General features: G+C 29.7%; 1 protein-coding gene across 2 annotated transcripts; it reads right to left on the bottom strand.

Moving 5' to 3' along the window:
- Window positions 1-46698: 46698 nt before the first annotated feature.
- On the bottom strand, window positions 46699-56854 carry LOC121118174 (uncharacterized). 2 transcript variants are annotated; one of them, XM_040712721.2, is made up of 2 exons: window positions 56534-56854; window positions 46699-47058 (listed from the first exon to the last, which is right to left on the bottom strand). In XM_040712721.2, the coding sequence occupies exons 1-2, from the start codon at window positions 56785-56787 to the stop codon at window positions 46932-46934; spliced, it is 381 nt and encodes a 126-aa protein (XP_040568655.1). In that variant the 5' UTR covers window positions 56788-56854; the 3' UTR covers window positions 46699-46931. The 2 variants fall into 2 exon arrangements, with proteins under 2 accessions (XP_040568655.1, XP_040568654.1); XM_040712720.2 differs by lacking the exon at window positions 56534-56854 and adding an exon at window positions 50047-50377.
- Window positions 56855-72089: the final 15235 nt, after the last annotated feature.

Consider the following 72089-nt stretch of genomic DNA (forward strand, 5'->3'; position numbering starts at 1 on the left):
ATTTCTTTTTTCTTTTTTAAAAAGAGGTAAAATTTTAGAAATACTATGTACATACATACAATAAACCAATTTTCTATTAAAAGGAAAGCCTTCATTCAATTGTATGTATGTAATCTTTTGAGATTACATATTATATCAATAAAAACGTCTTTTTCATTTTATTTTTTAAATATTGGGAGGGTATGAGAAAAAAAAAATCAATGTTTATATAAGAAATTATTCATATGCATTGTGGGATATATAGAGAAATTATGAGGAAAGGGAAAAATTGGGGCATTAGCCCCCCCCCCCCTCTCTTCTATTTTTCCCCAAACCTTTCAAAAATATTTTTTTACAGATTCCTTCTCATGGATTATATTTCATTCAACTGAATAATTTGATTTATTTGATTTTTTGTAAATAGAGCAAGCGAATCCGTTTGTTATACATATACTTTAAGACGAATAATGTACAATTATTACTATTCAAATTGATTTTTTATGCAATAATACTCTTGCAAATGACTTTATTCTTGTATGTGACAAAGGATAATGATTCTTTTATGATAAAAAATCATTTTTCAAACAGATTAGCTATATTTTCTTTTTCAACAAAAAGATAATTTTTCCCTTCACAATGTAAGTAAAATATTTATCCTGGAATTAAGGCTACATTGTTTTTTCTTATAGTTGTACAGGCAAGGGGGTGTGGTGATAGAATAAGCTTGCTTGTAATAGAGTATATGTTCAATATACTCGTATATATATGAGCATAGACAATAGAAGTCGTTAAAATTCAATGAAAGTAAACACAATGAACTACTATTAATAAACAACCTAAAAAAATAGAGAGGCGAATTATCCCCCGTTGCTATCACTCCAAGGGAATTTTGAAAGCTTTAAATGGGTAGAGTCCTGATTAGGGAAAGGATGGAGAGAGAGAGACAGAAGGAACGATAGAAAAAAACGGTTAGGGAGAAAAAAATAGATTTTAACGCCAACACCAAAGGCATTTAAAATGGAACCTACATCACTTATTATTCGAATGATAGCAATTACATGTAATAATGTTATAACTTTAATTTGACTTATGAGTTTTTGAGTGTTCTTAATGAGGTAGTGATGCTTCAAGGGTCCTTGATCCTTGATGGATCACACCATCAAAAAATTTAATTGATACATCACTTCTAACGATGAAAAGCAAGACATTAAGAGTAAATAAATATCTCTCAAATGGTAGTGAATAATGTAATGACGCCACGTAATCCCCTTATTGTGTAAAAACCGTATCAAAAATGGTCACATATGTATATTGAATAATAATTCAGTTAGAACTTTGAAAAGAGTTTGTTATGTAAACAAATTTATGAACTAGATATACATAGAGGAACTTATTTATATGGTAATGACTTCTTTCAGATGGAAACTTAATCTGGACGTCACAGCATGTGAATAGGGAAAAAGTAGAAACCAGATCAATTTCATGGAACTTGCATCGTGTGGTATGAGAATTCATTTGCATATTTTATACACAGGAGTGCCTCGAATTGCGAGACAATTGGGGAACAAAGTAGTGGTCGTATACTATTTGGATAACTTGGCATGTCTTGAGTCATTGAAACCATGTATATCCTTAAACCTACACACATATGTCTTTGAGCATGATACTGAATGGCTGTCCTATGTCGTAATCTAAAGAATTACACTAAATATTAACCTACTAAGAAGTTTACCATTAATAACAACAACAAATAAAAACTCAGTCTCAAAAATTGCAAAAAAAAACTTTTTATTTTCAATTTGTTATCTTTTTATTTTTTCTCATGAAAAGACATCAAAGTTATGTTAATATTGAACATATTCTATGTACTAGGGAAGGGATTTTTTTTTCGTTTGATGGTTTAAGGCCACCCTTAAATTCAATCGTTGTTAAGTAATATAATTTTTATTATTTTTTTATTTCTTTACATATTTTATTTTGAGATTCCTTTGGAATACTTTCAAATATTGCTTCTTTGTATTGATACATCCTTTTAAAAGAGTTCATATGTATATATACTAAATAAAAAAATTGGAAGATGCTATCAATATCTATTAATTATTGTTGACAACATTTAAAACACTATTTCATTCTTTATTTGTTTTCTTCACCCTTGTTGAAACACAATATATGTATGTACATTGTACATGATTCCAGGATCTCCATTTTCACACCATGACTTCTTCTTATTCCTTCGACAAAATGACATTTACAAGACATTAAACAAAAAACTTTTTAATTTCCCTACCCCCATGTTTAGTGATGTTTCAAGGGTTAGTGCCAACAGCGGTTACAAGATCCACTGCCAATCTCTCTCAGCATGTTCACATCCTGTTAAAAAATAATAATAATAATCTACTAGGACTTTTTATGTAATGACAGACAAAGCCATCACCACATCCAAGGGATCCACTGTTTCATTAAAGAAAATGCACTAATTAATTTACATTTTTTAAACTTTTCCTAAAAATAGAGGTCAAGACATTCTCCCCCCCACATCTCCCTATTCTTTGACCCAGTATGTGAAATTGAATATATGTAGGTACATATATTTTATGGGTATCTGACATTGGGGTATCAAGGTTCTTTGAGGTCTCAAATGACAAAAATCCAACGACAATTCTCTGCCTTTAAATATGTAAAGAGTTCGAGTAAATCATCATTTTTTAACTCGGGTTCATTATATTAAATGAATTAATTCCTTTTTTGACAAATAATATTTATTCCTTCAATAACGTTTTTGTACTTGTATATACAATGTAATGGATATGAACAGTTTGTATAGAAACAATGTCGATGGCAATTGGTAAACATTCCATAGGAATAAACGGATCTTCGATTAATTTCCTCAATGTGGTCGTTGTTGTTGATTATATACCTTATTCCTCATAGTCTCATCACTTTTATGAAAGGAGAGCAATTAGGTAAGTTTTATAGCCCCCAATAAGAATTTACTTTTTTTGTTAATTTTCAAAGGTGGTCTCTTCTACTCATGGATTTTTCCCTAAATTTTTACTACATCCACTTGTTAGTATCGTTTTTCTCTTATATTTTTTTTTTAGAAAAAAAAAAGATGGTTTTATAACTCATATTTTTGAAATTCCCTTTGAGAAGAAGAACATGTCACTGATCACCCAAAATTCATCATCTTACGAAGAAAAAGAAGCAAAATTAAGATATGCTTATAAATCAAAATTAAAATATCAAAGTTTATGACTATATATATATATATATGTGTATATAACGTGACACAAATATATTAAGCGGGAAGAATCAGTGAGAATAAAGTTTCAAGTTTTTTATGACTTTACCAAGTCTCCATCCAAATTAATTTAGATCATTTATTGGCAGACTTTTTAAAATAACCATGACACAATATTTTATAGAAAATAGCACATCTTTTTTAAATTACAAATTTAAGTTAAATAAGTACATTTTTATCTTTTATAGAATAGTTTTACTTACGTCATAAATATACAAAAAAAAAAGAGGCCAATTTAGATATTTTGTAGTTGTTGATATATGGTTATTTACCATCTTTCAATCTAAAATATAAAGGAAAATTTATCATATGGGTTTCAAAATGAAAAAAAGGTTGTAATGGAACAATCAAGAATTTGTTTATGTCTCTGAAATGTCTGATTTTTAGAATGGCCACAAGAAATAGCTATATAAACATGTGTAAATATCCCCCAAAAAATGTTCAAAATAATTTCTGATTTTATGTTTTAAAAAGATGTATTAGCATATTCAAGGAACGGAAACTATATATTTCTTTCTACCTATGTATGTAGACTCATTAAATTCGACATAATGAGAGAAATTTATACTCGAAAAATTTCTCATAAATAGAGTCTTATTGCCTTTGGAAAAAAAAGAAACAATATTGCTATTACCTTCATTAAAAACCTTTAATTACTAGGTAAATCGCAAAAAATAGGAGGAGGTTTATCGGAAGGTATTGTAAAAAAATAATAATAATTGTTTCAACAAAAAAAGAAAAAGAAAGAAGGTTTGTAACGTTCCGTCCCTATCTCCATTACCGAATCGAACATAGTAAATAAATAAATACCTTCTATGGGGAAAAGTATATTATGTTGGTATATATAAAAATCCCACCCATTTGTGACCTTGAACATCAATTAAAAAAAAGAAGAAAAAATAGGTCCACGGTACCCATCTGGTTGTTGGATCATATGTACCCTGTTGCAAAGGATATGTAACTACATATGTACATTTATATTCATTTTGGTATTACCAATGTGGCACGAGATCCATTAGGTAATATGATTGTCTAGTATGTATAGTTAATTATTATTTTGTTAATATTAATTATGTATAGGTCATTTTTGGGAGGGTGCCAACTGTTGAGTACATACATATGCTTAAGGATCTACTAGTGTAGAGGCTCGGTTCGGTCTTGAATGATTTTTTCTAGACCGATTTGTACTTATATTTTGGTGAAGATCGGGATTTTTCAGTCTCAATCTTTCAGACTGCGTCCATAGAATTATTTTTTCATATCAAAGAAAGGGGAAGGGGGGAATTTGTGTATTAATTTTTCTTTTGAAAATAATTTTTAAAATTAATACATTTGAAAAAAAAAATTCAAAAATAAAACTTTATATATTAAACATTAAAAAAAAATTCAAAAATCCCCAGCCATTCACAAAAGAATTCAAAATGTTAAATTTTGTGTAAAAAAAATTAAAAAATCTATAGCTGATCAAAAAAAATTACATTTCAAAAATCCACAGCTATTCATAATAAAAGTATCTTTTAGAAAAATATTTCAAATATTAATTTTTTAGGAAAAAAATTTCAACATAAATTTTTGTGAAACAATTTCAAATATAAAATTTGTTGAAAAAAATTTATAATATTAAACTGAATGGAGAAAAATTTATAAAACCCTTAGCCAATTACAAAGAAATTGAAAAATTATAGTTTTTTGGAAAAAAAAATTGTAAATTTAATTTTTGTAGTAAAGAAACAAAAAATCCATAATTTGAGAGGGCTACAGCACCTCCACCCCACCTCTGTGGATGTCCCTGTCTTGCTTCTCCGTCCTGATTTAGGAGTTGTTCAAACAATTTATGCAAGATATTTCATCTAAAATGATGTTATTGTGCCGATGTTCACAATTTGAAACACAGATGACGTCATCAATATTCTATAGAATCAGTCAATACCAAATTTTAAATTAGTCTGATCCAGACCAAATTTTAAAATTATATTCATCTCAGACCATTCAAGGATTTTGAGACTGAACCCCAACACTAGTACATATTTACTTAATGGCTCACTATACCTTTTCAAATGTGTCATTTTAAGGCTATATTTTGTTAAATAAATACATAAATATCAATTATTCTTTCATGGACTGAAAAAGTATATTAAGCTTCGTTTATTTTGTTATTGGCCTGATAAGAAATTATACGAATCAATTTGTTGCTTATTACCTAACAGGAAATAATTTTTTATTTTCCTATTTTTTATTTGACAAAACGAAGAAAATATAAAAGTATGGTTTTTTTTATTGTTCAATGTTATAATTGCTCAAGGTTAAAAACCCAAAGGCAATGTTAAAACGGTTTAAACTTTTTGCGATTGTCGTGAGAATTATTTGTGTTTAATTTTTGTTAACATTTATGTATTTGTCAATGTATTAATATATTTTCTCGGCTTAGTGTTAAATGTATCATATACAATGATTGATTGATTAATTAATTGCATTCCTCAAATAGTAAATTATTTATCCGTGTATATTTTTATCTATCAATAGACTGCGTCAACATAAAAACAGGCTAGAACTGTTTTCTTAAAAAATCGATCAATATACTAAAATAATCGATTAAATTATATTAACAATTTTTTTGGATACTTTTTGTAGATGGCAACATTTTAACTTATTTATTACGTGTAATTAAAATTCGATATAAGAGTAGAATATAAAAAATCAAAATAGCGTATGATTATATAAATATTGACTTATAAGGCCTTCAATTTTAAATAAGGAGCATCATAAAAAAGCTAAAAATCTTACCTATAATATCCCCATATTGACAAATCATATTTTCCTGACATAAAAGCACATGATGATCTTAAAAATCATAAAATACTTTCCTATGAAATAAAATAGCTAGAAAAAAAATAACTTTTTTTATCCATTACTTCTTTTGTATCTCAACCTCCTTTTATGTTGTCGTTTCAAATGATGTACTCTTAATATATATCTTTTTCAGTACTCATTTTTACGATTGGATGATCCTGACATGACCATAAGAACTGTATTTAGCTTCTACGACAGAGGTACATATGTCAGGGGGGGAGATATCTCTCTCAGGGTTTAAATGGGGATGGGTAAAGTATATGGAACTATCCTCCAATGATTTAGAGTTAAAAATAAATAATATTAAACACATTGACTTGTTATATCAAGAGAGTGACAGAAGTTCTGATTGGAGTTAACTATTTTTTTTTCTTTTTAATCCACAGAGGGTGTTAGGTTTTTATTCTAGAATCATACATAAACTTATGCATGTTTTACTTACTACAGATCCTTCATATAAAATACTTTACCTTACTTTCGTTTATAACTTGTACATACAATGTACAATATGCTTTTATAATTGTCAACATTTTGCATAATAGCAACGTATCCACTACATAGAAATACCAGCATGGAAAAAAATATTGAGACCATTTTCAATCACATTTTTAATCATTTTAGTAAGGTGTTGCCAGAGCGGACTAAAACGCCAATGACAGTTATTTATTCTTTCATTGGGATTATCTTGCTCGCTTTGTTTATGTTCTATACATCAAATGAAAGCAGACACCCTTAGCATTCAGTTAAGTGACATGAACTTTTTAATTTAACTCACTAAACTTATCAAAAAAACATGTTGTCAATACTTTTTCCTGTCTCACTATGAATCGAACAAGGGGAGCTGAAGGCTTTCATTATTATTTTTTATTTTTTTTTGGGGGGGATAGTCCCAAAAATTATCACCACTATGTTATTATAATTACTAAAAAAATAGGTTTATTTTATCATATACAAGAGTGGTCTGAAAAGTTTCTGACCTCAACATGAAGATGACAGCATTGGCAAATAAAAGCAAGTCACACATATATATATCATCTATTGACAGTTACTCGCCAAAGGGACGCGCAGTTGTTATATAACCGTCGATAGACTGAGTTGATTCGTTTTGTTTTGCTTGTGCCTAAATTTATATTTTTATTATTCCTTGTAACTCTAAAACGACTGTTACATAACAACTGGACGTCCAAAATGGCTGAAACTTTGGTGAGTAACAGATGCGAGATAGATGTGACTTTATGTGACTGATAAATTTTAGCAACGCCATTGGTCTAACTAAAGCTCACTTTACATATAAAATACATTTTCTATTCAACGTAAATATCTTATATGAGACTTTACAAAGATAATTTTAGCAAAACATTTTTAGATAAAAATAAGTTCTTCATTATTACATTACTTCTCAATTTGTTTTTTCTCCCCTTCCCTCACTCTGATAGTATTTGAGTATTCAAACAAGCATTCTAGATAAAATAAACTTCAATTTGAAGCTCTTATAAATTGTTGGTTTCTTTTTATAAACCAATTATTGATATTTCAAATAATGAATGGAATTAAAACCGTTTGTGAAGCAATACTTTAATGGATTATATGTCACATAAAAACATATATTTTTAATGCTACTATATTTTAATCCATTAACGTTACAAATAACCTCCGAATCATTACTTCTCATGAAGTATGCATGCATACATATATTTTATCCTAAGGACTCCACAATTTCTTGTCCACCCTTGTTCATTTATGACTTATTACCACCCAAATAAAAACACACTCTAAAAAAATGTAGGAATTTTTCAGTTACATACATATTTTAATATTATGTACGCAAAAAAGAATAAAAATAGTTAGTTACCTACCAATGTAATATACATGGTATGGAGCAGAAAAACCTCCAGTGGTCCAGAAAATAATAGTTTTAATAATAATAAACTATGCAAAGGACAAAAAGAATTAATTACCTGAGAGGGAGGAAGAAGAAAAAAAAATTCTATTTAAACCATCATATACTTTATTATTTAAGTCAAACAATAGGTAGGTAGTTGAACGGAAACTTCCTTCATTTATCATCTTGAATACTTAATGACCTACCCCATAGATAGGTACATGTACCTGTTGAACAAGTTGGTTGTTTTTTATTTTGCATTCATGGGATGTCATAATATGGAATTTCATTATCCTCATCCTTAAATTCCTTTCATGAGCTTCAATTATGAATTTGATATGGCCAGAAAATTTTCACAAAGTCATATAATCAACCTCTGCATGTATTCGTACCTATATCAAAAGAAGCACCAACTTTATTTTGGCCAGTATTAATCATATAATTAGAGTTATTGCCGTTTTGTGTATGGCATTATTCTTTATGAAATAGGAAGCGTCCACCAGAGATGGGGACTTGGACTGGAGTCACTATATTTTGAAGATTTGTGACTCGATTTGATCACAAAATCAAAGACTTGACACTTAACTTTGATTTGAAAGCTAAGACTCACGATTTGACTTGAACTAGAAAGTCATTTCAATTTTTTCAATAAAAATACCTTTTATTTTCTAAAGAATTGAAGAAGACTCATTGAAAATATTCAAAGACACGAATTTGACAAAACGAAAATAGTCAAGGACTTGTATTTATAGTGTTGTGTTAGGCCTGATTTATTCTGTCAATTCTAGTCTTAGAAACGTTCATATCAGTCCTGAGGACTGGTTCTTAAGACTTTCAGTCCTTTGGACAGTCAGTACTAGAACTGGTTTAAATAAAGGAGAAATAAATTTGACTAACGTCGTCAAAGACCGTGATTTGTTTTAGGATTGAACTCAAATGTTTCATGACACGAATTGTGAAGACCAAGTGTACTTATAAAAATTCAATGCCTTAATGAACTGTAAGATTGCTCAATGAAATGACAAATATTTCTAAGTGTTGATGATAATTAAAGAAGAATAGCCATTAAAAAAGCAATAAATCTTTAACCTTGAATTTATGGAATGTATAGAAATATATTCCCATGATGTTTGAGAGATGAGTTTTATGACAATTTCTTAAATCTATGTACGCCAACTTTAGAACTCATTGTGGCCACCTTTGTTTTTACTTTAAGCTAAGGATATTATTATATCTACAGTTGGTAGCCCTTTTCATTGTTTATCTTGGATTTTTTTATTTCTTTCTTCTATATTATAATTTTTTTAAATTTCAAATTAATAAGTACTTAAAAAGGAACAAATGCAATATTTATTAGAAAAAAATAACAGATTTTTCACATTGTTATCCCGGAATCATCAATAACTCCAGTATATTTTTTGTTTGTCTTGTTTTTTATCCCTTATTAGTGTTTTGAACATTCATTATTTAAACTCGAATTATGTAATTCTTGTTAAGCTGTAAACAAATCCCTTTTATACATAAATGAGGAATAGTTGGGAAAAAATTGGGTAGTTATCAACGGATTTTTTATTCTTTCTTTTCTTAAGAAAGTTAAGTTGAGAGATTGAACATAGATCGGTATGTTTTTTTAAAATTCATATCATGGGCAAGGATGTCATTTTTAAAAAAGAAAAAGCTGGGTTGGCTTGTGCTCTTTCCTCCTTTTTTTTCGTTTTTAATAGCTAGTAAAGGTATTAATATCTCCGTCTGAAAAAAGAATTATCACCTACCTTTGGTGTAAATTGTTAAAAAACTCCTCTTTATAAAGTTAATTTATCCCTCTCCCTCCCCTTCAAAAAAAAAAATATATCACCGACATCTGATGTTAAAAAGGGTTTTACTCGTAATTCGGTAATGCCATACGTCTCACTCCTGTCTTCTCTTCATGTTCTACACAAATCACATCCCTTTACATTACTTTTAATCCAGTCTTACTTAAATACCTGCGACATAAGACTTGACTCAGACTCCAAGTAAAAAGACACACCACCTGCCTTGGACTTGTGCTAAAAGACTGGAAACAGCCCAATAACACCTAAAAAGTTACTTGTGTATAGCTTTGCTAATTATTCAATGCCAGAATTTGTTACCTTCTATGAATAAATTATTCATTTATAGTTCAACGGCTGTGTGCCACCTCTAAACATTGATCAATATGGCGTAAGTATTATACTTATTCATTTTTTATGAAATGAAACATTTTCTGACTATGTTCGCCTAACATTTCAAAGAAATAAGAACCAGTTAATATTAATAGATCAAAATGAAATGATAATATCAATTATCAATTAGTTTTTTGGTAATATTGCTTGTACTATATATAATCTTCCCAAAGGATTTATTTTTGATTTCAAATCTTAATATTTTCTTTATTCATGAGAATTGATTGGATCCATACTACTAGGCTTTGTTTAATTCATTGATTAAAATGATGTGATGCTAAAATATGCCAGGTTTTTATAAATTATAAATGGTGAATATGAAATTTATAACACTCATCGTATAAGGTTCAGATATAACCTTGAACATTTTGTGTAATGTTCACTACACAAAATATACAATTCATGAAACAAAGAAGTTATTTATCCCCTTTCATCAATAAAGTACTTTAGTTGTAGTCGTTTTCCCAAATCTAGGCCGGTTAAAAACAAACACTCGACTTAATATAACTATATTGTATAACAATTGAAAATAATCATTGTCATCATGAATAAGATGAATGATGATGAATACAGTTGAAGAAAATATGACCCAAAATGAACCCAATAATTTTAGTTGCAGTCTGAATAGTGTTTTTTATACGAAACTGTTATCACTTATTAAATTGATATTAACATTACCCCATATTATTTAATTCTTGTGGAGACAAAATCTAATTAAAACTTAACCATTATTTTGTGTGCTCATGACAGACGGAGAGAGTAATACGAGAAAATTGTTAGGTAGTTATAAGTATTTGTGATGGGACGTGTTGTGTCTTGACGAGGTTGAAGGGACACCCACTACTAAATAAAGGAATCCAGGACGACCGAGAGAAATGAGGAGAGAAGAGACGTGGAGGAATAAGGCAACGATGTAATTTAATAGGAACATGTATATATTCTTATTAATGCATAATCCTTACTCCTCTGACAAACATACACAATGCCCGGCTATTTATAAGTTAGTACTTTTAAATAACAACAATAACTAAAAGATGAGAAGGTAGGAATGAGTCATGAATACATAACAGGACAATTAATCGAAATGGGGAATCGGAGAATCGGTGCTTCTTCTAGAATCAGAATCAAGAATTCATGTTTGATTTGTGATTGCTATTCTTATATATTACTGGTATTGAACTATTTCTTACTTTTCTATGTTATGAAAAAAAATTAATTAAGGAATTTTTGCTTTTGACTAGAAAGTTTAATATTTAAAATTTTATATAATTTTTAAATTATTTTCTATAAAAAAAAAAATTTTCAATTTTTAGATATATTAGAAATTTAGTTTTCGAAATTTTTTTCCATATTTTTTTTTTTTGATAACAGCTAATATAATAAAATTCCATGACAGCATATCTGTTTTTGTCCCAAATATTTTTCTAATTATTATGGGCCCCATGTTAATTTTTTTTTTTTTACAACAATAATGATATATTTTGAAGTGTTCACAAAAAGTTAAAAATTGATGAACCTGACTAATATTAAAAGGGAAAAAAATTATTGAACTATTGACATGGATGAATCATATACAAAAACTGGGTTTCCCAAGACCATCCAACATAAAAAGTATGACCACCAATTGAACACCCAGATGGATAAAATAGTGTTATGGGACATATACATTACAAATTAGAAGAAATCGTAAGTTACAGAGTACATTCATTATATAGGTATGTACATATTATCAATTTTAACGGGGTTTTTTACAAGAAACATTGAATTATTTCTTATGTAACATTCAATTAAGTCTTCAACATTTGTTAAACTAATTTTTGAGAGTATTTTATATAGACAGTGTTGTCTAGTAACGTGTATTGGTGATATATTACTGCAATAATATTTCTTTTAAGGTAACTAATAGTATAACGATATTCATTTGCTAAATAAGTAATCAGTAATGTAACAAAGTTACTTTTAATTGAGTAATATAGAATAAATTATTATGTATATATACACATATATATTTATTACATAATTTGTTAACAGAAGGTCTTAATCCTAAAAAAAACACGTCAAATCAACTCATACTCTGATTGTAGATTTGCAAGTATAATAGAAAACATATACATATAAAGTAAAATTCGTTTTTAAAGAGTAGGACTGTATATTAGTTTACATTATTTAATGTAAAGAACTCATTCAATTGATTGTCCAATCATCTGTTAAGGAGATATTGATAAATAAACAATATAATGCAAACTAATATTGTTACTCTTAATCTAAAAAAAAATATAACTAAATTACTTTGCCACTGCGTAATAATATGTAATAAATAAATTAATACTCAACCTAATTAATATTACCCAATACGGAGTATACCATAAGGATTCTTCATTCTATAACTTTTTTATGAAAGGCCTAACACAAAAATCCATGTACAATACCTATTATTAGACCTCTTACCTAATTTCCATGAAATTGTATTTTTCCTGTCTTAAATATGTTATAACAAATATTTCTTCATCAATATAATATATGTATGTAATACGTTATATATTTCCCCCACATTACCGGAAGCCATATTCAACAGGTGATGCTCAAAAATTCAACAGTATGTTGTAGTTTTTTTATTAAATTTATTGGGTATTTATTTTTTGGGCTTCAAACGCTTTTGTTTCTCTCTCCTTCTCTTCTAAATGATCCGACACCTCGAGTCTTATTTGTATACATAAATATTATGTTTTGTTTCTTGAAGTAATTATCTTTAGCCCTTAATAACCATTGTTTTAATTAAACAAATGACTTACAAAATTAAAATTTCAAAGCATAATTCACGTCTAGGTATAATATACTCCAAAAATTAGCATATATAATTAATGACAATGCAGACACTATTAAAGAATCAATTTGTTCAACCTTTGTTTTAAATAGAAGCCAGAAGCGGGCGCTATACTCTTTATAGATGGAAATGTTAATATGTGGGTTCATTCATCTGTAATTTGGTTTTAAATGCAAATGAACTCCGTACAAAAAGGATATTTTTATATATACAACATAAAACTAACCTGTGTGGAAAATAATGCATATTTTTGCATAAAGATATAAAATAATCATTTTTTTATCTTTGATCTAAAAATATTGGAAAAAAAGTTATAACAATTCAGTTACCTTAACAAAAGCTTTTTCATAACTATTGAATAAATATTTCATTGCAATTCATATTCAAAATTATTCGTTAATTTAATTTTACAAATTTTTTATTCAAAATCATTAGTACATAATTTATATATATTATAACTTGTACGTGCAGATTGAACAAATTGCAATTTTTTCATCTTGAAATTCCTCATTTAATTACAAATCAGTAATTTAAATTACCGATTACAACTTGATCCTATCGTTACAATTTCTGCAAAATTGCAATTTGTACACGACATATATATATATGTTTATTATGTATGTTATTTGCTTTTCTATGATGGAATTCACATTTTCGATTGATTTGTTTGTAAAAATTTAATATTACGAAATATATTATTAACTAAACTGATACTACCCAATACTGATTATGACTTATATTTTGTGAGTTTTTTAAACACAAATTTAAACATCGATCTTATATCTTGATAATACATTCAAGAATTCATTTTTTTCATTCACTGGATTATTATTTACTGAATAGTAAGTATTGAAATAAGACACAACCTTACAAAGTCTTCATTTCTTCTATGTGATAATTATTTGAAACAAGAATGTAAACAACCCTTGTTTGGGAGCAAACAATACATCTATCTACTACTCAATTGCCATAAACACTCTCTTAAAAAAAGTGAGTATCTATTTTCTCCTTGAAGAAACAAAAGGAAGAAACGAAATTTATGGAAGTTTACTTAAAACAAAGTATTGATCTTAAATATTTCCGATTCTTCAACGACTTCTAAGCCCAGCGGGAGTCTTTTGGCGACGAATTTGTTCATGGGACGGAAATGAAAAACATAACTACGTTGCTACTATTAGAACATGTACTTACATTAGAAGTTATATATTTATAGAAAAACCTCCTTCAAAACTTTACTTCATCACACTTTTATTACTTTTCTTTTTACAAGCTCTACACACAAAAAGTTAACAAAAAAAAATTGCTAAATTGTCATGTCCAGAACATTAAAAATAATTAATGTTCATAAATATTGCTTTTACAGAAACAAAAGTTCTTAATGAAAGGAAGAATACTGTTAAGAAATGGTAGGTACCCATATATGTAATTACCCATCCTTTGAAATTAACAAGGAGTATTTGAATTCTTATTGTCTTTTCTTACTAAAGACTTTGTATTACAGGTGCAACCCACTGATTTATAGTATTTAATGACAAAGTTTACTTATATGTAAATATTTGCAAAGTGCATTGTTTTTTGTTGTTGGGTATACCGTTAATATAGTGATACCAGGATACTAACACATTTAAGACGATACTATACTAAATTGGTCATTGGTACAGGCAGTACTTTTATGTTATAAAAGTATAACAGGTAACCATCCAAATTTCTGAGTTAGCCAAAAAAGTAAAAAGTCTTTTATATATAAAAGCCATATATTTCTCATCTACTTAAAATCCTGCTGACACCCCTGTAAGTATAAGTTAACACATTTTTGATCATGTTTTAGTTGAAAAAGTATCGAAATACCAATAAAAACTTTGGTACAAGAACCAAAACAAAATACTAGTATCAAGACCACATATTCGATACAATACTTTCAATAAATTAGCCTTTCTTTTAAATTTGGTAATAATTATTAGAGATACATTTGCATGGCGCCTGCGCTTTTAGACCCTAGGCAACCCCCCGCCCCCTACCTATATGCCAGAATTTTAATCCCTATTATATTCAATAATAGCCATACAATCAAATATTCAATCTTTTAACAACCATAAAAACATAAAAATTTGTTTAACTTAATTATGTAGGTATTAGTGATGTATTGAGCTTCTCTTGACGTCATCATTTGTCACAGCAACTTATTTAAACTTGATTATTATTTAAATCTATGATCCTGAACGCCTCCAATTTAATTCATGCTACGGTTATTATATTTTTTCAGAAATCTTTTTTATTCCGTTTTAATCGATTTGAGTATGGAAAAGCTCGTTTTTGTTGACGCAACTTTAACAGGGTGGGTGTAGGGCATCCTGAGAGTTACCTAAAAATTTAGGTCAAGCATACTTATTATCACTTTTTTTTATAAATCAGTGCTAATGGAGCAATTCACATTGGATTAGTTCCATAAACCTCGGCACTTGATGACTTAATCAAATAGAAATAACCACTGCTTATCTTTGCATCGACCTTAATGGAAAAGTGCATTCAATTCTGTTTATATATTTTTGACTTAAGGCTATTTAACGAAAGGAGTCTCTAGAATATAGAGTCGAATGAGTTAGCCTTTCCATGAAAATATTTATTGATCCTTTTTGTGTCTCTTAATGGTTAATTACTTTCTGATTCAAACTCAAAAGAAGAACTGTCTAATAACCACTTCTAACAACCATACCCTTCATTTCATTTATGACTTGCCCCTTATCGTTTACAAGCTGTACTTCTCTATGATAATGATAAAAAAGGATGGGGGGGGGGTCATGGGCTCAGGGGGTCGATGGCCGGGGTTGTGAAATGACTGGGGTAGATTATGGGTCTTGTTCCCAATTTTACTAAGGAAAACATCCAATGTATGTCTAATGGACGATCTAGACATCGTTTAACTAATGAGAAAACCCTTTCAAAAACATCTTCGTATTGTTACTATTTCAAAAAAATAAAACTGTGAAAGGCCCTTAAACCTTCCCCTTCCTCCAAATACCTTTGCATAATATTGACCCTTGATAATAAACATACTTAGAAAAATGTGTTTTGAATAAGAACTCAATGTTGTTTCCTTTGGTTTCCAACGGATATTTTTATGAGGTGAACAATTTTTTTTTCTTTGGTTTTCCATGAGCTTCTTCTTCTTCTAAAAGAAGAAAAAACCCTAAAATAACAAGGAATAAATCACCAAGTTATTAACAAGAAGAGTAGAAAATATTTTTGGGTGTGGGTAAAAAAAACACAAGGGAAAAAGGTCGGTAATTTAAAGGTGTAAAATTATTATTGTTATTTAAAAGTTTTAACTGAGTTTGTCTCTGCGTTGTTGTCTAACCCTTAATTTGTTTTTTTTATGATTATGAAGGAAGGAAGACTGGGGTTTATGTGCAACTGAAGGAAACAATATATATTGTCCATGAAGGACTCTAACTGATTGGTTCCCAATTTATTACCTAATGAGTACATACACGCAATTTCGTGAGGTAAAATAAAAAAAGGATATGGTGTGAGTTTCATCAGGTTTGTTGGGTACCCATGTAGGTAAGTACTCCATATGGGATACTATTAAAACATTTTCTGATACGATCAGATACTTTAGAAATGATCAGATATACCCGTATCCCTGAAAACATTTGTTTTGTTTTATCATAATTGGTTGGCTTCGTTCAACAAATGATACTTATCCTAAAAGTCAGAGCTATAATAATTCAGTAACGTTCTGCTCATTCATTATATTTTAGCCCTTGTTGGTTCGTACATTACTGGATAAAAAAGGCTGACTCGTTGCTACACAAATTTATTTGCATAAAACATATTTGAGTTATAAAATAAGGATTCATCAATTTGATATTGGTTTAATAATGTTAGCAAGATGACCATATTATAATAAGTGAGTGATTTTTATGAAAGATAAACTTGACAAACTTTGCTATCGAATAAATCTTATCTTGCATTATTTACTCAATGTAATGACCAGGGCATATAATACTGGAATACTAGTTTCCTGTATTATATGAGAAGGGAAGAACACTTTTATACTGAACTCTTTTTTGGAAGTTCATAAATAGACATATAATTTTTGTGCAATTTTTTTCCCAAAATGAGCCAAAAAGAACGCCAAATTTTTGAAAAATGTGTATACATAATATTAAAATTGAGCAATTTTTATTTAACGAAAGATACAATTTTATAAGGATTATTTAAAGCAATTAGTATTTTTTTTATATTTACCAAAATTTATTCAAAAAAGTAAATGTACTAACAGACCGTTCAATGTCCACATTAGAAGTTGGAGGAAATTTGATGTTGGCCAAATCTTTAGAAATCTTATTAAATGGATTCGTATAATCATCACTACCACTGAAAATTGATAAACTTCATAATTTAGCACAAAAATATTTCTTTTGTGTTGCAAGATTCAAGGGGGATTATTCAAAAGTCAATTTTGGTTTGAATTTCCACTTCCTCTAATTGGTTTCTGTCAGAATCTGGCTTCCTTACATATCAAACATAAAAAAGAGAGCCTTACGAAGGTGGGTTTTTGCAAGTTGATTTGTCCTCGAAAAATGCCATCAAAGAATCATTTATAGTTGTTCTGTGATCTAACTACATAGAATCCAAATTTTCTCTATATATATTTATTTCTTACTAGTATGGGAAAATGAGAAATTTTAACATAAAAAAAGGTCAAATGAGCAATTTTTCCCAAAAATAGTCCAAGTAAGCAATTTTTTGAGTGATTGAGAATCGCTCACAAATCCTAAGTCTATAGTAATTCACTCATCTAATTGAAAGCACTCCTTGTAATAGAATTCACTGGCTACAAAAATTGAAGAACAATTTTTGGGTCCATTACGTCTTTTTTTTCTGAACGCATCGTATATAATACAGAAAAAATATCAAAATATCTTAGAATTCTATACGATATCGTTACGATGCAGATATTGGATATTTTACCAGAGGCATCGATATTTCCGATATCGATTCGATATATCATCTCACGTCCAGTAGATATCTAATGTTGTAAGGGCATATTTGCAGATTTGTTTGTATATCCAATTCAATAATAGTTTCTTGGAAGTAGATATATAAATACCATTTATTTCATGAATAAAATTAGTGAGTCAATATTATCCCATAAAGAGGTATTTTCAAAATTACAATTGGTTATTTAAATTAAAATATGTGTAAATAAGAACCTAAACGAAAAAGGATAAAGAAGAGAAAAATGGAGTTCGTGGTATTTACTTCATAGAAAAAAAGAATGTTGAAATTCAAAATTCGGCTCTATTAAATTGAATTATCTTAACAATTGGTTTTTTCATTTTTGCAAAGATTTGCTCACAATTCCTTTGTTATTATATAAACAATTTGTGTATACAGACAAACCTGGTCTATATGTCACCTGTTGTAAATGTGTCACCACACTAAGACGTCATCTCCATTTTTCAAATTTAAAATTGCTACAAAATATAAAACTTGGTTTAAGAGGTCACCTGGTCTAAACAGTCGCTTTTCAGTTTCCTTTGCCTGGCTGCTTATATTTGTTGTGCAAACCAGTTGCTTTAACTATGAAAATCAAAGTCGCATTTTTGGTTACTTTTTAGCAAGAGTTTAGTAGTAAATAATTTTAACCTAATCATTTTTTTTTTCATTTGAAGGACTCTTGATTCTATTTTGTTGGTTTTATTTGTTTTATCTGATATTATCTTTTATTTATTGCTTGTACCTTTCTAACAATTATATAGTCAGTGTTTCAAGTTAACTCATCCGTGCAATTTCTTCATTGGTGACCCCGATGTGATAAATAGAGCTACGATGTGGATAGAAGCCACCCCTATAAGCGATACGGAAGCAGAAACAGTGGTTAAAACCTTCATCTCAGGATGGGTTTTGAGGTTCAGGGTTCCGCTTTCTATCCACTCGTACAGGGGATCCCAGTTTACCGGAAAACTTCGGTAGCATTTGGAACATCTTCTTGGATCGACATGTTTAGTCACCAGTGATTGTCATCCGCAGGCAAATGGTATTTTAGAGAAAACTTCTCTGTCGTCGAGGATGGTTAGGGAAGGAGAGTCGTAGCTGGAGGCACTCTCTTTTGTCCTTATTTGTCTAAAATCAGGCCCCCTGAAGTGCCTGGAACTACATTTTCGCCCTTGTTCCATTTATTAGTTACAACTCCTCAATTACAGTTGTCTCTAGTATAGTTCCCAAATACAGCAAAATCCTTTAAGTTTAAGGACATTAAAAACTCTATCCCTGGGATCCAACCAGAACCACTTGTTAGTGTACAATCGGTGTTGGAGTGGTTAAAGGAAGCAAAATATGTTTGTTTTTTTTGAAAAATAAGCAAATAAGACTGGCTTTTACTACGACATATATGGGACCGTTCGAGGTCGTGGATAAGGGCACATGAGCATTCAGGATTGATTTTGGACACCGCACAGATTTCGTGTCAGTTGCCCTACTGAAAACAGCTTACGGGATAAATAATATTAGCATTTAAATTTTATTATTTTAAGACTCTGTGTCAGGAATTTTAGATTATTTTATAGCATGTTTTTAGTCCTAGACTCAGAGTCTCGGGGGCCTTGAAGGACTAATGAAGCATAATGTTAACCTAATCATTTTCATTCATTTGAAGGACTCTTGATTTTAGTTTCTTGGTTTCATCTGATATTATCTTTTATTTATAGCGTGTACCTTTTTAACAATAATATAGGCAGTGTTTCAAGTTAACTCATTGGTGCAAGTTCTTCACATTTGTAGGAAAATTTACTCTTGAGATCTGTTTGATGTTTAAATACCCCATTTGTAAACTTATTGATTTTCACGTCTTGTAATTATTATTTATTTTGTAATATTCCACTTGATTTTCGCATAAAATTGATAAATTGTTCAAATTATAAGAAATTGGTCACGGTTTTTAACTATCTTTTCAAACGACTACGATGCTTAATTTTGTTTGTTTTTACTGCCCAGTTTGTTATGATAAAATAAATGATCCCTTGTCTCTAAAAAAAAATACAAAATTAAGTGGTTTTAAAACCCTGTGACTTCATATTAACCTCTTGGGAGATATAAAGTAGGTTTATTTAACTTTATTATTCAGAAAGTATTTTTACGCGATTAGTAGTGTTGCTCGGTATACCGTCTCTATAATGGTACTGGGTTACTGATACATCAAAAATCATTATATAATCAATGGATATTTGGCACATTATCAAAAAAATGTCCTGTCGATGAAATATTCATTCAAATTTCCGAGTTAGGAAAAAGTTTTTTTTTTTATTTCAAAAATCCATAGCTATTTAAAAATTAAATTTTTTGGTCTGCTGCATAATTTGCCTGAATAACGAAAAATAAGTAAAGAAGCAAGAATTCCGTCAATTGGGGGGGAGCTACATCCCCTCCAGCCCCCCTGGCAGATGCTCCTGAACTAGGCAAGAAGGAAAATTGTATTATACTAAATTCAAATTTCTGAATTAGTTAATCCCGTGGGATAACTCTACAATATAGTATCTCAAACAAAAACCTCGCAGACTCTCCTCTATGACATTTTTTATTTGATATTTTTAGTCAAAAAAGTATCAAAATGCCGACACTAATTTGGGATCCTGAACCTGTACGAAAATGTTGATATCTTGACAAAACGAGTGTTAAGTATAAATATTTATACAGTATATTGATAAATATACTAATAGTTAGATATCATCTAATTTCTTTGTCGCGCCCATAAATATGCATGATGTGTCTTTGTATCTTTATGTGTAAATGTATTAACAGTCTTATAAGTTTGTATGTAGAATATACATGTAGAGTAGACTAAGAGATTTATTGATGCATATCTTCTCGTCTTGAGCCACTTCCTTTTGTCATCATCTCCTTCAAAAATAAAATGAGATGACTCCCAAGAGAGAGTCAACTTGGTCAAAGAAAAGTAAAATAAATACCCGGTGTTCAACCTCTTAGCTTCAAAAGCCACGAATTATGAAGTATAGGCAATCTTTGAGACGTTATGTTCACACAACATTCGGTATAAACCACTCTGAATATTAACGGATAATTCTTCACAACAAGAGAGACATTATGAATGAATTTTTGACCGTTTACTGTTTTTTTTCTTTCATGAGTATATAGAAAAATAATAGGAGGAAATTTTCTAAAATTTATATGTACATCATACGCTTAACATACCTATAACTTAATTATGGGTTAACCCATTGGTTATACCTATTTCCATGAAGAAGAGCTAAATGGTCTTGTAAATAATAGGTTTCGTTTTTGTTTTTGTTTCTTAAACATTAATGGCCAATACCCAAGTCATAATAGTTATTATCATAAAGTCAACAAAGTTTCATGTGTTGTTATAACTCACGAACTACATATTATATATACATGTATTAATCGATTGACTTGAGAGATTCTCTTAGCGTGAGATTATCTGATCATATCATGAGTATTTTTCTTTTTTTTTTCACACAGGTATTTGATATACCCACCTATGTAGGATGTGTGTATTATCTATCTCTAAGAGTAAGACACAATATTATTTGAAGGTGATTGTCTGTCTACTTAGGTATGTCTTGAAGCTTCGTCTTTGTGTGAATCTCCTTGAAACGGATTTATAATATATGAAATTTGATATCAAATAATCATGATCATCACATTTGACTACTTATAGTCACCATTTTTTTATCATTACGAAATAATATACATGATTTTATTATATGGTATGTCAATAGTTATAAATTGGGACACTCAAGTGTCGATTTAGAAATCCAGAGTCTGAGAATGGAAAAATTTAGAAACATTATTGCGTTTTATTAGCAACTTGGTTCATTTCTTGGAACTGAGTTCATCGATTAAAAAATTACATATCTTGAATTTTTGTTTTTTACAAATAGGTTTCATAAACAAAACTTATAATCTGAGCATTTCGACCAAAAAAACAACATTCATGTGAAGTACTTTAAAAATTACTTGCTAAATATTAAAGATTTTCTTTGTGCCTATGCAAGAGGACCAATATTACACACAAAGATTATTCAGCTTATTAATAATACCTTCAGTACTGGAGCGCGTAGTAGAAGTCAATTTTTTATAAGATTATTTCCCATGCTTGGCAGGAGGGTGATCAACGATTGTGATCGGTGAAATGAGTCCATACAGTTTAACAGGTTCTGCATGATGACTTAAGACTCTCTAAAAGATAACCTAGATTAATTCCCAGAACTCACACTCAAAAACACAAACATCCAAGAATACATTGTGCAAAAGTTTTCTACAATTGTTTCAGAGAGAAAATTGGAGGTTCCTCCAACGTATCGTCACTATATTTCCCAACCACATAATCAATTCTAACAGCAGTTAAAGCTGCGGACAACTCATATTAAATGTATTCGTGTCAAAAAAAAGACCTGCAATTTTTTGTTTTTTCATGGGGTTTGAAGTTATTTTTCAATACATACTTTGTTAATTTCATCCTTTCTTGACACGTGTTTTACATTAAAACAATTACACCCCAAGTTCCAAGGAAGAAGAAAAATTAAAAATAAGATGTCCCTTTAATTTGACACTAGCAGAGGATTTTGATTCTTTTTTTCTCACATTTAAGAGCGTATATTTATAAATATCATAAGTGTAGACATTTTTGAAACGGATGTGCGTACATACAAAATCTGTTTTATTTTAATTATAACTCTTCTTTTTTGTCATTCTATTTACTCAGCTTCGTGTGATGTACTCCAGAACCATAAAGAATCGAAATTAAAATTAAAATGTCTCCTTGTGTGTTGATTCATAATAGTAAATTTTAAATTATGATGAATGTATTTATGTACGAATATTCAAAAATACAACAATATACATAATTACTAGGATTCTATCAGTCCTTAACATCCCAGGTTTGGTCCGGTCCAGTCGTGTCTTGTCTTTTTTATCCGTTATAAAATACGTCCCAAATTTTAAAGCGGCCCCTAGAATACATTATATTCAAGAATATTACAATGAAGTACCTCAGTTTACTAATAAAATATGTTTATTATGACGAAAAGTGTTCTTAATTTAGATATGATTCAAGTAATTATTATCTTTATTAATATGTTTTCCTAAAAAATATTTTTTAAGGCAGACCTTAAGGTCTCATTTGAACTCATCCTGAAGATTATGGACTGAACTTGACGTTATCAGGGGTTTCCACATGATTCTATATTGATTAAATAAATATATATATATTTTTTGGGTCGAGGCTTAGTTTTTGTATTAAAAAAAGAAAAGAAATCAAAAGTTAAATTTTAAATATTAAATTTTGGATTTTTTTTTCAAATATCTATACTTATTTATTAAAAAAAAAATGAAAAACCCATAGCTATTCACAAAATAAAATAAAAAAATCGGATTTTTTTTTCAAATACTACATTATTTGCTTTGCTGCATAATTGGCCTGAATGAAAAAAGTACAAAAAATTATGGAATAATTCAAAAATTCCTTAAATTGGGAAGGAGGCTAAAGCCCCTCCAGTCAACCCCCTGTGAATGCCCCTGCTTTGAATTTTGCAACCATTATATCCCTAATGATTATATATAATGTAATGTCTGTCAGGACAAAAGCAGGATAGAGTCATTGGTTGCAAAAATGAGTTTGTATTTTATTGATATTCTTCTCTCAATAATTATCATCGATTTCTATAAATAAATTCATAATTATGAACAATCCTTTGGAGGTGCCAAGGTTCTATTTGTAATCTCATATCCCAACAAAATAATGTATCATAAGTCAATCAAGGCTCCAGATCAGGGATATTCAATAAGGGACTCACGGTCCTTGCAACAACTTTAGAGTGGTTCAATTCTTTGTTTAGTCAGAAAAGCTTAATAATATTTTTTTTCCCCACCTTTTGGTTTGGTTCTCAAAATTCGGCCTTACTCTATTTATTAAGTAGTCTTGTTCTATACTATAGTCAACATTCTTAAGGTATTCGTCCAGAAATTTGAATATAAAATCCATTAATTGTTTGGACCAAAATATCACCGCTTTAAAATATAAATGTCCTATTTGGACATTTCCAAGTTGTTGAGAAGGGATAAAACTATTCTTCTATAAAATGGATGTTATAGTTAGTAAACAAAATATTTTACCGGATAAGGCATTATTACATTGATAAAAAAACCACAGTAATAAGATTATTTAAAAACAAAAACATATTTACAGACTGTTCAAGATCAGGTGAACATGAAAATTGTAGTAATACATCAACTTTTGAATGTATTTATTGAGTAAACAAAATATATGGTAATTTCAAATTTTCTTGAATTTTGTTCAAAATTGTTTTTGCATCGATTTACCACATACACACATTTCATTAATTCAAATAATTTTACATAATAGCTCAATTTGTTGATTCTTTTGAGCCAAAAGGTATTTATATACCTATCTATCTTTAATCGTATTATAATGAATAATTCATCATACTTAATTCCTGCCGTCACTATGAGGGAGGGATGCTTGAACGCATAAATAATATCTGACAAATAGAATATGTCAGATGATTCATCTTCATCTTTCAAATCGTTTCATTTCATAAAACATTCATGGTTTTTGACATTTTCTCTCATAGCTCTCTTCAATCATGTACATAGAAGCAGCTTCTAAATTTGCTTAGTTGCCTTTAAACGTGAATGCTTAAACCTCTTCTGCGGCAAATCAGGAATTAAATACTACATTATCTTTGTTTCTAAGTTGAGAGGGGAACCAGATGTCGCTTAGGAATTCCACCATTTTCATGGCTTATTAACAAGCATACCTACATACTTCATATCTGTAATTGTTTTTAATTTTGCTTGCACCTCAAACCAACCAAAAGAAGTTATAAGACTATACGTATATTGCTAAAAACAAACAATGACTAATGATTCATAGATAATTAAATAGTAAGTGCATATTAGTTATGTATCGCAAGTTCACATCCATGGATTATCTGTGTTTTAAAAATATTTCCATCCGCGTGAGTATGGGAAAAAATGTCTTCATTTGCATCAGCAGTTTGAAAATTTGATAATTTTTTCTCCTATAGAGTGGTTTCATGGTACGTCAGCATTATTAATGTTGGTCATTTTGAAGGCCTAAGTGTTATGTATTTCATACTTCCTATCTTGTTCTTATTTTCTTGTATGTTCTTTAGTGTATTAAAGTACTGTGTTTTACGTATTATAAATAGTCTCTTATTTTGTAAATAAATTACGAGTATGGTTTTGTATAAAGAATACATATGATCTTATAAACAGTGCAGTCTTATTCCTCCACGCCATTTCTTCTTCTCATTTGTCTCTCGGTCATCCTGGATCTCTCCACCTTATAAATAAGTTTGTGTCTCTCCCTCGTCAAGACGCAACATTGGCGACGAGGATGGGATCGTCGGCGAAGCTAGCCCTGTTGGAGTTGGGTAGCCCTTTTTCGTCGATAGGGAGAACGCTCGTTCGTCTGCGGAAGGCGGAGCAATATGGACTGTGCCTCAGTTTGGGCCTCGTGGAGGAAGGAAGAGAACCTTGGTCACTTACAAGAAGTGAAGTGTGCGTCCGTGTCAGGGACCACATAATTAAAAGTGGATTTAGTCCTCCACAATTTTGGTTCTCTGCTGTTCCTACTCTCCCGTTCACATCATTGGTTAATGTATGTGGAACGGTCTCTCCTCTGGATCATCCCGAGTTGGATAAGGGTACATCGAGCAAGATGTCTCCCAGGGACGAGCAGGGTGCTCGTGTCTCTGAAACTTCGTTAAGGGTGAAGGTTATTTCTCCCAGGGACGAGCAGGGTGCTCGGTCCTTAAAACCTCAATAAGGGGGAACGGTACGTCTCCCAGGGACGAGCAGGGTGCTCGGATCCTTAAAACCTCAATAAGGGTGAATGTTATTTCTCCCAGGGACAAGCAGGGTGCTCGGGTCCTTAAAACCTTTATGAGGAGTATTGTCCTCCTTTCTCCGGTGCGCGTGCTGAGAGCACGGCACGTCTATGGAGATAAAACAACATTCACCCTTATTGAGGTTTTAAGGACCCGAGCACCCAGCTCGTCCCTGGGAGAAATAATCTTCACCCTTAACGAAGTTTCAGAGACACGAGCACCCTGCTCGTCCCTGGGAGACATCTTGCTCGATGTACCCTCATCCCCTAGCGTTCTCCCTATCGACGAAAAAGGGCTAGCCTCGCCGACGATCCCACACCAGGGAGGTCACATAATCCTGATCCCATCCTCGTCGCCAATGTTGTGTCTTGACGAGGGAGAGACACAATCTTATTTATAATACGTAAAACACAGTACTTTAATACACTAAAGAACATACAAGAAAATAAGAACAAGATAGGAAGTATGAAATACATAACACTAAGCAACCAAGTTTCATAAAAATATAAAAACATTCTTTTAATTAATATTAAAGAAAAAAGTTAACTATTGTATGTCAAAATGGGATCACAATTAAAAGGATTTAAACCTTACTGTCTATCAAAAAATATCCCTCTATTGCCTAGTTTTATTAAATATTAGACATTAATATGCGTCAAAATTATGTTATTATATCAGTAAACAATCTTTCAATAGTGTAAATAAAAATTTACTATTATAATCGAAAAAATAACACATTTTTCTCTAATTATCCAATCTTTCTCATTCCTTATCGATGAAAAAAATTGTATAAATTTAGAAACTTCATAAGGATTTTCACTAAATAACTACTTTGATTTAATTCTAATATCAGTAGTGATAATCATTTGCATCAAGTGGTATTCAACACAAATGTTAGGTCTTTATTTTATTCTTAAAGAAATTGGGACGAAGTTTCATCAAGATTTTATGACAGTTTCCAATTTTATCTTGTAAAAATATCAACTTTTAGCTCCAAGATAATTGCTTCAATTATGGTGCAATTTATGACGTAAGTGAAAATACTCTATTTGATTATGTATTGAACTAAAATATCGTTAGAAGGCAGAGGTGTAGCACTCGAATCCGGACTTGAGCCATTTATCTTCGTACTCGTACTTGAAACCATGTGAAATTGCAACCATATGAACTCAGTATATCAGAATTACTGTAGAAATAGCTGTTATTGATTTTATCAACTCAGATCTATAGTAATTTTTTTTTTTTTTTTTTTTTTTTGGACTGGGACTTGACTCAGAAGCATATGTGGTGCTTCAACATAAAAATAATCTTGAACGAAAATAAAGAAAAGGAGAAAATCCCATTCATTTTTTAAGTTCATATTTGAGTCAATTATAGGCGTTGTAATCAAATTTTTGATATTTGTTAAGATACTCAATAATTTAACCTATAGTTGAAAAGCTACATTTAATTATATTTCAAATAAAATCTTTTAATTTATCACTCTTCTAAAGTATATATTTTTGCTACTTTTAGTAATTCCAAAGGATTAATCGGAATAATTTGTCGATAGAAATATATGATAATTCGCCAAAGAATACAAATCTAATTCACATTCTATTCGACACTAAAGCAAGCTAGAATGCTAGCTTATTTTTGTGCCAACGGGTTATAATTTTGGGCTCAGACTTGACTCAGACCATAAGGACTCGGACAAGTTGTACTGCAATATAGCTAGATATCAAAAGGATGAGAGATATAGAAAGGATGATGAAGGTAGAACAAACCCCTCTATCCCCCATTTATCAAAGTCATTCGACCACCGAAACCAATTGATCAGCTATTATCAAATCTTTGTATATGCAAATTATCCACATTTTAGAAATATGCGCATCTTCATCCCCAAATTTACAAAAAGTTGATATCCACAATGGTATAAACTACATTTTTTAATATTCAATACATCACTATGTAGCATATAGGTACATGTAATCCTATGATATATACATGTACCTAAGAAGCTCATTTATATTAAGATATTTCCATGCCTCTATCTACAATGTACATATCACACCTATCTCACGTTGTGTTATTAACATATCTATCTTATCACCTTACAAATACTTTTGAAGTCAACCATTAGTCAACATTAAAGACAAATGGATATATCCGAACAAAAATAGAGGTACATTCAATGCATCTACAAAATAAGACAAAACGGTTTGTTCCATGTGTAAAAAAAAAAGAAAAAGGAAATAGATTTGACAACTGATTGATACAGGCTCATTTATTAAGTTGAAATCTCTTGTCTTTTCTGCTCTTTCACAGAAATTCTTTTTTGTGCTGTAAACGGTAATTCAAACCATTGTGTTTTCATTAAATTAAAGGTAGGTATTACAGCCTCCCAATCCAAATGTTCCTTATTCCATCAACAGAAAACACATGTTATATAAATTACGGTATTCCTTACAACTAATATACCTATATTTGAAGCTTTAAAAAAACCATGGTTCGGTAAATCATGTTCATTGTACATACGTATCAAAAATCATTCATACTTTTTGACAAGTCTCTGTTAATTAGATTGTTTATATGAATTCTTTTCGTTTGACAATAAATATATGATAATCATTAATTAACACTCATAACATAATTTGTAAAACTGTTTAAATTCCACTCCACTCCAGATGGAGCGAGTGAAGGTCATTATGTATTAATCACATAATTTTAATGTATCCTCAATTACTCATGATGATAATGACGATAATTATGAGTCATTTTGAATGATTGTTCTCTCAAATACTTCTTTAACTTTTTCGGTCAATGACTGTTGAGTAAATAACTCTATAATAAAATATAAAATAATTTCTATTTTAGCTAATGTTTTGCACTAATGAAGACTGACTTCAAAGACATTTATTATTTATATTTATAAGAGTAATGAATTTATATATTTTATCGAATATCTAGATACAAAAAAAGGAAGCATTTATGAGTAAGCATTTTTAAAGTAATTTGATCAGGCAAATAAAGTAAATGTAGACGATTAGTCATTCTTCAGAAGCGCCACATTAAAGATCAACATACTTTTATGTACCTATTAGTGTTTGGGGTTCGGCCTAGAAATCATAGATCGGTTTGAAACCGTTCCTATTTGTGTTAAAGTGAACTAATTCGGTCCTTTAAAGATGTTTGTCCTGGATCAGTCCCTCACAAAAAATTAATAAAGATTATTCTTATAGTTGAACTGTTGATGAGACTGGCGGCAGTCGGTAAAATGAAGTCATATGAAGTTTAAAGTGTTTCATATCTATACAACGTATACAATTGGGATAGAGAGATAATTGTTCAATGACCTGGACAGATATATGGGTTGAAATCGGGTTAAAAAATAAATTTAGCTGGACCCAGAAATAAAAAAAAACAGGCTCAGACCGAACTTCTACAATATATATAATTTAGAGTATTCTTTATATTATACTAGTTTAAGAGAAATACAAGCTTAGATCATCATGTAATCGGGCTTGCTAGAGTTTTCAACTTGATGTGCCGTACTGATTGCGCGGCAAGGCTGACAGATTTTGACGCCATAGAGGATAACAACGGTATATTAACAGCATATATTACTATAAACTATATGATTAATAGAGTAACGTGATATACTTTTGGACGTTACTATTAAATATCCTGGTGGAAGTCAGTACGAAAAGCGATATGGTATAACCTTGTATTTATATTAACCATGATAATATCTATATAAATTATTGATGACAAAGTGATTGCGGAACAAAATAAACTTGAAACTTAAAAATCAATTTGAGCATATGATGGCAAATTGCCTTGTTTCAAAAAGCAGAATAGCTCTCTTCTCTAATGTATCTTTTTTTTGCATGATTCTAAGATTTGTGCGAGTTGTAAATTATAACCAGATTTTACAATATTAATTTAGTAATAAAAATTAATGATATGAAGTGTTTAAAATAAAGATTATGTGATGAAGGTAGTCCAATAATTTGAATAACATTAAATGATTGATTTTTTGTTACAGGAATATTTGACTCTGCTTTGATCAATGGATAAGTATTATATTACACAAATGAAATAATCTAAGTGTCACTTATTCGGTTAAATGTATGTATACGTAATACATTTATAATATCTATAAATTAAAATAAATTATTAGAAGTGCAAGTTACAAATTGTAAAAAATCACTTCTTTTAAAAAAACTTTATCTATATATATGTGGGCTGGAGGGGCTGTTAAATTAAGGAATTTTTTTTCTTTTTCTAGAATTTTTTTTCCCGAAAAATATAATTTTCTGTAACTAGATTGGGATTTTTGAAATTCTGAAAAAAAAATAATATTTGAAATTTTTTCTAGAAAATTTAATTTTTTGTGAACAGCTGTAAATTTTGAAATATTTTTCCTAAAAATTCAGTTTTTCGAGAATAGTAATTGATTATTGATATTTTTTTTTCTAAAAAAAATATTACTTTTTGGTGAATACACTGTGGGTTTTTCAAATTAAAAAAAAAACTTAATATTTGTAATTTAATTTTTCAAATTTTTTTCAAATTTTTCAAATTTTTTTTTCCAAAATTTCAAATTCATAAATGAGCAGCTACTCATTTATGAATTTTTTTTCCAAAATAATATAATTTATTTAGAATAGCTGGATTTTGTATTTTTTTTTCCAAAAAACGATTATTTTTTTATTTTTTCCAATTAATTAAATTTTATGTTGAATAGCTGATAATTTTAGAAAATTTATATCCTAAACAAAATTAATATTTGAAATTTAATTTTGCAAAATTTTTTCCCAAAATATTTTAATTTTTGGATTTTTTTTTCAAAAAATTCAAAAATCCAACCCTTTCTCCCCCTAAATAAGAACTTTAGGACGCCATTGTAATTGTATACTATAGTTCTCACAATACGAATATTTTCGTATCGGTTTTGGTACCAAAATTAGTATTGATATCTGGATACTTTTTCGACTAAACATATTTAAAAAACTAGACATTAAGAGCAATTCACATTCACTTGTAGAGATGCTGGCAGAATGTTTGTCCTGGGTAGCTCTTAGCTTGGGCTCAGAAATTCGGAAGGGTTACGTAATTGTCTGTACAATATGTTTATGATGTAATGGTTATGCATGTAGCGATTCTGATAACAATTTCAAATAATTACTGCAGTCCACAAAAAGTATCAGTAAACAGAACAATATTAAAGTATGCTCATATTATCTTTTATTGATAAAAGATGCAAAGCATTAATTATTAATTGGCTTATGGAGTTAGCGTAGAGAAATCATTTGTAACATGATTGATAATGACATTAGATATCGAGACAGGCAATTCACTTTTTATTCATTCATTCTTATGGGGCAACTCCAAACGAAAGAACGATAACAACTCATATTAATGTCGGCCATTATGGTTTATTGTATATTTGTATTTGACAAAGTAGAGACATTCTACACTCAAAAGTGTTTATTGGTGTATGTTCCCTGAGAATTGAATGCGGTAAAAGGAGCAACTGAGCATGAATATGTATGAATTTAATGTGGGTAATTGAGCATACAAAGTAAAAGGTATAAAAGACACATTGATATCTTAATACTTCCAAAGAAATAACAATCTACCTTAGTTCACATGTTCCAAAACATTCAAAAACCCAGTGGCCACTTGGGGGGGGGCAAGGCCTAAAACCCCGTCTATCATCGATGAAAGGGTGGTCAACTTAAAACCACACAGACCTGAATAATATGGTAAGATTGCATAAATTACGTCATAGGGAACAGGGGACAAAAATGTGAAAAAATACCACAAGGTTAAATAAAAATGTTTTTCCACCATAGTGCTTTTAATGTTGAGACTCGGTTTGAGACCAATTTTTTTTTTTTGTGTTGAAACTGCAGTCTCAGACCGAAAAACAAAATTTAATTGTTTCGAAATTGTTAAATATTTGTTTACTCTCATTCTGTAGGCGGGAATATTTTTCCACTTTTATAAATTTCAGAATTACAGAATGTATGTGGGCAAAAAAAAAAAAAAATACTTCCCTCATTAAGTTTCAAATGTTTCTAAAATTAACAAATTTAAAAATCAAAATTTATTTTCAAAATATTTTGTACCGTGAAAGAACAAATTCTATTTCGTGCTAAAGGGCCTAAAACAACCCCATTTTCTCAATATGAAATTTGTGAAAACTAACCTGTGTGACAAACTGCCCTGACCTCAAGTTATGTAAGTTGTACACAATATATGAAACACATTAAACTTTGTACGACGTCATAATTTTTACTCACGCATCAACAACAATTTATCTATGATATTGGTGTAGACAAAGTTTGAAATGAGTTCCTTTAAACTAGTCTTTTGGATGTTGACCAGTTGATGAAGTATACAAATTTAATTCATATTCAATTTTGAGAAAAATTGTTCTAGCTTGCATTTATGTAATATGTAACTAAAGAATATATGATGTAAATGCTCATATCCCGTCCTCAAAAATGGAATCTCGATCCCTTCATAAATGCATCCGACCACCTGCACTTTGTTCCCTCCTTCTTCTCTACTTACATAATATTGGGTTGATATGTAGAGGAATTCAGTCCTTAGAATGTTCAACAGTACTAATAAGTAATACCGTATATTTTATTCAAAAAATAATAATATGGCACATGGTTTCAAGGCCATTTGATAGGATAAATATTCACAAAAACACAAAATATGACCATGTGTCAGACACTTAGTGAATAACAATCCTCCCCCATCTTCAATGACAGAATAATGAAGAAGAAGGCGACATTTGCATAATACAAACGCTGACTTTACATTATCCTTAGAGTATGCCTCTCATTCTTGATTGGGTACAATTTTACATGGTTGGTGGCTGTAAAAATATCCTTCATGGAATATACATAATTGATATAAGGTCCTTACCTACATATTTCCTTTCATGAAGTCAATGACGGTGATCCAACTAGTTATTTCTTGTGATCGGTGTGGGATCGAGAACAATTTTTTAAAGTCTTAGTCTCACTCTTTAAAGCTTGTGTTTAGTCTTTATCTCGTATTTAAGTTAAATGCCATAAAATGGTCTTAAGTATACAAATTTCTTGATGTTGACCTCTAATAGTCTTGGTATCGATTCCTCAATCTCATGATTTTGTGCTGATCTCAATTATCTAAGGTCTTGATATCAATCTATTATAGTCGTTGTCCCCCCAGAGTTTTCATATCTACAGAACACAGGGATTCTCAACCATTTTTTAGTGATGTACCACGTGTAAAATATTTAATTAACACAAATACCCCCTTACGAGCACAAAACATTTTTTGCTTCAGTGACAGGGTCGTCCACAGGGCTCGTAAAGTAGAAAATATTAAAAGCCGTTTTCGCTTGTACATATTTTTATTTTGTGCCATTTTTATGGCAAATGTTTTAAGTAAAAGTTGGTAATTTAAAAATTTACGACACTTTTTATTCAATAGGTCCACCTCCATTCTGAATGATGGCTTCAATAGGTGGACAAACAGAAGTACAATTGGCATTTGATGAAGTCTGAGGACAAGTTGTTCAACTCCTCCGTGATCACAGCCTTCAGGTCATCGACATTTGGGTGATAAGTCGTATTCGTCTTGCCCTCCAAGACCCACCAAATACCAAAATCAATGGGTTTCACGTTAAGTGAGTACTAAACCCAAAGGTCTGTTGGCCAGAAGGCAGCGATGATCTCTCTGCAGAAATGTTGCCCCTTATTTGACGTGTGTGCAGGCCCCGTCTTGGGTAAACACATAGTTGTCTCGCGAGAACGTGCTCTTCAACCATGACAAGAAATGTTACCCGAGGACTTTGTCGTAGACGTCCGTGTTGACTTTCTCATTACTCTTGAAGAAGTAGGGATGCCGTCGGACGCCACGACGCTAAGGATAAATGACCGGAGGGTGGAGTTTTGTCCTGAGAGTTCCCTCAATCTGAGCTCTTGATTCACCCTAGAAACTATCATTTCTCCTCTTCAGATGAGTGTTTACATGTCGAATTGTGCTAGGTGGAGATCGCACAACCTCTACTGTTTTCCTTGTTGCTCGGAAAATTTTGATAGTACAACAACAATATCAACATTAAATTGTAGGTTTTTGTCAGGTCGTTTGAATAGTACCGAGTACAAAATTTTGAAACTTTTAGCATTGAGGCTAGACTCATCCTGCAAATTGAAAAGCTAATAGAGTTACATAAGAATAAATGCTAAAAATGAACATTTCTTTCAAGCCAATTTTTTGAAAATCAACTGGATTAGTTTTTGTTCCAAAGCATAAGTCATCCTTGGTGAAAGGTTCTGTTTTTAAAATTTTCTTTTACTTATAAAAATATTTTTCCAAATTTGCCTTTAAAAAATAACAACTGCTGAATTTGTGTTTTTACTAGACAAAAAATAAATGTTGAAAGATTTGTCGAAAAGGCCGACATTTTTTCCTGCCATCTCAAACAAAATTCTTCTGTTATTGGATTTTTTCAAGTAATCCCAGAAAGTTTGAATACAAAAACTATAATTGACCGAAATGTGTCTATGAAATAATAGTCTGTATGTAAATGGGATATAAATATATAAATTCGACATTTCTTCTATTCTTTACTTTTGTTTAAGATCGTTTTTGTGTAAACCCTACACATATCTAAGTATTTTGTAACATTTAAAACACTTTGTTTTTTAATTAAAATGCGTCAAAATGTTCAAATTATGTTTTTTTATGATCCTCCAATATAATCAATTTAATAGATAAATTGACTTTCAATCGTTTATTTTTGTCTTAGAGTTAATTGATATATAACTACTATTAACTTCCCTCATCCAATCCCAGAATAAACTCTCTGTAAGATTAAAAATAACGATTACATATTATATATATATACATACTGTAATAATAATCATTATAATACAACCTCCATATAATTTCTATTATCAAGAAATAACAATTCTCACATGTCTTATCGGTGTGAACAATCACTTGGAAGTCTTATATTTGTACATTAGGGTGGCCCTTAAATATCATTTTTTGACTTTTACTTGTCTCACCCTTTTATTTTGTATTTATAAGTATAACAGTGACGTCTCCAGAGGGTGGGCTGGAGGACATGTAGACCCCCTCCACCAAATTAAAGAATTTTTGCTTTTTGCAAGAAAATTTAAATATATTAAATTTTATATTATTTTTCAATTTTTTTTTGAATAGTTATTGTGTCATTATATTGTGTACATTATTTTTGTTTTTTTTTAAATTAATTTTTTTTTTGTGAGCAGCTGTAAATTTTTCTCCAAATATATAACATATGATTTTTTCCAAAAAATTTTTTTGGGAGCAGCTGTGGATTTTTAAAATATTTTCTAAAAATTTAATTTTTTGAGAATAGCTATACATTTTTGAATATTTTTTCCTTAAATTATTTTCGAAAAAATGTAATTTAAAAAAAAAAAAAATCTAAAAATCAAGGCTCCGTCCCCAAAAAATATATAATCCTGCGACCACCCCTGTATAATTAATATATAATGGTGGGACTCATTTCTTAGGGTTTTGTCCTACATTGAAAAATTAGCCGAAAAAAAAACAACTATATCTACATTTTTTTTTCGAACAACAGAAAGTTGAAATATCTGCATTGCCTGAAAGCATCCATATATATAATTCCAATTATTTTGAGATTATTTGATATATATTGTATGTCTATGTACTTTATTTACAAAACGAATAATTATTTGGAGCACTTGTCTTTTATCGGTAGTAGTAAAATTTTTATGTATAGAAGTTTCCTTTGTGTTTAAAAATAAGAACGTCTGCAAATGTTGATAAATTTACATTTTTATTTAATCTTTAAGAGACAAAAACCAAAGAGGGTGAGGGAATTAAAATAAGAACATTGATTTTTTAAGTAAACAATAAGAGCCACCCTAATATACACAAATGTAAGTGTTTATTAACCGATTATTTTTTTATAAAAGAAAATCGATGTATTTCTTTCCTTATTTATTGTTATTTAAGGATTTTTTTCCCTCTCTTCTTCTCTCTCGCATGAAATGGTCTGGTTGGATGATTCAAATAGACGAACAACAGAGTTATTGAACAGATTTATTCTTAAAAAAATACATATTTTATATTATATATCTGTTTCATTTTTAATGGAGGGAAATTTGATTTTTGATCTGTCAGTTAAGAAATTTTAATAGTTTATGGTTTTAGGATGCAATTCATGTACCCTCTTCTTTTACAGGGTACGTCTCTCTATACTCATAAATATAGATGTTCTTTTCATTGCATTTGATAAATTATTAATATTGCATAACCTTTCGCCGATTTAAATATTACATTTTTTGACGTCACTCAGTATTAACTGGTTAAGATACTACTCTTCGCTGTATGTTTTTTGCAAATTTAATATTAAGATAGTATTCTAAGCCTTTTTAGTAGGGCTTAACTTCCCTCAAAATTTCTTTAAGCCGGTCCTCCCCCCCACCATATCATAAATATATATTTAAAAAATAAAACTATTAGGGGTTGTACGCAGGAGGAAAGTTGTAAGGCCCCCCCCACACACACACACAATCACGAAATTATGAAGTCGTTAAAGTAAAAGATAATCTTCCGTAAAGAATTATCGTGTTGTTTAAAAAATGACATTAAATTTTCAAAAAAGGTCACTGTCTATTCTAAATCAAAGTTTTTGCCTTTTGTAAAAAATGTATTTGTCAAATTTGGCACTTATAAAAAAACAAAAGCATTCTGTAAAAATTGTCAAAAAATCCCCAATGAAAAAAATAATTAATTCCCTTCCCCTCACCCAAAGAAAATCTTCCAGTCACATAATTATAGTCACTTTATTATAATCATGTTATTTAAAGGGTCAATGGGTCAAGTTTTGAAGAATTAGATGCATTTATTCTACTATGGTTTATGCAGAATAGAATAATTTCATATCAGATCACCCCAAAAAGATCATTTCTCACCCCACCACCTCAGAATTTTATTATATTAAATATATATTTAGATTTTTACATGCAAATTCTTAACCAATATATTTTTCAACCAATTGATGAACCTCCAAAATTTAGAGTTCTTTATGTTTTATTGTTTAGAAAAAAGCTGTGGTGTTTACCAAATTTTTAAAAATCAAATTCTCTTCAGAACCTATATTTCATTTTCAACTTATAAAGTGTTTCTGAAAAGTAAAAATATCTGGAAAAAGTTTTAATTCTAATATGTTAATATATTAAATTGCTCTACGATAATGACCTCTTGTATGAAATTTTATCTGGGAGTCATTTTTTTAGCTCTGAATGTCATCTACAAGATATTCTAAAAATAAAAATGATATTTGAATTTGAATTAGGAATAACATGCAGTCTATTACATAAATATTAGATTTAAAAATGATCTTTTTTAAAAAAATGTTACCTTTGTTTAACATTTAGTGTATTTTACAAAATATATTACAAACTTGGAAACAAAATTTTAGTCAGATTGCCCCGTCCGGTGTACTCCCACCCCTGGAGTCGTGAGCCTGCCTCCACGTAACACTGCAAGGAGATGGCACACAACAGTTTGAAGACCATTGGTTTAAAACATTTATTTTAAATATAATTTAGATGAGAATAAAATTTGCGTTGGAACTGAGGCTACTCTTATTCAACTAAAATTGAAAAACAATGAATATTTTTTTATTAAAGAATGAATTAATGTTATAGAATTAAGATTCTAACCTTGTGCGTAAATATAACCATGACTACTCAAAACCCAAAATAAATACAAGGAAAAGCTCATAAAGAGTTGTGAAATGGAAAAATCCTTATCATAAAATCAAGTCAATAAAACGAAACTTCAATTATTAGAATTCAACACTCAATGCTCATAAATTATAAAATATAGAAAATAAAAATTTTCATCTATAAAAAAGTATATGAGTGTACATTTGCTGGATGCATTCATCTGTTATTGCCTTAAAAAACACAGAGTCATAGTGTAGATTGCTTTATTATGTTTTGTTTTATTTCAATATCATAAATTTTTTTGTACAATTTTTTTTAAAATACGATACTACAAACGAAAATATTATATGTATTTATACATAAATATACATTTTTCCTCTTAAAAGCGAGGATAAATGTTACGGGAGGTCCCTTACTGTTCTATTAATAACAAAAATATCATAATACATAATTCACACTTGGAATGACTTTGGAGTTTTTCAGGTTTCAATTTTGTATATACCTACATACATAATATGTATTTTGTGTTCCAATGATGAAATATTGAGATGAAAAATTCATGGCTATTTTTAAAGCATGGACCTTTGTATTATTACTATAAATATATTTTAAATTGTCCTTAGTCATCATGGAATGAAGAAGACATCAATATGAACAGGATTGTGTTTAAAAAAACACATAAAAAAGTCAATCCTGGTGGTCGAACATTCTAGGGCATTCCTTTCCTATGAATAAGATTAATATAGGCCTTGAATAATCGAAGGTCGAGCTTAATGATTAATGTGCAAGACACAGGATAGAAAAATTAACGGATAATATTAGGTAACTCAATCTAAAGTATGAATCAACCCCTCAAGAATACTTTATTATTCTGAACGATTCGGAATTTCTTAAAAATTAGCATCTACATCATTAAGAGTTCTAGATGATTCTAAAATTTAGTTATTAAAGTCCATTATAGGCATGTTCATTATATAATTAGATGGGGAGACTATAAAAAAAATATATAACGCAAGCTTTGTTTAGCAACTGATAGCTTTTCTATTTCATTGGCCTATCATTGCTTTGGTTTACAAAATATCCCTAATATAAAAATTATCAAATGCTATTTTATTCATCTTTAAGAACTCAGAACTGAGAGTTACATAAAATATCGAATTTGAGTCAAATCCGTTTCCTCCTGAAAATTTTTGGTCGAATCCGTATATGTTTTGTGTACAAGTTGCAATATCTGTACAAATTACAACTTGGATAATGGTATTGCACAAGCTGTAATTTCTTTGTCTTCAAATGGATTATTTAATTACAACATCGGTCCTTCTAATTACCAACTAAGTGATGTTATCATTTCATTTTGATCTATTAAAGTTTTATTTATAAGTAATATAAATTTGAGCATTTTTTTAAGTTCCTTTAATTGGTAAGATGGAGTTGCCCTTATTAAGTATAAGTTAAACATTATAATATTAAATTTACTCCATTTGACATAAGAATCTTGTGTCAAATCCATATTCAAGTATATTTCTTTCTCTAGGAATGACTGGGGCGTAAACTTACTTACATTGAGTTCAAGAGAATAATTTTTCCGGAGAGCGTTGTCCATTGAGCTAAGTCAATTCCATTGTGGGCATTTTAATTTTATAATGGATCAAATATTAATTATATATTAGTAATTTGTACTAAAACTTAGACCATTAATCTATCGATCATACATGGAATATTCAATTAATGCATATTCCTTATCCTGAGTACTATAAATCTTTCATCTCATCTTTTGGTTGGAACTTGTACAAGTTACAACTTATATAACAAAAGAAAATATAAGTATATAAAAAAGTCCAGAGCAATTATATACTTGATACATAAATAAACATAATGCTTTATATTTAGTGCCCTGGAGTAGAAAACAACTACTATAAAATGTAAAAGCAAAAAAAAAATTGAAATGAATTCAAAACTCTAAATTAAAAGCACCAAAGGGAATCGAAGGTCAACAACACAAGTGTAAAGGTATTAGTATGCATTTTTTTACCCTGAGTCCTGAAAGGGATGGTTTGCTTATAAAACACGACTGTTGTTCCATTTAAAATAAGTATTGATGTATTTCTCTTTAAACTAGTGATGGAACAATTAATGGGAACGACATAATTTAACTGTTTGTTACTTTTCTAAGTTATGAAAAAATAAAAAATGTATATCAATAAATTTAATATTTGACTTTTAATTTAATTTTTCAATTTTTTTCCAAAAAATTTAATATTTGAATTCTTTTTTCAAAAAAATTTATATAACAAATTTAATTTTTTTTAAAACAGCTAGAGATTTTAGAAATTTTTCCTATTTTTCTGACGACGCCCCTCATAGCAAAATGGTATTTTTCAATTATTATTTAAAGTATTAAAAAATCGGAATCGGGATTTTTTTGGAATTGCCCCATCACTACTTTAAACGCCATTAAATTCTTTGTTTATTGCAACTTTTCTTCCATATAGAAACAGAAAAAGTTAAAAATCCTTTTTAGATAGCAAACTCTTCCCAATTATGAAATTATTGTTTATCGGAAATTGTTTAATGGTTTAACAAGACGTTATTCAATTTAACCAGTCAACTTTCAGAACACTAATAAAGGGAACAGTATTTAAAAAATTCACAGCTGATAACAATAAATAATGTAAAATTTTATTCAAGTGGAGTCAGGTAGTGACTAATAGTATAACGATATTACTTTGCTAAATAAATAATATATCGAAATTAATTTTTTATTGAATAATATTTTATAACTTAAAATCTGTCAACACTAAAAAATTAATAGTATTAATTAAATTTATTAATAAAATGTCTCAAGCCTATCAGAATTCTATCAATAAATAATTTAATTTCTCTTACTACGTTATTTTTTGTATTCAGGGGTGCTTTTTAAAATTGTCCCATATTTTATAGACTTATATGGCATAAAATAATTGTTTGAGAGGTTTTGTAGTAAAATATAATTTTTTCTGACAATTCATGTAAACAAATATTAAATTTTCATAATTTCCCGGGAACATATCTATTTTTCAAAAAATGGAGAATCTCAAAGGAAACAGATTATAATTTTATTAAAAACTGGGTACACTTTCAAAAGTCAATTAGAAAATTGTTTACAGGTGTAAAAAGCGATAGGAGAATGGAATTCAGTCTGATAGGAGATCAAGGAGTGGAACAACCAAAACTGTGAGAACTCAAAGCTTGTCAAGGCTGTTTGTGAAAAAATTGACCTTATGACCTTATTTATTTCTTTAAATTTTACAAGGTGTATGATGTTTGATTTTTTTTGAAATTTTAACCATCTAAAGATAAACACTTTTTTTTATAACACTTTTAAGGGCAAAAACTAAGATCATTATTACTTCTTTTACATAACAAAAATAATAATAATGTAAGTTTTGTTCAGCTATTCTCTATAATTACTTTGGTTTATGAGATATTGCTAATCAATCATTCATAAAAATACTATTTCTTAGTCTTTAAAATCCTAGGACTGAAAGTTGAATTGAGTTACAGATACAAATTTTCAATTTTATCCTAGTCCATTATCAATAATATCACTAGTAGATTTGAGTTAAATCTATTTCATTGTGAAAAAATCATGGAATGACCCTAATACAGAAAATAAAATAGAAATTAGTTTTTGAAGGATAGAACTGTATATTAATTTAGAAATATTCACCTAATTATTATGTAATGTAAGAAACTTGCCAAATTGGTGTAGTATTAATATAACTAAATTCCTTTTCGACGGAGTAACTTATTATTAAATTAAGTAATATTACCTAAGACTGATCATTTGTGAGGGAGACATTTTTAAATGGCTATGGAATTTTTTTTTCATTTGTGGATTGCAAATTTCAAGAATTTGTATATAATTAACTCAATTTAACTTTTTATAAAATAAATCATTGTTACTTTATATCCATTTCAACGTCTTTTTTTCTAGATGTACATACATAATTTTTTGTCTGTCTTGTTCAACCCCTATACTTATGTATTTTGACAATCTAATTTACACGTCAAAATTTACATCATTGCCTTTTTTGTGGGGATAAAATAATATTTAGCTTCTGGATTAAATTGTAAGCAAATATGTAATTAAGACGTCAAAACTGAATAAATTACTTGGCCTTTTTTGGTATACATATATGTATGTTGAGTCCCCCATATTATGTATGTATGTATACATGATTGAGCTTTATAGCTTCCCTCGCCCACAAAACAGGATGATCATATTGGAATAAGTATGTCTGTACAACCGAGTAGCTAGCTTTTATGTATGTCAAATATAATATAATTTCTATTGAGATTTTAGTGCCATCACGTAATTATGAGTGTAAGAGAAAGATTGGTAACATATTGGTTTCGAATGATGGCAAAAGGGACTTTGAATGGTTACTACCAATCACTTACATTCATGTGCTTAATGGTGTGGTGAAAATGAACATTCATGATCCCGACATGCGGAATAAATACATAAATGTTCATTCTTCGTCTTATAATAGTTATTTGCATATTAATATTTTCTGTCAATGGATATGTTTTATTTATTGATTAAAGAGTGCTTGAATAGGAAAAAATGGAGGCGTTTCGAATTGAGGCATTTGGGATATACTTACATATGTAAATTTAAATGAACCCAGATGTGAACAATACATTAATATTATTGAAAGCAATACCCTACTGCACCCCAATACCAATATTTTTGTACCGGTTCAGCTAACAAAATTGGTATTGGTATTAAGTTCCAGTTGTATTGTAAGCAAAGCCTAGAACAAATATTAGTAAGGCTCTTTTTTTCATTTTTACAAAAGGGGTGTATCAACATAAAAACTATCTTGAACCAAAATCAAGAAAAGGAAATCCCAATATATTTTTTTATTTCCAAAAAGTGCATACAACCAATGACATATTACTCTAGTCAACTATAGTGTTTTATTTAAATTGGGGGATGCTTTAAGATACAAAATAATTTTCGATGTAGTTCAATTTAGTAGCTGATTTAAAAGGTTTACATTGAGCACGATATGACCTTTCAAATGAAATCTATCAATTTCTCATTCTTCGAGTGTGACGATCAATTTTGCATACTTAAAGTGTAATTTGCAGTGCACATAAAGGGTTTATATGAATAGTTTATTGATAGCAATTGATTATAATTCGTCGAAGAATACAACTGTAAGAAACACCTATTTTCCAAAAAATAATCATTGACGGTAAAATTAAAAGAAACACTTTTTTGTTCTTATAAAAAATTATCTTCTGACCTTTTTTAAATAAATGGTATGCCAACAAATTTTCTCATAAAATAATATTTTTTTGATGCTCTTTTTTAGACAACCTATTTTGCTGGTATTTCACCAGTTTTGAGACTTTTTCTTAACAAAGATAAAGAAATAATATTTTGTTATTGGTCAGAAATTCAGGATTACGTCATTGGCAGCAGTGGTAATTTTATCTTGTTTTATCAAAATTTGTTTTGTCATTATTTCGCAAAGAAAAGAAAATATTTGTTTTAGTCTGAAATAAAAATAGAAAATTGTTTCTTCATCGCCATACAAGAAATAATGGTTGTGTAAAATATTTCGTCTTGTTATAGCAGACGAAATTAACATTGATAGGCAGTCTATTATTTATATTGAGTAATGACCAGTACCAGTTTTTATACCAATTTTGTAGGCCGGTACCACAACACAATCGGTATAAAGAACAGCACTCAGATACACACTTGAGTAATACGGATGAAGTGAATGGAAAAAAAACCCACCCAGAATTGTCATGAAATGAAAATCCCTTCCATTAACTATTAATTCCTTTTCGCTCAAAAATCACAACTTTAATCTTTCTATTAATGAGGAACGACATTATTAGCTACGCAATGATTCTACTACATATTAATAAGAAATACTGAGTCAAGGTTAACCTATTATACTATATTTTCCATGGATATCAAAAGGAATCATACTGTGACTTACAATCCAATTTTTTAATATATATTTTTCTTTTTATTTTATTTTGCACAATTCTGTTCATAATATGTAGTATCGTGTACGTACTTAAAAACACTAATTTTAACTGAATGTAAATATAGGTTAAAATTTTGAGGTGTTTTTTTTTTTTTTTTTTTGCGAAATCATGCAAACTCCTAGAAAAAGGAATGCAACCCTGAGTCACTTTATTTCAAAGTATGGGGTGGCATGTCTGATTCATCTCAATAAAATATACATATATAGTTATATATGAGTGTCTTAAAAACTACTTTTGAAACATTACCTATTAACGTATTGCATCCGTTAATTACTCCTAATTAACATACCTTTCATTTGAATTCAAATACTCCTTTCATACATATACGTAAGTCTATCATTGCTCCTATCTCATCTTTCTTGTGGTCTTTAGGGAGGAAAAAAAACAAAGACATAGAAGTAACGGCCGATTCATTCAATTATATTTAATTATATACATTCATATACCATGAGGATTTGCATCACTTGACCTTGAAACATGAAAGGGTCAAGCTTCGGGGTCATTTCCGTTTGAAAAGGATATTTTGTTGTCGTGCTCCTCTATTACTATATACTCATTCTTTTCAACCCTTTATCCAGTTTGGACAATTGAATCCATAAAGTATTAAAATACTTGTATGTTTAATGCCTTTTTTAGGGTGAGAGACAATAGCAAATTCGGCAATGAATGGAGTCTCTCAAGAATATATATGTGAATGAATTCATTATCAAGAGAGTTGGATATACTATCTGAGATATTCAAAAACTTTAGAGTGACTAATTGTCATGTTGAAGGTGTATACAATATATCTTTGTTAAGACTCGACCAAAGGCGGATTTTTTAAGTGTTTTTTTTCTTGACCCAATCGGAGATTTAATCGTTTTCAAATCGTGGACAGGGTTTTTTCGGTCCCAACATATTGAACGATTTTTTTCAGTCTCAATCTATGGACCGATTTTCTGCCCATTCTTAATTTTGAGTCGTGCAAATATGATTTATGCAACACATTTGATTTAATGTGACATTATTGTTATGATGCTCACATTTTTGTCACATACATTACGTCATCAACAGTTTATCTATATACCGAATTTTAAAAAAGACCAATCCAGAATGAACTTTTCTTAATAACCGTTGTAGACCTCTTGAGCCTTCAAATTGGCTAGTATCAACTTCTCTTTTCACAAACGCTTTTACAATCGAATCTATTATTACAGAGATCCAAAGAGTTATTTATAATTTATAACAAACCTATTACGGATGGGCTCAGTAGTGTGGTTTAGAGAAGAATAGAGTAATTGTACGGCTTTCAAATGATGGAAGGACGTTTGTAAACAAAGGACTTACAAAATCTTCTGATCCAGAACAAGAAGAAAATCGTTGCGTAAGTCCCCTCGTTATCTACGCACATTAATGCACGAATACCACGTTCTTTCCTTTGATTTTATATTTTATACCGAGCTAAGTTTTTGTATATTTTGCTTAATAGCCTTAATTTGCCTTATATTGATTTGCTCAAAAAAAACAATAACACACAAAAACAACAACAACATCATATGACGTTTTTTGAAACACACATAAAGTCATAAATAATTAAAATATAGAATGGATCTAGACTGGATTTTAATTGAAACCTATCCAGGCTCCCTTTTACCAAGACCAATCTAGACCGAATTATTTTTGAGATCAGCTCAGACCAAACTTCTTTAATTTAGCAAATAGTTTTGGTCCACTAAAAATTATAATGTTATCAAACCAGTCTCCGATTGTCGGATCGAAACCAAAGTCAAATAAATACATTTCAAATGAATTTTAGTTATTACCTTAAAAATTTAATAAAAAAATGACAAATATAATTTTGGAGGTGTTAAATGGAGAAAATCATTCAATTTTTATAAACATCAGCAAAAACTGCTAGTAAGTTTTTTCTTTTTTTTAATAAACCCAACTTCTAATCTACAACTTAAAAATCTTGAATACGGACACACTTATTAACAGACAAAAAATCCTTTATAAAATCTATAAGGATTTTAATTTAAAAAATTAGAAAAATAACTGAGTAGTCGTTAAAAGGCTAATAATTTGAAAATTAAAAATAGTGAATTGTAGGAATAACAACACTCCACAAATATTTATTCCTTTGGTGTGGCCTACATATTCTTAAACTGTTACCCAGCGGCGTCTACAGGGGAAGAGCTGGAGGAGCTGTTGCCCCCCCCTAAACTAAGGTATTTTTTATACTTACTAGAAAATGAAAAATTTGAAATTTTCAAAAAAATTAATTGTCAGTAAATAGTTCTGAATGTTTGAATTTTGTATGTCAAAAATTTAATATCTTAGAATTTTTTTAAAACATTACAGTTCTTTCTGAACAGTTCTGGAATTTTTTCTCGGAAAAATTTAATATTTGAAATTTTATTCCCAAAATTTTTTTCCAAAAAATTTACTTTTTTCTGAGAATTGTAGCTGCGTATTTTTGAAATTTTTTTCCCAAAAAATTCAATATTTGTAATTTTATTTCCAGAAATATTTAATATTCGAAATTTTTTCCATAATTTTTTTTTTTTCTAATTTTTTTTCCAAAAACCAAGCCCCCCTCCCCTACGCCCCTCAATCCTCCGGACGCCCCTGGTACTGCTTCCCTTACCTCAACAGCTTACATTATAGGTCTAATAAATGTATCATGTAAACAGTTGTTTAAAAAGAATGTAGATACGCAATGATTTAAGGATTAAAATTAGGAATATAATGTTTGGTTAAAATACATGGCTGCCTTATTACATCTTTTGATTCAGATCTCCTGAAACCTTCAAATACTCATATTCAATCTACTCAACAAATGATATCATCTAATGTTGATGAAATAAACAAATAACAGAAATAACAACCAGAACGTAACGTCTTTTAAATGCCTATTTTTGAAGGATACATGTCAAAAAATATATAAATTTCGTTAAATCACATTGTCAAAAAAAATTCTAAGATATATTTCTCCCCTCTTGATCCTTGTTTATGTATCAATATTACATACTCAATGTTGATAACAAATAGACATATTTATGTACATATGTAAACATATAAATATTTTTCAAAATATACATTCAATGTATGTATCTTAAGGTATTTAATGATAAAAAAAAAGTAATAAGTCAATAAAATACGTTTTGGCCTTGAGCCAACGGTTGATTTCATCATCCTCCATTTCCATCTTCGAATAGATTATCTACATCATCTGGCCAAAATAATAATATGATGATGGACAAACTTGGAACAATACTTAAAGTGCCAATGATGATTGTTGCCTCAATAATGCAGGTTCTGAAACATATTAAAATGGGTATATTTAAAGGAATGAGTCTGTATTGTGTCGGCTTAAAGGTAAGCTACCACATCTATTATGCATTTACAACCTATATATTTCTAAAAAACTTTGCAATTATTATCTCCAAACCCCAACAACTCTCCCTGTAAAAATAGAGAGGTCCTGAAATTTTAAAATGTTTCTTGTCTGGGCCAGAGAAAATGGTATGTTAGGTAATTTGCGTCCTACTAAATTAAATTTATCATAGTAATGTCACTCCTACAAACAATAAATGTTTAAAAAAAAAAAACATCTTTATTTTGAAAGAGAGAGTAGTATAGATTTGAAGATTATAATATGCAAAGATCATACAAAATAAATAGTCTAAACACCTATTACGTATATGTATATCCATGATAGATGTGAATTTCATAGCTCACCTTAGGCCAATAAATTATAATGGGAAAATAAAGTACCTATGCATGCCCAAACTCCTTTTTTTATGTCACAGAATAAGTAATATCTTATTCATAAAACAAAGTTTATCGGTATGTAAGTATGAATGTATGATCAATAGTAAATTCATATATATTTAAAAAAATAATCACCAAAAATAGGAGAGAATGCTTACATCAGAGGGAGAAGTTAACCCAAACTGACCCATTAAGTAATGAACAAAAAAGAAGAAAGAGGAAGCGCAACAACCTATTTTCCTTTTCTAATTTCTATATTTAGCTTTTCCCTGAAAAATATCATCATATAACGAGTGTGTGATATATATGGTTCGGCAATTTGTAACAATATCTCATAATACCTACCACGTGTATTGCTAAGAATCCTTAAAATTTGCTGTAAAATCTAAGTTGGATCTATAAATAGCCTGAATTGTAATGAAATATGTAATCACTTAGGGATAGACCCCCAAATTTCAAAATATTTGATGGGGTTTACTGATAAAAATTAAGCTGACTCAATACAAATATGAAGTCGACTCGGTTTTTGTTTCAAATCTGAAAATTGACTCATCTTTTGAGTTAAGTTGAAAAATCCTTGACTCATGTTGAGTCGATAATTGTTCACAGTAAACAATAAAATGAATATCATACTTTGTATAATTAATTGACAACAAGAGAAATGTTTGTATTTATACAGTAAAAAAATATTTACTGGTAAAGTTTTTTGTTTTGTTTGCGATTTATGGTAATTTATGAACAAAAGTTTTTAAATAATTAATAGCAACATTTTAAAGCTATTAACGAAGTTGTAATGTATACTACTTATGTATATTGTACAGCTTTTACATTGTTACTATTGTGTATGTATCCTTTTAATGGATGAAGAATGTATTTCAAATCCATAGAGTCTACAACTTATTATTAATATCTTAAAAAAACCAAGAAATAAGATTTATAGTATTCAAGGAGAAAAAATATTGTTTTATAAAGTATTGTATTATTTCAAAAATTATAAATAGATGTTTTCCCTTATCAATAATGAATTCAATATCCTTTCACTTTATTCATCATAAAACAAAATGGAATGGATATCAAAAAATAATAAACTGGACTATGTACAACATTAGCTCTTTTAGTATAATATTAATATGTTTTTTTTTTAAATTTCAGCAGATAACTTAAAGTGATAATGCTGCAAAAATTGTAACCAAATCAATATTTCTACTATAGTTGCCTCTGCCAAAGAAGTTGAACGGAGGTTTTGTTTTTGCCCTTATTTGTTTCTTAGTCACCAAGATCACAGCAAAAATTACGAATCGATGTAACTAATATTAATTAGTTTTTGTAAAATATTCTGTCATACACTTTTTCGCAATCTTTATTTTCGATGGTAAACCCACCTTCCTCAAAACACAAACATATGATTGCAAATGATTATATTTTCACGAAAACTTTAAAATCTTGCCTCTGGAATGAAGCCACGACTACTTCACCACTCCAGAGTGATCCAATCAAATCTTAACACTTTGAATTTTAAACTTCAATGAGGCATAATTTATTAATTTGCAATAGAATTTAACAAAATTAATACTATACGATTAAATAGATGTGGGACTTAGCTCTCTTAATAATTAACGTAGCCGCCCTTAGCAGCAACGGTGGCGTCCAGGCGGGGAAAAAGGTCTGGTACTCACTGCAGATGTAGTCTCCTGTCATGCGTTCCAGTCCTGACTGATAGTGGCTTTGAGGGCTTCGGTGTTTGGATGACGGATACTGCAGGCCTTCTCCTCGATATGCAATCAAAATGTCTGGTCAAGGGGTACCAGGTCTGTAGAGGGGCCAAACGTGTAAAAAGGAGAGTTCAAAAGAGTTTTTCATAGAAAATGGGTTTCTTTCATTACTGATATCAAAAGTTGCCTCTCTACCCTCAGAAGGCTCTTTCAACCTACTTTTTGATAGCTCTCTGGACAGTCTGGTATGAAAGCCCGAGATCTCTTGCATGGACCCTCATGGACTTAAGGGGATTGATCTGGGCTGCTTTCTTTAGCTCCTCCGGATCCAATTTGGCCTTATTAACAGAGCCCTTCTTCCTCTCCAACGTTTGGACTTGCTGATGTCATAGACGGTGGTCCTCGAGAAGCTCAACTTGTTTGAGTGCAGGAATGGAAATTGTTCGTTCAAGTGTCGATATCTCAACTGTTACATAAGCTGAAGAGCTCAAGTTTATTTGATTGTGTAACTAATTGCTTATACTTTAATAAATATCAAAATAATAATTAAATTTAATCACTCAACCTCTTTTAATTATTGGATTACTAAGTTGTTCAGACATGAATGAACCACCCGGTATGCTGACCACCTTATTACCAAGAATTATGAATAGGAAATTGTATTGGTGCACCCTGTATAATGTTCATTTATATTTAATCAGTGCAACTTCAATTAAGCAATTCAAGGAACATTAGAAAAAAAAAGGGAAACCTTGTTGACTTTTTTTAGTTATGTGAATAGAATTTTTAAATGAAATGAATGAATGCATAAAAAAGTCACCTTCGACTGAAAGATTTATTAACGTCCTTAACTTTTGTCTTCTCCTCGAACCTTTGTATAATACAATTTCTTAATTCTTCTAATTCTTGATTAGCGTTTTGAGCCTTGAGTCCACGCAGATAGCGATTATGAATCTCAGGTTCATACTTTTCATTGAAGGGAGGTAAGTCATAGAGGCATTTGGATATTTCATAACGTTTCTTCTTTTTTCTTTCTCTATTTGCTCGAGTCATTTGAGCAATAATGGCAGCCATTTCGTTTTAGTTATTATAATTAAAGATGAGAGTACAAGGATATCGATGTGCACCTGAGTAAAAGAGTGAATTCAGACTGATTTTTTTTGGAAAAACTAAAAGGTAAGAGCAATAAATGAAACTGTTTGTTTATAAAAAGAATTCTCTTTCGAAGAAGAGGGGGAAAGAAGAGTTATTTTTCTCCTTCCTCGCACCTCTTTGCATATTTTTCTATAGGCATATATTTTCAGTCAACACAAAAACAATCTAGAATAATTAATATCAAAATTAACTTTGCATTCTTCGACAGATTATTGTCATTTTCTATAAACATACTTTCTTGATTAACCCCTTCAGTGCGCCACAAATTGCACTTAAAGTAGCCAAAGCTTTCTGAAATCAAATAAAGGTCCTAAACTATAGATAAAGTTCTTACTATATCTTAACTTATCCCACAAATTTGAATAAAAAGCCAATAACTGACTAAATATGTCTATGATATGTTGGGTTGCAGGCTTGGGAACGAAACGCTAAATTGAACGGTGTTCCATGAAACGAGCGTTCCCATATTCAAGACTTTCAGGAACCAATACGGAGGCATCTTCTTCCCATCTAATGCCACGATTCCCAGCATCAACGTGGATGCTGTGGACTGGTTGACAAGCAGAACCTAATCCAACATGTAGGCGAGGTAACGGTGGTACTTGGAGTTTTTTGACTAGTCCACAGTCTAGTTTTTCTTGTCTTGTTGCTATACTGGGCGTGAATCATATCGGCTATACTTTGCCTTTTGGCCTCTATCTCGACAATGAATGATCTGATTTTATTCAGTTGTAGCTCATTTGAACGCTAATATTCACCTAATATATTTATTAGTGTATAAAAAATCTTGAAACCTAGTTCTCAAATGAGGCCTTACTAACACTTTCAAGGTTAATGTAGCAATTTGCTGTTGTACAATATATATATGGCACTACCTTATGATTGGAACGTGGAACAGAACGCAGAACGGAATGGAAATATGGCTGAACGATGAAAGCTGAATTGTGAACGAAGAAAAAAAGATTGAACGAAACGCCAAAATAGTGGAACACTTACAAGCCTGTTGTACATATATATGAAACAAAATATTTCAATTGAGATTTTCTTCTATTTCTGGATTTTTGTTAAAAATTGTTTTTATTTTAACGCACCACATATAGTTTGATAAACAACCACCACAAAAAAAGATGAACAATAAAGTTAAACAACATCTCACTTTCCTCTTTCAAATAATTATTTGTAACCTTTGTTTGTGTATAAAAGATGATAATCTACTCAAATACAAAAACTTAACTTTATAAAAGAAAAGAAAACTTTTTAACAAAACAATATTTTTTATATAAAATATCAGCCTCTGATGCCTACAACGTTACTTTTTATAAAGGATTCAATCTAATTGCTACAAGAGTACAAAAAATGTCGTTTCATTCTTGTTATTTAATCCAAAGTACAGAGATGTAAAAATTGTACAAATCCTTGTGTGTGTAAATGAAAAAAGAAAAGGGTGTGTTGGCAGCTTAAATATATTACATATCTGCTGAAAAAGATCAATAAAAAACTAAAGCTTGCATGCTTACTAATATGTTTGTATTTTCAAAATAGAGAGAAATGAGGAATAAAAGCTCTAACATCCTGGAAGTTACATACTTATATTTTTTTAAATGTATACCCAAGAGGATTTTGACAATTTTGACATCCCTACCAATGTATTATGTACTATGTACGTGGAAAGAAAACTAGTGTTGAGACTTGGTCCGTAACTGATTTCGTTTTTTGATTTGATTTTCAGTGATTTAAATATAGACCTATATTTCAGTGCAGACCACGATCTTAGACCATAGACCGAAATTTAATTGCATTTAAGTCGTGAATAGATTTTTCCAGTCTCAATACGAAGTTTGTTTTAAAAGTTGGTACAAAGCTCGAGTGATGGCGCTACTGGCGCGCATCAAGGTTACGTTTTGTTTGTAGTATCTTTAAGAAGAACACACACCAAGTTTCTGTTTGGCATTCGTTGGAATCGAGGAAGTAGAGTGATTTTCAAAAAATGGACGAAAAAGATTTTCGTGTGTTTATTAAACATTACATTATGAAATTCAAAACGCCTCAGGATACTAAAATGAAGCTTGATAAACATTATGAGGATTTTGCACCTTCGATTAAAACAGTTTATAAGTGGTTTCAAAATTTTCGGAGTGGCCATATGGGCACAAGTGACGCTGAACGTTTTGGACGCCATGTTGAGGTTACTACTCCAGAAATTATTGATAAAATCCATCATATGGTGATGGATGATAGAAGATAGAAGGTTCATGAGATTGATTATCGTTATTGGATCGTTTGAAAACCGAGTTACAAGAAGAACACCCACGTTTGACCCAAAAAAGTCATTTTGTATAAGGACTATGCAACAACTCACACCTTAGCAGTTGTGTTCGCAAAATTAATGGATATAGCTTTCTAACTCGTTTAATATCCTCCTATTCTTTAGACTTGGCCCCCTCGGACTAATATTTTTTCCTCAATTTTAAAAATTGGCAGGGGGGAAGAAAAATATCTTATTTGAACGAGAAGGTGTTTTCAGAAACGAATGGCTATTTTTCAGACTTAGACACATCCTATTATTCGGAAAGGATCAATAAATCAGAGCAACGTTGGACGAAGTGAATCATCCTAAAAAGAGACTATGTTGAGTAATAAAAAACGTTTACACCGAATAATTAAGTTGTTATTATTTTTGCACGGACTATTCAAACGACCATCATATATAGATCTTTTTTATTTTTGTCTATATCTATGGGCCGATTTTCTCTCCTATTCTGATTTATGAGCCGTACAAATATGATATTTGCAACACATAATGCTTCATATAACCTTATTGTATGAATGGTCACAATTTTTAAACCCACTTGACGTCATCAACCATTCATAAATATGATCGGTCTAGAACGAGATTTTTCTTTGGGACCGATATAGAACCAATTTTTCTTTGGTATTTGTCCAGACCTGAATTTTTTAAAGGGACAAATGAGTACAGTCTACTAAAAATTATAACGGACTCGGGCTTCGAGATCGGAATCCAACACTACAGAAAACTTAATTAGTAATTATCCATATACAATATATAATATCATTTATATATTGCTACTAAACTGACACGCTTTTAAGACATGCAAGACAAGAAACTTACATATATATATATATCTAATAGTACAACTCTATGTAATCATTCTTTAGTTGTATAATAGTATGAATAGAAGACATACCACTCAAGTAGATATAACTCTAAGTTACAAATGTACAACGGTGGTTAATCGATATGTCTTACTTGAGTACCTCAAAATGTTATAGTATATATATTTTTACAAAATAAATGTAAATTTGCGTTGATAATAGTGATGATTGTTAGAGTTGTAGAAACCCTTACCTGCCGGTATGTCAAAAAAACAAACAAATATGAACGTGGTCATATTGACAATTTGTAGAATATTTTGAAGGAGGGCAGCTTAATCGACATGACGTTTCATTAGATTACCTGCGAGAATCCCACTCCGTCTCTTACATGGACATAGGTAGGAATTACGCCAAGGTTGATCCTCAATTATACTACGAGTTCAACATGGACTTACAATTATAACTCCACAACAAATCCTCTGTGTGACTCTTTGTCTTTTATACACCATTTTATTATCTCTCCATGAATAACAGCTATGGAAAATAAAAAAAGCTCTTCAGGTTCCTTCCACAGCTACAGTAATAAATAAATAAAAATACAAATCTTTATATCATTAATGATGGTTATGAAGTAGGTCTTCTACGGTTGACGCTGATTATTGATTGAGTGCCGATTTATTTATGATTTTACTTAACAAATTATTTTTTTTTATTAGAGCAGCCGGTAAAAAGTGGGAACCCTCTATAAATAATAGTACAAAATTGGATGTTTGAAATGTTTTGGTTTTTTAAACTAAAATATATTTTGAAAAAAAAAAAAAAAAGATTATTGAATAATAATTCTTTTTTTATAGAAAAATAAATAAGTCGTCTAACATAAATTATAAAAGTTTTGAATTCGCAAAGAAAAATTCTGAAGACGGATTGTACTGTAGGGGTATTTTATAAACATATTTTCTATTCTCATAGCCTAATCTGAACTTACGTGTTTCATTTTTTAACCCACTTCCCTCCCAAGAACCATGTGGTTTTTTTTTGTTACGAGCAAAAATATTTTCAATTTGTCTTATTAATAACTTTTACCTATTTCACTTTTTAAATTGGTTGTTTATAAATATGACAAAGCTTTTTTATAAACATTTTTCAAAAGTTGTTTCATATTTCAATTAAATGATGTATTTCTTTCGAAAAACATTTTATTTAAATAAAAAAGAGGAAAAAAATGGTCTTCTATTTAATCTATCACATCATTTATGCCATTTTGACATGTTATTCAAGTCTACGTAGTTGTAAGTTGATCACCTCCCTCTCCAACAAAGATGGATGTGTTTTAGGCCGAACTTCCATTCTTATAAGTAGCCACGTAGTATATGAATGCCTCCCCGTATGTAAATTTTTAAAACAATGGGTGGATCACTCTCCGGGTTTCTCGAAACTTCCACCGTGGAATCCAAAGGAGAACAATTAGAAACAGAAAATGGTCGTCCACCCAATAGAGTAAGACATCAAAAACCTTATTTTCTTAATATTTATGCGCCATTCCTTCCTCCAGAGTATGATTTAAAGAGGAAGCATTGATGATAAGTACTTCCCCCGCTTTCTTATGTTTAAGGACTGTGGTTCATAAATTTTGATATCATGACTTTTTTTTTAAATAATACTTCGTTTGTTTAAACCATTAATTTTTAGTTTTATACGATACCTCCATTTCCTTCTTTCTCCTTCTCAGAATATCCCAAATTCCGTCACATTTAAGAACCACTACTTTAGAAGAGGAATTTTAAAGTAACAAAATGGAAAATACAAAAATGAAATTTAAATTAATACGATTTTCGAAAAAAGAAAAGCAAAAGAGAATTACAACTTTCAAACTAAAATTAAAATACTTTCAAAATTATTTTAATTTAAAAAAATACAAATTTTCCCTTAACATTATAATGCTATGAAATTATTACAGAAACTTTCTAAAAAGGCACAAAACACATATTTGTTTGCTTTAAACCCCACCCTTTCCCATTTTGAAATTGTTTTCTAAAAGGATACACCCTATTGTGCCCCAAGATTAAAATGGGATTTCCTTTACCCCCTCCACAAGTCATCATATAACTCTAGCTCCGTCGGTAGGGTATAACTAGTGTTGGGTTTTGTTATGAAAATCCTTAGTCTATCTGATACCATTATGATTTTTAGTTGACCCACCTAATTTGTTTCTTTAAAGAAGTTCGGTCGGAACCGTTCTGAGATAAAAACTCTCTTTGGATCGGTCTTATTTAAAATTTGGTGGAAAGTAATTCGATAGATGAATGGTTGACGACGTGTGCTTCAAAAGTGTGAATATTGGCACAATAATGTCATATAAAGTTTAATGTGTTGCATAAATCATATTTGTAGAACTCATAAATCAGGATAGGATATAAATGTGTCCATAGATTGAAACAGAAAAAATAGGTCCATGATTTAATACCGATTATACTTTGGTGTATGGTCTGAGATTCCGGTCTTGACCAAAATATCAATCCAATTCCGCGAAAAAAAATTATTTGGACCGACTGTTAACACTAATAATTAATGGGTTTTTAATAATATCCATCTTCGGGAAAAAATCAACTTGCTGACTATATGTTATCAGAGGATGATGGTCCGTTGGGCTTATTGTAGGAAAATGGTCAATGATGCAAAAAGTTAAGCAACACAGGCTTTAGAGGCACGTCTAATAACCCATGTATATTATGTATCGTTAAATTCAACTTACATTTACAAATTATCCCTCAGAAGTCGGAGTTTTAAATATTAATAAATAAAGAGTATTTTTGTTAATACATTTTTTAGTAATTTGAGGTTTTTCTGAAATAAAGATAATGAACTGAACCGAAAGAAGTGAATCGAAAAATTGAGGTGAAATCTCTTTTACAACCTTCCTATCACTTATCATATAGTGATATAAATATAAACGGAAGATTCTTTTATAACCACCCAACCCTTGTTTTCGATAGTTTTGGATCATAATTTGCAAAATATGTATTAAATAACTTGTATACCTTAAACTAAATTTTTGATTCATTTCTTCTTCCTTACGATTTTCATTCAATCTATCAATGATGAGTTGACGGAAATGAACAGCCTCTCTCTTTCCTTGAAGATCATTTGTCGCTTTAATATACTTGTTATGAACTTTGGGATCAAAACGCTCAGGAAATGGAGGGATTTCATACATACATTTTGATATTTCGATCCTTTTGTTCTTCATTCGCTCCCGATTCGCTCGGGTCATTTGTGCAATAATTGCCGCCATTTCTGATGAGTTTTTTCTTCCTTTTCAATTCACTTAAATACTTAAATAAATATTTAGATAGGAGTAACAGTTCTTACGTATATATTCTAATTATCCTTATTTGATCTATAAACGAAATCGATATAATTGATTGTACCTGGAATATGGCGAATGAAAGTAAAGGAGAGAAAATAAGTTGATGTACATATTTAATTACTTGATAAGACTATATGACGTTTATCATGATATGTGCGCATTCAAGAAAATGACTGTTATTTTAAACAAGTATTATTTTAGAAAATCCATAGCAAATAGATAACTAAATATATTTGCCCCAAAAGTAGGGATTAGGTAAAAGTGAAAATATTATGTAACTTAAAGAATCGAGATACATTTTACTTATAACTAAGTGTATTATTATTATTAAAGAAATACAAAAAATTGGCTCGCCAAAGGTTGCGTGATTTTACCATAGACAATTATTACGATGATTTAATCAACCAAAACGCTTGAAAATTCGTAATATTACCTATTTCAGGGGAAGTTATTTATAATCTCAAATTTCGAGTATTTCAATTTATTTCCCAACAAAACATTGTTGTCTTTTAGCATTATTAGTCGCTATTTGAGCAATAAAGCTGTTTCTTATAATACATACTTTTTATATATAACGTATGTATACATAATTATGTTATTAACTAATATACAAACAAACATTTGTATACTATCATTAATAATTTCATGACATTTAGATATGTTTATCCCTCGGGATATGACTATAGAACGGATAAAGATCACAAGGGAGTGAAGCATATTTTTATTGTACTCTTTATTTCGTTAGTGTATTTTTCATAATCATACATTAAATTGAATTATTTGACTAAATGAATTTTAATTCATACAAAGTTTGAGTATTATTTATTTTACAAAGAAGAATTGTGTAATTACTATTAATTTTTTTAACAAAAATAACTTTGCTCGTCTTCTTCATGTGTGCAAGGGGGAAAAAATACTAACAAATACAAATTTATATCCCCATTAAAAAATATTTGTATAAATTATGAGGAAACAAACAAATTATGCACAAGACATAAATTTAAAATAAATTACATGCTTCTAATTTATAATACATATCGCAATCCCTCGTATATTTTATTTATCAAAATAATAGTCTCATTCTATGTATTGTAATAATTAGCTGCCAAGGAACGAAAGAATTAATGTGTTAATTAATTATGTAAAAATAAATGAGACTTTATGAAAACCAAAGATGGGGACATGGTCTTGAGACTTGTGACTTGAGTTGGACCCCATATTTTGAAGACTTTTGGCTCTACTTTATCTCATAATAAAAGCCTCGGGACATAACTTGGACTTAATAACCAGGGGCGTCCACGAGATTATATATATATATTTTTGGAGGGAGGGGGTGCTTGGTTTTGTGAAAAAAATTAAAGGGTTAAAATTTTTGCTCCGCTGTACATTTATTCGAATGATTTTTTTTTAGAAAATAATTCCTTAAAAAAAAGTTGTATCCCTTATTTTTCATTAAAATTCTATCTTCCGGAGTGATAACTTTTGAAAAAATTCCTTGATTTGGAGGGGGCTTCAGCTCCTGCACCCCATCCTCCGTGGATACACCAGATACTTAATATTCGAGTCTGGACTTGGACTCGAACGCTATTTTATACTGTGAGCACTATGAACCCTATATCAAAATTATGGACCTGAAATGAACTCAAAAGATATTTAAGGACTTAATAAAAATATTCAAGGACTCGAATGGGACTCGTTGAAAAGATATTCAAGGACTTTGAGTTGGCTTGGACTTGTGGTATATGGTTTTTCTCCACCTCTGAAGAAAACTTTAATTATAATTCATCCATTTGATAAGAACTACAATCGACATAATATGTATGTATTTTAATCCCATACCATGAAGTATTGAAGGAAATTAAGGAGAATAATCCCATTGCCTACACATTATATCAACACTACTCATCCACTTATAATTTACTTTGTTCTCAAAGTACATATCAAAATATACTAATGCGTGTTAATTTGCTATGTAATTGCATAAGCAATACAACTTCTATTTTATATAATACATATCCGTACTATAAAAGTGTGTAGAATGTGTTGAGATTCAGAGTTAAAGGTTGTGTAATAGCATCTGAGATATTGATCTACCTATTTGAAAAAAAATTCACACAATAATGTAAGTATTTTTTTTTTATTTATAGATTTTCTATAGAAGAATATACAATAATATAATACTAAAATTGTTAAAATACATACGTACATATCTTGTTACATACATCCATATCTAAGAAATCGATTTTGATAAAAGTATTTGATGGATTCATTTCAATGTTTTTAAAAAAAAATATTAATCATGAACATTATTTAAACTTGATCTTCATTGAAATGTAGAAAAAATAATGTTAAGCTGATTATTTCGTAACAAGACGTATACAATTTAGAAGCAATAATTTAATATAGGTATATTTATAGATGTAAACTTTTAAGCATGCCATGATAATTTCTATTATACGGAAATTAATTAAAGAAATTGCTCTGAAATTTAACTTAGGAGATTCAAGAGAGTCGGAAGGCTCTAAAACTATGCACAGGCATATTTAGGTACAATTAAGTACAGAGAAAAATCACACAATCTAAATACTATACAAATACTTTAATTTCAACTATATTTAAATATTTTTAATTTAATCTAGATTTCATTCTGAAAAAGTTTTTAATCATCCATGTGATATTTATCTTGATCCATATTTCTGTTATGGTATTTTTTCGTTCCAAATATATTCATTGTACAGTGCATTTGAGGATTAAAATGCTGTCTTCTTTTTATGAAAGGGTCCTCTATAACTAAAAAGTCAAACCATGTTGTAACTGACTTGTTTTTCACTGATATGTCAAAGTTTGCATACAATCAGATACATATTAATGTCAAAACATGTATTTCAAGTTAGAAGTAAATACATATAGCTTTAAAAAATATGACCTGTCGGTATGTTAAAAAAATAAACCAAAGGGTAACATGGTAATCCTGACAACTTGAAGAACACTTTGGAGTAGATCAGCCTCTTTTTCATAATGTTTCAATAGATGAGCTACAAGTGGCTAGAAGATGAAGTTAATATACACGAATGCCACTTTGTTAATTACATGGACATAGATAGAAATTACTTCAATGTCAATCCTCAATTCTACTCTGAGGGTAACAAGGACTTATTTAATGAATTTTTTCTCCCTTCATTCTGATCGGAAAAACTTCAAAAACTACTGTAACTCTGGAAAAATCATTAGTGTTGATTTTTATCTTTCACTCTCAAGTAATTACTTTATACTTAGATGTCCTCCCTTCAAGATTGAAGTAGTAATCTAAACAGTTTAAAAAAATAAAAACGCTGATCGGACTCCAACAACAAATTGTATCACGCTCATCCAATGTCTTATTTTATACAACTCTAAAAATCTTGCTTTGGCACTAAAGAGTTACACATGTTATTTTTTGTGTTCTGGAATTGCAATTATTGCTTGGGTTGTAAGCCCTTAGCATTTTTTAGTGTGTGAGTCATTTCTTGTTGTTAGTAACCTGAACAGTGTTTTTTTTAATTTCTAAAGCTGTGATCATTATTATTATATTCTTAAGGAGATAAAATCTAGAATTAAGTGTAGGCAAGAGTTTGTATTTTCATAGAAATATTTTTTTAACAGAAATACAATGAAGTCAAATGGAATTTTGGAAAAAAATAGGTTTTGTAGATCTACATATAAATATTATTTATTATAAATCTCAAATGAATCCTTCATATTTAAAAAAAGGATAATAACTATGGAAAACCATACTTGTATCACGTATAGCGCGCACCTATTAGAAAACATCCTTTTTACAACAGTACAAATAGCAAAAAAAAAAAAAAAAAAAATATAGTCATTGTTCAAATTTAAAGTTTGTACTTATTTGTTTATATATAGTAATATTTTTTTAGCCAATAAAGTAATCTAAAATTATAAATGAAATATTGATTACTTAAAGCCTGATTAATTTCTTTTTAAACTCTCAAAATCCTTAAATGTAGATATCAAGAAATTTTAAACTGTTTTTATTTGTTTTGGGAGCGATTTGTTCAGAGATAATCCTGTTTTTACATGCGTGTATATTTAAATACGACAGATAAGTATAGATGGCTCGTGAGCTCTAGTGTCATGTAAGATCACATCAAATATTGTATGTACTCCCAATTTTGAAAATTTTAATGTATTAGCCAGCAAGGAGCACTATAGTTTTTATAGTGAACTATGCAGCCAATAAGTTATCTATCAAATTTGACTATAAATATTATTCCTTTTGATTTACAACCACGAGGATTTAGACTATTTTGTCTTGTGTTGTGGCAGTCCTAATTTAAGACGGAAAACTACAGTCCGATCTAGTTCAGTCTCGTTCTGGTACATTTCATTCCTGCACATCAATCCTAAAACTTAAAAAATTTGGTCCTCGATGACGTCATTCAACTTTATTTCTTCTTTTTTTTCCCCCGCTCTAGTATTGATAGTATTAAGGACTGGTCCTAAGAATGTACTGGTCCTAAGAATGGACTGGACCGAATAAATAAGGAGAAACTCAACAATAATTTTGACCTCTTTAACTAAAGCTTATAGTGCTCCTTCCTTGATGATACGTTAGAATTTTCAAAATAGGGAGGGGCATACAATATTTGATATGATCTTACATGACACTAGAGCTCACGAGCAATCTATACTTATCTGTTGTATTGAAATATACACGCTTGTGAAAACAGGATTAATTAATAAGAGCTATTTTGTTTGATAATTTTTCTTACATTAGAAAATTCCAGGGACCACAGTTCATTTTCTCATAATTTCATAAGCATATCATAATATTTAAATCAATATTAATATTTATAATTAAAATTATTACCGTTTTATTTATAACTATGTGTGTGATCAATATGAACATTCCAATCTACTTTTGCAAAATGTACTTTACAGATTATTTTATAAATGTATGGATGCTCTGTACAAGTTACATGTAGAAGCTGATTGTATTAGCATGAATTTTATTTTATGATAAATCTCACGAGTCATTTTAATTAACAGTTATTAATTGGTGCTTTCATTTTATTGCTTATTTATTATGTATATAATTGATATAAACCTTCAATTTTTAAGGTGTCATTCTATTAACTTATTGAACGTCTAATAAAATGAATATCAACCATTGCATTGTAGGCAGTCATGCATAAAATATGCCCCGTCATTATTTAAAAAAAAAAGAAAATGAAAGTGGTAATCCTGACAATTCAAAGAATATTTGAGGGGAAAGCAGCTTAGCTGTCATCACGTTTTATTGAATCAGCTTCAAGCTTCCATGAGAGGAAGGAAATAAACACAAATCTTAATCTATATACATATAGGCTGGAATTACACCGATGTTGAGATCCAATTCTACTCCGACCCTAAGAAGGACTCACATTTATAACTCTTGAGCAAACTTTCATTGTTACTTACTTTATACTTGAATGTTGTTTCTTTAAGAATGAACACAATAGCAGCTTTGGAAGGTAAAAAAACCCTTTTCAGATTAACTATTAGAAAAATCCCCCCGCCTCCCCCTTTTCAGTACTATTTTATACAGCTCTAATTAGACAATGCAACATAATGAAGTTCTTGGAGCGCCTGCAGGCTGAAGTCCAAATTTGTTAATGGTATTTAAGCCGTAGAACTCGAAAATGACCATTAAAATTTTTAACCTTTAAAGCCTTTTTTTTTTCAAATAAAGTTTTTTGGGTATAACTACGATTTGGTTACATATTTCCACATGAAAGAACTATATAAATGAAAATCAAACTAAATAACAAGTTGATACAAACATTTCAAAATTGAATTGTTTATGAGGTTTTAACTAATAATTTATACTAATACTATTAATAATTTAGATGTAAAAAAATTAAAAGAAATTTATAGATCTTCATATTCAAAATAATTGATCGATATAAAACTAATTCCCCCCCCCCCTTAATATTATTGTGATTTATATTCAACGCAATCTAACCAGCTTGTTTTATGAAAATTCCTGAATAAATATTAAAAACTAAGTTGACCAAAAATCAAGCAAAATCGACATTTTTTAAAGGTAATTTAAAAAAAAAAAAAATAGATATGTAAGGTATATTCTATAACTTCAGTTTGTATATAAAGCACTTGAAGAAAAAATAAAAATATATTAGCTTCTCATTAAGGTCCTTCATTATACTCGATTTTTGGTTGTTATGTAGATATTTTATTAATTGCAATCAAGATAAAATAATAAATAATTCATTTTACAAATGCTGAAATGTTTTTATCAATTTGTTATTGACTTTGATTTTCATCTATATAGTTCCTTCATGCCAAAATATGGCACTGAATAGTAGTTATACTATAAAAAACCTGATTAAAATATTCTAAGGGTTGTAAATCTTAAGTATTGTTTCGAGTGCAATTTTTTTTCGAGTTGGTAACGTGAACAGTTAAAAAAAATGATGTCCTCAAGAGTGGAATAATATAAATAAAGTAACAACGAGTGTGTATACTCATGAATAACGGCAGATAATGTTGATGAATTCTTAGGGGGGTAATAGTGTAAGTCTTTGTTGGGCTCAAAGTAGAATTGAGGATCTAAATTTATGCTTATGCTTATTTCTTTATTTTGTTCATTTCCCAGCTCGTCACAGCTAATGTGTCTTTTCTAAAACTTTCTTTGTATTGTGAGGGCTACCATGTTCTTTTGGTTTTTGTTTTTTTTAAATACCCAAAAAAAATAATTACAGTTTACAACCATATTTATACCCCTCCGTCCTTTGCAAAATAATTTTTGTCAAATTATATATCTTATATATAAAAGACAATTGTCTTTTAATTATTTTTTTTATATAGGCTAACATCAAAAAAGAAGTTCATCTCATAAAAAAACTAAGACAAATTTTCATTTTTCTCTTAACGTTATGTATAAAAAATAGTCATTAAAAAATGTATATGATTGTTCTGTCAAAAGTGAAAGTACTTAATAATGTTTGCTTTTATAAAATAGACAGCTGAACGTGTCATGTCTGTTTTGTTTGTCATATGTTTATATAATTAAATTGTTTTTTTATATTTTTGTGCTAATAAATGGATTATAAACTATTTTTTTAATATTAAATTGATTTTCAACTTTTTTGACAATTTGTATTAAATTTATTTAGAAAAACTTATGTATTTATTTTGATTGTTTGTTTTACAGATTTTTATTACTGCACGGAGAATAGGCTACTTTTTTATGGATTAAGTGCCAGGATATTTGAACAGTATTACATTTAATTATTGCAAAATGTTACACTCTTAAATTTATTATGTTATAATAGTTATTGTTGTGAAAACTTGTTGGCCTAATAAACGCCCTGGCACTACGGCAAGAAAAATCAGCATTTATTGTCTGTGAGATGATGGAAGAAACAATGATTTATTCATAATGGAAACTTTTCTATATTAACCCCAAAAATTAAGGTCCGGTAACAAAATTAGTATCTGTGTTTCGATACTTTTAGTTACTTTTTGACTAATAAATAGCAAACATGTCGTTGGTATCAATTTGCATGGACTAGTCCACATGATATTTTGTTATTTGGGGTCTTTAACAAACACACACACACAAAAATCCAAAAATGTGTTGACTTTTTTTTTTAAAGGCATTTTTTGTTGAGGGGGAGGTGTTTACGGGTCAATAGTTAATATTTTTATAACGAAACAGCAGTGCCTTTACCAGTTCCAATACGAATTTAGTATATTATCTTTTTAACCCTTAGAATACCAGATAATTTACTGCACGTATTCGCAATCTATTTTTGCTTTCATGAAAAAATGAGGATTTCATTAGGAGATGTCTTCCTTATCAATGCATACTGCCTAGTAATGTCGATTGCATATCTATTGATACACTGATTAATATCCAAAACAAAAAAGAAATTGCATTATATTTGAATACTTCTTTTTTTCCTGTTAGTAGCTAATTATTTATTGGAGGAGCAGCATGGAAACTTGCTTTTGTAGCTTATTTGGACAAAAGTTACTCTACGAAAAAAGAAAAAAAAAACCTCAGAAAATTGACTTATTGATTAAAGCTAATTCTAAATAGGAACAAAAGCACAAGAACTGAGACCAATAATCAATATATTTCAGTCTTATTACTTTGTCGTTCTGGTTCTTGCAGTTCAAGAACAGGAACCGCTAGACCGATAAGGGCACAACCTTGCATATAATATTCAAAATTTTAAATAATGAAAAATCAAAAAACTTTACACTTCTGGTGTACATACATACACAGTCAAAAACATGACAAATCCTTGTCACGGCCCTGCCCACACATTTATTAAAAATCGATTTCCTTTAATAAATAAATGAATGAAATGCAATCCCATATTATTACACAAAAAAATTGTACAAAGGCAATGCGAAGAGTGAAGACATGGTGTTGATTCTCATAACTCCCTCTTCATACAATTTCTGCATGTGATTAATATACATATAGTCGTACATATGTAGGCTAGCTATGCCCGCTACTCTATCATGTTCATAATATATTTACTTATAAAAAGTAAGACAAATGACTCTATGTACATATACAACTTCTACATCTAAAAAGTATGTACATGATGTAGGTTAACATGCATACGAAATAATATCTTGATAGAACATAAATCAACGGAGAGTTATTCGTGTTTCATTGTGTCTATGATGATGAATCTGGCATGAGAACTGATTGGATTAATTGTTATCGTATTATGCATTAGTACGAAATGTAGCTATTAGTGTTGAGACTCGATCCAATAACATTTTTTTTTCGGTTCGGTTTTAATTGATTCTTTCTAGAGGGATTTGGATGAATATTACGGTCTATTTCAAACCGTAAACAGATTCTATTCGTTTCCAATCTATGAATCGATTGTCTTTTTTTATCTTGATGTATGAGTTGTACAAATATGATTTATGCAACATATTTCCCTCCATATGTCGTTGTTACATGTACCAATGCTCACTATTTTAAAACAAAACTGACGTAATCCACAATGAGACCATTTCTTCTCAACTAGGGAATCATTATTCATTAATGGTTGGGATTTGTTCCCAGCTTAACAGGAGGTAGTTTAAATTCAACCTTCAAAATACTGATAAGAGGAAAAATAAGCTTAAAAATCGACAGATCACAACAAAATATATTGTAAGGTTTTTCTGTACGTGAAGTAATACATAATGACTTATACACATATGATTTATGCCCCACATTTAAAATCATATGATTGACGTTATTGTTTGTACCAATGTCCACCATTTTGAAAGACAGCTGACGTCATTATCATTTTATCTATAGAATTGTTGTAAAATGAATTTGAAATGAGACCAACCTTGAGTGAACTTCTTTAAAGGAACGCACTAGTTAGGTTCACTTAACATAATAAAAGTCTCAGTCCGGTCTAGGATTTTGGACCCAAAACACAACACTAGTAGCTACAGATTGAAAAAAAAGTTGTTTAACTCCCTCCTTCTCCTTATTATTCATCATCATCAATGCAATCTCATTTTTCTCACTATTTGATAAGATTGGTTTTTGTGGTAGAGAGGATGGTGGTAGTCGTGGTTTTATTGAAAACCATTTTTAAGTTTGAATATTACTTAGTTAGTAAGTGAGTTGATGAAGAAAAACTTATCTTCTCTTTTTAGTTCAATTCTATCTCCTGGTCTCTTTTTTTCCCTTTTTCCATTAAAAAAATGTCATCATAATAATACTTCTGGACTCGCATAACTACTCTTCTACACTTATTTATTCACTAATGGATATCAAATTAATCTTATTTATTAGTGGGTATTATAATGTAAATACTAAGATATTGTGTTTGTATCTAGGTATATGCATTAAATGATACATACATATAGGGTTTCTGCATAATGAGTTTAAAAAAACTGTTTTGAAAGGTTTCTCAAATGAATTAATTAATTGGTCGTAGGCTATATAATGTATGTATATTAATACCTTATAGTTTTAGTGATGTAAATATGTAGTTTTCAAGATCCGTCTTTAAACTCTTGAATATCTTTATAATAATATTTGGTGCCCTTTTTTTAAGTAACTTTTTTTTTCTTAAAGAAAACCTATAAAAAATCAATTTTTTTAGAAAACTCATATATTTCTCTTTAGTTCCTTGTGTCGTCATTTACTCTATCTTAGCATATCATTACAGTTTGTGTAGTTTTAAGTTGAACTTTCTTTCTCCAACGAAAACCGATATGGTTTTAGGCCTTAATCTTCCTCCCCAATATGGATACGTGGTTTGTGTATGCCCTTTTTAAGGATTTTTATAAGTCTATTGAAGTATTTATTGAAGGAATATAAGTCCAAGAAACCTATTTACTTAAGTATCTATAAAGAGAAAATATTTTACTCACGTTATATCAAAGTGAGGGAAATACAAATTTAATGTCATTACTTCTAAACCAAAATGATGTTTGAATTTATTCCTTAGCAACATTTTTTTATAATGGATTATATAAACCCCAAATTTACTTTTAGTCTCTCTGAGTTAAGGAAGTCCTTATAGAATCAATATTGACATAATATAAAGATCAATAAACGCCTATCCATTTTGTTCATTTTCGTTTATCCATTGATGGAATTCATACATGTATAAGAATAATCGACCCTGGGTGGTCTTTTTGTCAACCATTTGCCCCTTATATTCAAATATTTATTTTAAACTACCTGCATTTATGTACATAACAATTTTTTCAAATGTACTACATATATATACTATGAGGGATCGAAATTTCAAGGAGACACACATTAAATCATCTTGAATTAAAGATTTAGAACTGTAAACTAAATTCTGTGTTATCATTACTTTTAAAGAAATTAATCATAGTTATAATTTACGATATAAAAAAAGTCTAATGATACCTATACATGCAGCAAAGAACCATTTCAAGAAAAAAAGTCAATCCAATCAATGAGTTACTTTTATTTTTCAATATTTGAATATCAAGTTTGATAATCAAAAGTCACGTTATTGAGGAACCAGCTTTTATTGCAATTTTGACTGTATTTAATTCTACTCTAAAGTTGTGGGCTCTTTGGATATCGAAACAGAAATAGAGAAAGACGGCACATTTTGTAAGTCCAGTTTAGAGACTTCAAGACATCTGTTTTGGGATTCTCCAAGTGTGGTTAACCTTGTGCACATGACCACTGAGTTTTTGAGATACTACAATTCAGAAATAAAGATTGGGGATTGTCTGGTAAAGCCACGACCTAAACATAGATTTCACTTCAAAATAGAATGCTTCATAGCAAAGGTGCTATTTATTCTCTACGCCGCAAGAAGTAAGAACTCTTGCGTACCTACTATTCTGGACAAACTCCTCTTAAGATCCCATGAAGTACTGGAGAGGTTCGATAGATATGGAATTGTCTTGAAGTTTTGTTTTTTAGTTCGTTTAGCAGATTTTTGTTAAGATGTTATTACCTTTTTTTTCATTTACCCGTGCTCTTTTTTTTGTTTTTGTTAGCTTGAACAATGAACAGCAAATGATCCTCTCTAGTTTTAGATAAATCAATTAATATAATTTTGTGATGAAGATGCTAGAATTTGTTTGAATTTATAGATATACGAAATTAATATACTGAGAATAAAGTAATTATATATATATATATATATAAAAAAAAACAACAACAAACAAGGTCAGTCCCTACTCTTCGACAAAGCCCTATGCCGATTAATTTCACATTTAAATGTCAATTAATATCATCAATAAATATAATAGAATTAAGGGATTTTTTTGCAGAAATTGATGGCAAAGATTAATAATAATAATATATATATACATATTTGCAAATTAGTAATTGTTTATTAGCGCTACTAATGATGACTAATGATCTATAGACAATCTTAAAATAATCAAATGTCAACTTTAATACAATATAATTTTTTATTCTGTGAAAACATGTATTTCTCCAAATAAATCCTGTTTATAATTGATGGATGATGAAGTTGTTTGGCTGAAAAACAGTCTTTAAAAAGGAAACGAACACATGACGACTACCTCAGATATAGGCTAGTAATAGGCCAAAAAGAGGTAAATAAATATATACATGAAAATATATTCTCAAGTTTTTATAAAAAAAAAACAATAGGTAAGCTATAAATTATACCTAATTTAAATGGTATTTGATTTTTACTATTCTTCCAAAAACAAAAAAAAAAAAAAAACAGAAGTCTGTAGCATGGCAAGAACTCTCAAATGTCATCAGTTTGTTGTCTGCAAAATACGTGAAAATCATGAATTGTGAGTTAAATGTTTTTTTGTCTTTTTATTGCCTTTATAGGTACATACAACTATTGGTTGTATATAAATTGAAAAAAAAAAAGATTTATGCAATGTTTTTTTCCTTCCAAAAACATGGCAATAATGTTTTATTGTGTTTTTTGTTTTGATTTTAGGAAAAATTTAAATAATTATATATTGATAACACTCTTAATAACCTTCAAATGCTTCAATAAAGGATTCGTAGTATGTTAACATATCTTTAAATAAATTATAATAAGAAAAATATCCACTATTTTTCTAGTAGTGCCATTTATACACATATTAATAACAGAATCCATCATGAAAACTTCTCAAGGAACCAATCTCTTTTAACAAAAACCCCCTATAATTTCTTTGTATCTACTAGTGTTGATACTTGGTCCTAGATTGACCTTTTGTTCCACTTCAGTCTTAGTGATTCTTTCAAGAGCAATTTGGACCAATATTATAATCGAGACCATAGAGAGAAATTTTATCGTTTTTAAATCGTCAAGCAATTTTTTTAGTCTCAGTCTTTGGACCGATTGTCTACCCACTCCTGATTTTTGAATGGTACAAACATGATTTACTCAATACATTTAACTTCATATGACGTTAGTGCTGTACCAATGTTCGCCATTTTGAATCACAACTGACGTCATTTACAATATATATATAAATCGATCTAAACCGAATTTTGAATGATACTGATACAAATATTTTTTAAAGGTTGATGTACGTCGAATTTCTTTAAGGGAACGAATGAGTTTGATCCACTTAAAATCATAATGGTTTCAGGCAGGATTTTTTAAGTTTTTGACCAAAACCCAACACTAGTATCTTACCTAAATCCAATAAACAAATAAATCTCAAAAAGAGAAAAAAAAGAAAGAAAACAAACTATAAATTTTTGCACATAGTTCTTAAAAAAGAAAGAATGGGTTTACCTATAGATGTATAATATGTCTTTGCTAACGTTATGCCCCTTTTGAAATGGTCAACAGACATCAATGCAATAAAAGTTTATTTTTTTTCTTCTCCTTCAGGTTTCAAGGCTTCTACCTTGTAGCTGTATTTGTGTACATTAGAATGGTTCCTATTTTTTTACCCAAAATGTTGGAGGGGCATAGTCTAAAAACGATGAAATATGAAGCTTGGTTCATATTTACCTACGTTTCGAGGTTGAGCCCAGCCTTTGAAGTTAAAAAATAGAGTGAATACCTTAAAAATAGTCAATACAAGTCAAAGTAAAGCATTTTATAATATATTAATCTTGTAAATGTATGAGCAATCTTTCAAACCTTTTAAAATCGTTTTCTCCTAAAAATGATTGGTTCTTATACCTTATATAAAGTGAATGTTCTACACCACGAAAAGCTTGCACGATTTTAATTGCCTCTATGTATCGAATATGATCTAAAATTGTTTGAAAGTCATAAAATGCCTCCCTTGTGCATAATATATTACTCCGAGATGGCCGTATTATATTCTTCGTGGCGGCCCAAGATATTCTGAGATAGTACGAATAACCCAATAGTCATTCAATATATTTCATATCCTTATGTAATGAATGGCTATAATATATACTTCTAGTATAAGGACAATACTTACTATAGGTTGTCTCATTATTTGAGTCTCAATTGAAAAGAAAAAAGAAAAACCCCGTAATTATACCGTATCTTTGCTGGCTAAATAACTTTTGGCTATGAGTCGTTTTGAAAGTTTACTCAGGTATTGATGTGATTTCTCCATAAATTTTCAAATGATAGTTTTTGCTATTCTTCTCAGCTTTAAGGCTGTCCTAGTCGAAGCTTGTTTTCAAGTCTCTCTTCTTGTTTGTGGCGCTTCCACCATCGAGAAAATAAATTTTTAGATACCTCCAACTTCTTTGCTTTTGCAGTTACACTAATAACTGTCTGAAGATAGCCACATTACTTCCACGCATAAATTCCCTATGATTCCTGACACTAAGTTGAGCAAAAACCAAAATAAATTGTATTAAAAACAAATACACTGTCCTATGCACCACAATATTAGCTAGCTTGATCTCAACTTTTTTTTAAAATAAAGTACTACTTCCATTGTCAAGCTTAGTGTATGTATCACTGCTCCATAACCGAGCTAGTCGATTATTTTAGAAACGTTACAGTGAAACACAATTAATGAAACGCCCTTTACTATAATTATTTCAAGGGAAAGCTCTTAAAATACTTGTGAAAAATTGTATGTTCATCTAAGGTAGTTATTGGTTACAAAATGTTCTATTCGGACTGACATAGACTTTTTTGTAGATAAAAACTCTATTTTGTCATATTTGAAAAAATTAGGAACTTTTAAGGCAATTTTTAATACCAAACAGGAAAAAAAGAGACCAATCTGGCTGAAAGTTCGTGAGTGTTTTTCCAAAAGATGCTACTAGCTAAACATAGATTCGATACGCACAAGTAGTACCATCTCTCCGAGACTGCATGGACTTTTCAAACGACCCTCGTAATTTTTTACTTTTTATCAAAAGGTATATTTTTAAAATATATGTTCCTCCAACATTTTGAAAATAAAATAAAATAAGAACCCCTCTATGTACATTCATACATATCTAGGTACATAGATATACAGTCAATAAGACAATATTTGAACACTTAAAAAATCCTTAAAATATTGAGAGAACATTTACCTATTTTTGCAAAGAGACACACAAATACACACCTATTTTTTTTACTTTAACTACTAGAAACTACTTTACTTGCCTAGAGTTAAAGAGAAAAATATATTAAATAAATATTTACATTAGTCTATGGTGGTAAAATGCTTATATTATTATAGGCATATATTTATAAATAATACCTACCTTTAATTTTGTGTCTTTGCTTTAGGGGTAAACCTTGATTTGGTTAATTGACTAAAAAGAGATGCAAAACGTATAT

This window comes from Lepeophtheirus salmonis, chromosome 5 (assembly GCF_016086655.4).
Source record: "Lepeophtheirus salmonis chromosome 5, UVic_Lsal_1.4, whole genome shotgun sequence".
NCBI lineage: Eukaryota > Metazoa > Arthropoda > Copepoda > Siphonostomatoida > Caligidae > Lepeophtheirus > Lepeophtheirus salmonis.

Coding starts and splice junctions, on each gene's coding strand:
- LOC121118174 (XM_040712721.2), bottom strand. CDS start 56,787: ATGGCGGCAATTATTGCACAAATGACCCGAGCGAATCGGGAGCGAATG. Junction 47,059..56,533: donor AATCAAAAATTTAGTTTAAG/GTATACAAGTTA, acceptor AATATGTTTCAG/AACCTGCATTATTGAGGCAA.